The sequence below is a fragment of the Vulpes vulpes genome, chromosome 1 (genome assembly GCF_048418805.1).
Source record: "Vulpes vulpes isolate BD-2025 chromosome 1, VulVul3, whole genome shotgun sequence".
In the NCBI taxonomy this organism is placed as follows: Eukaryota; Metazoa; Chordata; class Mammalia; order Carnivora; family Canidae; genus Vulpes; species Vulpes vulpes.
Window position 1 is genome coordinate 48,748,304 of NC_132780.1, and position 72,089 is coordinate 48,820,392.

General features: G+C 41.1%; 1 protein-coding gene and 1 long non-coding RNA gene across 4 annotated transcripts; one reads left to right on the forward strand and one right to left on the reverse strand.

Annotated features, from left to right (window-relative positions):
• Positions 1-3,773: 3,773 nt before the first annotated feature.
• Positions 3,774-6,116, reverse strand: GAS1 (growth arrest specific 1). Its single transcript, XM_072763522.1, has one exon. It carries the CDS (start codon positions 6,114-6,116, stop codon positions 5,088-5,090), a length of 1,029 nt encoding a protein of 342 aa, XP_072619623.1. The 3' UTR covers positions 3,774-5,087.
• Positions 6,117-24,824: 18,708 nt separating this feature from the next.
• LOC112908669 (uncharacterized) lies at positions 24,825-53,165 on the forward strand. 3 transcript variants are annotated; one of them, XR_012002559.1, is made up of 8 exons: positions 24,825-25,046; positions 30,627-30,802; positions 37,333-37,467; positions 37,604-37,678; positions 41,950-42,098; positions 50,649-50,803; positions 51,845-52,020; positions 52,213-53,165. It is a non-coding gene; the product is annotated as an uncharacterized lncRNA (long non-coding RNA). The 3 variants fall into 3 exon arrangements; XR_003232964.2 differs by having other exon boundaries at positions 52,216-53,165; XR_012002562.1 differs by lacking the exon at positions 30,627-30,802 and having other exon boundaries at positions 52,216-53,165.
• The last annotated feature ends 18,924 nt before the right edge of the window (positions 53,166-72,089 follow it).

Sequence of the window (72,089 nt, forward strand, 5' to 3'; positions counted from 1 at the left end):
ACTTGACCACAAAACTGTTTGTGTAAGGAGGACTCAACCCAAACCACCGATCACGTATATCAATGCCACTGAGAATCTTTGATCCTTTTTGTAAAAGTGGATCTCGTAGCCCTACAAAATCACCAATGGATAGTTTTGACAAATGCCATGTCAAAAAGGATAGACATTTGATTTTTCTATGGAACCCAAGCCCCCGAAATAAGGGAAGGAGGCCGTTTGAGGATCTCAGCTGCCCCTCCGGCTTCCGTTGCATGCATATTCCACAGGGTTTGGAGGTAGCCCTCCGAAATATTAGCTGAAAGCTTCCTCAGAAAGCAAATCTTTCCCACATCCTTCCCTGCAGTTCCTCTTTAAGAGGTGTCAGCATGGCTGAAAGAATGAAGTGGCTGCACATTGTCTGGCAGTGCTATTATGTGCTTAACATTTCCATAACAAAAGTGCCACTCGACTTCTCCCCGATTAATGCAGCTCGAGGGCTCTTGTCGGCCTTTAATAAAACATTGTTGAAATCATTTATTTAGAGCCCCTGGTTACTAGTGGGAGAATGTCCATCTTTGTGCCAAAATATAGTGTATACAGTCCACTATTTTGTAGTAGATCATTCTGTTATTTAAGAAATTGATTAAATGGATGCCTTAGAAGGTATTTATGCTAATAGCACATTACTTATGTCATTCAGATAGTCAAGGGTGAACCTTTTCAACTGTCCAGCAGAGACAATCCCTCAAATAGAATACAGTAACATCCAACTTTACTTAGCCCACAAGGCTGTCCGGCCCACTGGAAACCCAGCCCTCCCAGAACTACTCTTGGGGCTTCAAGGGGTTTGGAACAGGCTGCCTCCCAACAAGTTTAGTTTGAGGAGCTGGGAGGAATGGGGTCAACTGACACAGTTTCTCACGTTCCTTCGTGTGAGAGGTCAGAAAACAGATAACGGACACTTTTCTTTTGACGGGTTCGAAAGAAGATGCATGAGGTTCTATCCCAGATGGACCCAGTGAGCTGTTAATTCAAAGCCAAAACTGACTGTAGGAAGATTTTTAGCACACAGCTTGATGTCTCCGAGAGTTCTCATGGTATTTCTCTCTCTCTCTTTTTTTTTTTCTCTATGACATGGTCCTGCTGGGATGATGGCGTGGGGGTTTGCGTGCAGAAGTGCTGAGGAGGGGCACCCCACTCCAGGCAGTTTCTCTTGACTCTTCCAGAGAGGTGCTACTGGTTCTGGGCTGTGTCTTCACTCACGTGGGCCCGGTTGGGAGAGCTGCGAGGCACCTCAGGTGTGTCAGAGCATGGTGGCCTCTTAGGTTTGTGCCAGTTGACACCAGGAGCTGCGCCCTTATGTAGAGACATTTGTCAGGGCCCTGCCTGGGCACAGGGATGTCCTGCGACTTTGGAGGAGAATTTCCTTCCCTCCAGCCATCCGCCTCCCCTCGCATATGTGTATTGCTGGCGTACATTGCTATATATTGTTAAAAATAAACAGAGACCTTATGTTATGTCCATTGTGGTCATAAACAAAAGCGTTTCTGTGTGCTTGGGTGAGCAATGAAGCCTGAACCTTCTTCTATTTACTGTATGGTCACTGTCAGTTCAATGAACTGCCTCCTTGTTCTCCACCATTGTCCCACACTCCCTTAAACATTTGTCACTGAAGTGCCTCCAAAGACAAATAAACTGTCACTGAGAATGCAAACCTGCTAACAGGGGAAATGGGACCAGCTTCGAGGACACATGATGTTGCGTGAAATCCAGCGGGAGCTCCTTGCACTCTGGAAGGCTTCTGAGAAGCATGGCACTTTTCGAGAATCTCCAGGAAAAGCCAGAGATACTCTTTCTTTCGGTAATGGTACTTCCAGGCATTCTCCAAGAGACGTTTGGCCGTCTCAAATGTCCCAAATTCCAAAAGGTTCCCCAGAGAGCGTGAGATATTACAGATGTCAACATCTGTAAAAATTCTTTCTGCCTAGGAGCAGATGGCAACGTGCAGTCCCGCCACCGAAGGTTCTAGCATGTCAGCAACCTGTTCTGGAATCCACTAGGTCTGTGGAGGGACCAGGGGGCTCCTGGGCTCTAGCACAGAACTGTTTAAATTAAAATGAGCCACCGATCAATGTTCACTTTCTTCAAGGAAGAAAGCATAAAGCCTCGTGTCCCCTCTCCCCAACAGCGAGCTGTGTTGATTTATTCCAGGCAGATGCTTTTGACAGGACCCTGTAAAATCAAGTCGTGAGTTTATTGTACCAGTTAATTATCAGGCCTTTTCTAGTGCTAATGCCTTTTACTTCTTACTGGGGAAAACTGGGTCTTTTACTGGGACAAAGACTTAACTTTTAGTCAAGAATGTGTTAAAATAACAGGAGATGGAGATGATTTAAATATATTTCAGGACGAACACAGGAGCACTGCGAACTGGAGGTTTGTAAAGAAGGCTGATTTCATTTACAAGTCTCTCGGAATACTCTTTGTTCACTTCCCAAAGAAACAACGCTTTCAGCTTTGTTTTAACAATATGTTTACTCAACCATTCAGGTGACTGGGGCTTGCAGCCACACACCAACCACTCTCCTCGGCTCCCCTGACACAACTCTCTCAGCCTTTCTGATCCTACCCGTGGACCAATCTTGGTTTTAGATCCAACAAGAAGTGCCTGGAAGCCCTCCATAAAAGCTGAGAAAAGAGCGAGTGAAGAGGCAAAAAGCAACCTGGAAAGTAGGGTTGGGATTTGGGGAGGGGGGGGGGGTTGGAAGGGGGCGTAGCTTTGTTAATTACTTCAGGCAGCAGAGAAATCTGGTTATGTTTTCTCAGTACATGTTAATATCATATAAAGAGACACGAGATCTTGCTAATCTGTCGACCCCTCAGACAAAGTTTATTTGTGGTGACTTTTAAACTCCTGACTCGCCTTCCAATCACCGCGTTTAAAATGAAAAGCTTTAAATAAACACCAGGAATAGAAGATAAATAAACTTTTTTTCCCTCTTGCAAGTGCCTAGCTTGGCGAGGTTCAGACTCAAATCCCCAGAGGACAGAGCGCTCTCTTTTGTGTTAATGTTTAAAAGATTTTCCAATGCCGGAGTTTATTCCTACTGCAAACATTTCTATTTACAAGGTCAAGTGTATCAGCACTCGACACAGCTTAAGAGTGTAATTATTTATCTAAGGGCGTTTGAGTGTAGATCAGTAGCTCTGGCAGGAACCCAGCCTTCAGCCCACTGCTAAACAACTCTTCACAACAATATTACAAGTTCTGGTGATTGTTCCTCTCCCCAGTGTGTTTACTTTTGCCCGCCTGAATGTTTTGTAACAAAATTTTGTACTTTTTCACCCGAAGTGTGAAAATGACTTTGAAGCGGTGTGCCAGGTTTCCTAAGACCTATTGGTAACAGATGTTATTGGCCTGTTTGATTGTAGGAGAATGTCTAGAGCCAGATAGGACACTCTTGGAGGAGGGGCTTGGGGGCTCCCCCTGGAAAGGGGGGAGGGGAGACAGGCCTCTGAGCTGTCCCCAAAATCTGTAGGGAAGACACAATTTTGTGAGTTCTCTCCGCAAATGTAAAAACCAATGCCGACCGGCGGGTTGTATCTTTAGCTGCTTCATTTACACATGTCTAATTGTTCATTAAATTAGAGGCAGTAATAATAGCCCTCATTTCTTGTCTTGTGCTGTATTTTAATTTCAGTTGATGGTTGATAGATTCCCAGTGGCCCCTCCAGCCCCCTCCTTACCCATTATTGGGTAAACCACAATGTAGCTCTGGAAAGTAACTACACCATTTTCATTATTTAAAAACTCTTTACTGATGTACACATTTTAATAAAACAAATAAAAAATACACAAAGCCATAGTTACTTAAAACATAGGACTTTTTTTTTTTTTAAAGGATGTCTATAAAAATACAATGTTTAAGGCAGTTTGGAAATGCACTTATATATTTCTACAATGTCCATAAATTCTCTTGAAAATAACAATGTTAACTTCAAATCTATAAAATACACTGTACATTTAAGGACTGTTCTAGAGAGAGAACACTTCACAATGGATTGTGGGTTTGGATCCCTGGTGACAAACGGAATCTGTACATTTCAGAGAGGAAAGGCAAAACGTGGTTGCAGATTTAAAATTTTAATTTCTTTTTAAAAATAAATTATTTCTGAAGCATACAATTTATAAAAATTCTATATACAAAGTACAGCAACTGGTAACAAATCCCAGTTTTAATACACTTTATATAGAAGTACCAGGGTTTAGCACCCTGATAAAAGCAGAGGCAATATATTTTCTCCGCATATTTGTACATACAATTTTCTTGATGTAAAGAACAAAAATGACAAGACAAACATCCCAAAGAGGCTTTCATAGATGGCAGTGCAGAGCTCTTTTACGTAAAAAGTTGCATTGTTCAACACCACCAGCAGCCCTTTAGATCAGCATCTTTTGACCTTTAATCCTAAGAAATGTGCTAAGAGATCAGAGTGGTGGCAATGAAATTAAGGTCAAGGGCGCAGTTATCCAAAACTAATGCATGCACATTAACCCCTTCCCAGTGCTCCTCCCCCGCCCAAACAGACCATTCTGAGCGCTGACCAAGAGTAAACAAGTGAATCGGTTAAGTTTACTCACGATTGCAAGGTCCTCACTGGCCACAATAAAAGTCGACACCGACAGTCCCCCCACCCCCCCCCCCCTGCGCAGCCAAAACGCTCACACACACACACACACACACACACACACACACACGGCCCCTTTTGCAAACGTAAATCCTCCTTCAAACCCCTGCCCAAGCCCGCTCCCGTGACGCTGTCAGGGCCCCACAGGTCGGCTACCGCCCCCGCCCCGCCGCACCCCCGCGCCCCGAGCCCCAGCGCCCCGAGCCCCCGCCCGCCGCCTTCCGCAGGGCAGTCGCGCCGGGAGTTCCCGGGCCCGGAGTGGGGGCAGGGGAGGCGGTCCGAGGAGCCCCGAGCGCGGGAGGGCGCGGGGGAGGCGCGAGGGCCCGAGGGGGCACCCGCCCGGCAGAGTCCACGCGGGGCGCCGGGGAGCGACCGCAGCCGCCCCCGGGTCCCCGCCCTCCCGCAGCCCGCCGCGGCGGCTAGAAGAGCAGCGGGAGCAGCAGCAGCAAGATGGAGGCGAGCGCGGTGCGGCCGCCGCCGCTGCTCCTGCGCCCCGGCCCGTAGGGCAGGTCCCCGCGGCCGCCCGCCGCTGCAGCGCCGCCGCCCGGGCGCGCCGGGTGCGGGGCGCCGTCGTCGTCGTCCAGCAGCTGCTCGCCGCCCGCGCCCCCCGCGCGCGGCTCGTCCTCGTAGTCCTCGTCGTAGTAGTCGTCCAGGCCGCCGTCCGAGCCGCTGCTGCCCGGGCCGTTGCCCAGCTCGGCGCCGAAGCACAGGCGGGCCATGTTCTCCTTGACCGACTCGCAGATGGGCCGCTCCAGCCCGTCGCACACGCAGTCGTTGAGCAGCGCCGCCTTGGGCACGGCCAGCATGTCCTCGATGACCGTGCGGCACTCGTCGGTGCAGCGCAGCCCGTTGAAGAGCTTGCCGCAGTAGGTCAGGTAGCGGCCCAGGGCCAGGTTGCAGCGGCTGTCGCGGTCGCAGCGCCGCCGGGCCTCGGTGCAGCCCATGACCCCGCCCGCGCCCGCGCCCGCGCCGCCGCCGCTCGTCCGCGGCAGGCACGGCTCAATGGCGCGCTTGGTGGACTTGCAGTTCTCGTCCTGCGCGCAGTCACAGTCCTCCAGGGCAGGCCCGCGGCGCGTGTGGTTGAGCTGAATGAGCGCCGAGATGCAGTGGCTCGGGCAGCGCCAGCGCGACGAGAACGAGGCGGCCGACGCCGGGAAGGCGGCGGCGGCGGCGGCGGCGGCGGCCGCGGCCCCCGGCGCGTCGCCCCCGCCGCGCTGCGCCAGCACCGGCGCGCACGCCTCGGCGTACTGGTTGTAGGCGTAGCTGCACTCCGGCTCCCCCTGGCACTGCAGCAGCGCCTGCCAGCAGATGAGGCGGCGGCCGTGCGCCAGCCCCGAGCCCCGCGGCGCCGAGCCCAGCAGCTGCAGCAGCGCCATCAGGCACAGCCAGGCGCCCGGCACGGTCCCCGCGCGGGCCCCGCCGCCGCCGCCCAGCAGCCCCGCCACCATCGCGGGCCGCGGCGGCCGCCGGGCGAGGAGGGGAAAGGAGACGAGGCGCGGGCAGCGGCGGACGCGGAGCCGGCGGAAAAGTTTGCCCCAGTCCTGCCAACTTCTTGCATGAGTGTTTTCATAAATCCATGCGCGCCGCTCGCTGGTGCCGCGCCGCTCGCAGAAGGTCTGGGCGCCCGCCCGTTCGCTCGGGCTGCGGTGGCTCCCCCAGAAACGCACGGCCGCGGAGAGCCCCTCCGGTCGTCCCCCGGCGGTGGCGCGAGGCGCTCAGTGCCGCGCCGGCGGGCTGCGGGCCGCGGGGCCGCGGCGGGGCTGCGGGACCGCGCGGCGCCGCGGGTGCATTTTGCTCCGCGCCTGCAGATCCGTTGTGCGGCCGCGGCGGCTCCTTCCTCCCGGGCTCAGCGCTGCGCCGCCGCCGCCGCCGCCGCCACCGCCGCCGCCGCCGCCGCCGCCGCCGCCGCCGCGGGCTCTAGCATCGCGCCGCTTCCTGGCTCGCGTCCGGGCGCTGCCCGCCTTCCCGCGGCCCGGACGCCCGCGTCCCCTCCCCCTCCGCCCGCGGCGACCCCGGCCTCGCCAAGCTCCCGGGAGCCCTTTCCGGGCGGCGCTGGGAGAACAAGAAACTCGGCGCGGCCGGGGAGCGGCTCCCGGGCTTCGCTCGGCGGCGGCTTCTCGGGTGACACGGGGCCCGGGGAGCGGATCCGCTGAGCCCGGCGGCGGACTCTCTGGCTGCGAGGCTTTAAATACAAAAGTGGGCCGGGAGCCCCCGCGTGGTGCCGCGGTGCCCCCTCATTATGCATGCATGGAAAAGCAAACAAACAAAAACATTAGCAACGCTCCTCCAGCTCGCCGGGCCCCGGCCCCGCGCGCTCCGAGCCTGCCCGCTTTCTCCTTTCTCCACTCTCTTTCGCCCTTTGCTCGGCCCCCTTTCCCGGCTTTTCGAGATGCTATTGGTCCTGGCTGTTGTTGTTGAAACTTTTTTTTTTTTTTTTTTTTACGAGCCGCTGGAGTGGAGTGGGGTTGCGGAGTGGGGGAGGGCGGGGAGGGTGGTGGGCAGCTCACATTCAGGCATTCAGAGCTTGAAAGGAGAGGCTTAGGGAGCCTGACAGAGGCCTGGGAGCTCCTCCTACTCTTAAGGAGGCTCGGATCTGGAGCCCCGGCTCGCGCTCGGAATCAGCGGGCAGGGCTCAGGGGCAGCTGTTTGCATCCGGCTCGGCCACAGGCCTTTTTGTTGGGGTCTTTTTTCCCCTTTTCCTTTTTTTTTTTTTTTTTTTGGATAGTTTTATTAATTCTCCCTGGCTCCCGTCTGTGCCTTCGACTGCGTTCAGAATCCAGTTTGTTTTTCTAGTTCCCTATCTTTGGGACCAGTTGGGGCGGGGCGGGGGGGGCGGCTAGGGAGTTTGGGGGGGAATGGACTTTGAAACTTGAGAAACATAAAAAACAAAACCCAAACGCACACAAGAAATAGGCACACGCTTCCGTTAGGGGGATGCCGATGAAATCTTTCCAACGCCCCCCCCCCCCCCCCCCCCGCCCCCAGCACACGGTCCCACTGCGCCGCTCCGGCAGGTACGGCTCCTGAGCCAGGCATCATTGTCAATTGCAAGCCATAAACCCAAATCGACCAGATTAATTTTTTAGGAATATAAGTTTCTAACTCGGACGGCGATGAAAAAATAATTACAGCATTAAAAATCACGAGGAATGTTGAGCAGCACCATATGGCCGCAGTCAGAACATAAAGGAAGGGGGTAAATTGGCACGCACCGAGGTTTTTATGAAAGTGTGTGTTTCAGTCCCTCCCTCGGTTTAGGGAAGCCGCCCGGTGGAGCAGCCCGGGCCATCCCGGCGCGGGAGTTTGCAAACTACCTTAATTGTGGCGCAACGCAGCCTTCGACCGCCAGAGGCACCGGGCTTCTGCGGCCTGTCAAAAACTGGCGCTTTTTTCCTCCCCTTTCCGTGGAGAGACTATCAACTCCATCTGTCACAAAAATCAAGGCTAACTCTCCTCTCCAGAAGCAGAGGCGGCCGGGGCTCCAGTGAGCGCAGCGTTCAGCTGTCCATCTCCCCCCGGAGGCCCAGCGAATTCGAAATGGCAAAAGTCAGAGCAGAGCCTCAGCGTAGGAAGATTTATCAGGATGGGAAAAAAAAAAAAAAAAAAAAAAAAAAGGCCTCCCTTTCCTGGGGAGATTGCTGCATTGCTCGGGGGCTGTCTGCCTTAGGAGGCTGCACCTCTGCAAGCCCCCAAAATAAAAAATAAATACGACTTTAAGAGAAACAGGTTGAGGTAAGATAGACCACATTGCCTTGACTTGAGTTGAAAGCGCAAGATCGAGCCCAAGAGCTATCTGTCTCTGTGGGGTTTTTTGTTTTTGTTTTTGTTTTTTTGCTTTTGTTTTTGTTTGCTTGTTTTGTTTTGTGTGTGCGTGTCTGTTTGTTTCGTTTTGTCTTTTTAAATAGAAAAGCTGCAACTGTGTGGCCCATGGCAACAAGTTATTTCCCAGGCTCTGGGTGTGTTATTATTTGGAGTTTTCTCAGTCCTGCCAGGAGGGCTTGGACCAGTCACACTCTTCCTCCAAGACTCGGATCTTTCATATGTAGGGTGCAAAGCCAGATTAGACTCTTGAAATCAAGCCTTTTCATCTTTAGTGCTCTGTGATTTTAGGCTTCTAAGGACAAACTCAACATTCAGCTGCATTTTTAAACTAATGTGTGTTGAGTTCCTTTAGAAGGGTGAGTCCCAAATCTTAGTGAGCCATGAGACTTGCGGGTTGGCCTTGTTAAAACCCAGACAACTGAGCCTGCTTCTGGAATTCCTGTTTCATTCAGTAGGGCTCCTGGGGCCTGAGAATCTGCATTGCTAACAAGTTCTTAGGGGCTGTTGCTGCTGCTGCTGCTGCTGCTGCTGCCACTTGTCTGGGGACCAAACTCTGAGAACCACTACTCTAGAGGTCCATATGAACTTGCCCAACCTGATCTTAATTCAGCTCTCAGTGAGATTTAAGGGAGTCCCAAGAATTTTGCATGCTCTGGAGACACCTCCACCCAGTCTCATGGCACTCCAGAGCGGTGGAGCAACCAGCTGCTTCATAGACCAAGCCTGAGAAGGAGGTTCGGATGAGCTAGGAGAATGAACCTCCTCTTCCAGAAGTTCCTTGCCCCCACCCCACGAATACCACTGTGTCTCACATCCGGGTTTCATTAGTAACCACCAGACTTCCAAGGCATCGCTCATCACCCAGCCACTAATCCCCATATTACTCTGCACATCTCTTAAACTGGCTTAATTGTCATCATGAGCAACCCTTCACCTGAAAATATACCAGTTCCACTGGAGCTCTCAATCTTTTCTCACCAAATCTCTCATATCCTCAACCTGCTTTCTGGGCTGGATTTTTTGTTGTTGTTGTTGTTGGGGGGGGGGGGGGGCTGGATCTTCACCTTCTTGCTCTAAGACCTGGCTGAAGGCTATGGAATAGGAGAAAATATTTGCAAACTACATGTATATGCAAAAATATACATATAAATGACAGATGATGAGAATAGACATTTTCCAAAGAAGACACACAAATGGTCAACAAATATGTGAAAAGGTGCTCAACATCACTGATCAGGGAAAGGTATATTAAAACCAAAATGAACTCACGCCTCACACCTGTTAGGATGGCTATCATAAAAAATAAAAAAAAAAGTAACAAATGCTGGTGAGGGTGTGGACAAAAGGGAACCATCATGCACAGATGGTGGAAATATAAATTGACTTAGCCACTGTGGAAAACAGAAAGGAGGTTCCTCAAAAAATTAAAAGTAGAACTACCTTATGATGCAGCAATCTTATTTCTGGGCATATAACCAAAATAAATAAAATCAGTATCTCAAAGAGAGACCTGCACCCCATGTTCATTGCAGGATTATTTACAATGGCCAAGGTATGGAAAGAGCCTAAGTATCCATCGATGGACAAAGAATGGATAAAGAGAATAAATATAAATATATATGAATATTACTAAGCCGCAAAAAAGGAAGGAAATCTTGCTGTTTGCATCAACATGAATGCAAATAATGCCTTGCAGGGATTATGCCAAGTGAAGTAAATCAGACAGAGAAAGACAAATCCTATATGTCACTTATATGTGGAGTCTTAAAAAAACAGATTCATAGCAACAGTATGGATGGTGGTTTCCAGGACCTGAGGGTGGGTAAAGGGGAGTTGTTGGTCAGAGGCGGCAAACTTTCAGTTACAGGATGAGTAAGTTTTGGGGATCTAAGGGGCAGCATGGTGACTGTAGTTAATAATACTGTGTTAAATACTTGAAAGTTGCTATAAAAGTAAAGCTTTTATCTTCTAGCCCTAGTAATAGCAACCAAATGGTAATTATATGAGGTGAGGGTTGTGTTAACTACCCTTATTGTACACATTGCACAATAGATATTTATCAAATTGGTCACTTTGTACACTTTAAATGTATACAACGTTATATGCCAATTACATGTCATAAAGCTGGGGTGTGTATGGCAGGGGAAGGGGGAGCTGGGTGGCTTACCCTCCTGGCACCGATTCCACTCTACAGATTCAAGGCCTGAATGAGTTTTCTTCCACAGCCCACGGCCCACCAGACGCTGAAGTGAAGTACACAGACCTATGGCTCTTCCCTTGTTCCCACCTCCAAACATCTCTTCCCTCCTCCCTGGGAACGTCTCTAACTTCCTTGACTAGCAGCATTCTGTTAGCTCTTCCAAGAGCCACCTACTGACTCTTTATCACCCTTCTCAACCAAGATTGCTCACGGGAACCAGAGAAGACAGAAAATGAGTTGAGAGGCAGTTTTCTCAATCCTCTCAAGGATGGTAAACAACCACAACCCCTCCAAGGTGCAGAGGAGAGAAGTACGTCTGTCGCTTACAGTGGATGCTGTCTTGGCCAAAGCTTGACCACAGGGGTCTCTGAGTGAGACACATGAAGGATTTCTTATGGAGCGGTAGCCAACCACAACTGCAGGAGCTGGGAGGGCAAGGTGGTGCAGTCTGTTCCTTTTCCATCTGCTGTCGAGCTGAGAAGGAACGCTGAGGCAAACTGGAGCTCATGAGGAAAACTGGAGCCCGTGGGGATGAACTGGAACTGGTGTCTCCCTCATCACTTCCAACCTTGATGCCACATGGGGTGACCCACAGCGGAAGTGGGTGCCCTTCACTGTGGAGCTGACATGCACTTTGTCTGGGGTGTGGAGGAGCGAAGCAGGAGGGTTGGAGAGACATGAGGAAGTTCAAATCAAGGTGAGGGCAAACGCCCACCAAAGGGAGCTTCAAATCAGCAATGACTGTGAAAGCTGCCACAGTGCTTGGTGCACAAGATAAAAATAACGTGGCTGTTGCTTCACTTCCTCCTTCCAAATCTGGTGCAAAATTTGCCTTGTGACCAACACTAACATGGAACTATGTTTTGGGGGAATTCTGGGAAATGTAGGTCTACCTCAGCAATGTCGATGTAGTCCGGGCCACCACACATGCCTTTGGGCATTCAGGCTTACTCCTCTTAGATGGCTCCTTCCTCACAGTTTCAGTGTCTGGCTCACATGCTTCTCTCTAGACTACTCTATCATTCATGGCAGTCTTGGCCTCCTATTTAGTTCCTTGGCTTCCTCATCTCCAGCTACCTACTCGTCATCTTACCCTAGACCTAGGCAACAACCGTGTCACCCAAAAAATCTCTAACTGAGAATTTCTAATTCCACCATTATTTCACTGACCAATACCTCCTGTCTTCCCTATTGACTTGTTTCAGTCCCGTCACCTCTCACCTACTCAAGATTTTGCTTTGCAATTGCTTCTCCCTCTGCAGCCTCAGCTCCCTTCCTACCAGAAAGTTCATTCCCAACCACCTACAATTGGCTATACTTTCTCTGATCTTAAAACAGCAAAACAAAACAAAACTCTTCCTAGAATGCAAGTGCCCACTCACTCATGATCCTATTTCTATGAAAATTCCTTGAAAAACTTACTTTCACTTGGCTTTTCCACTCTTTCTTCAATTCACTATCAAGTTTTATCCCACCATTTTTCTCATCAAGGTCACTAGTAACCGAAATCTTGCTCTACCCAACGGTAACGTCTCCTGTTCTCATCTTAGCTGACCTCATAGCCTCATGTGGCACTGCTGATCACCTCTTCTTTACAGAAGTAAAGCCATTTGGCTTCATACTCCTGTTTTTCCCATTGTAACTCCTTGGTGGCTTCTTCTCTCTCTAAACTCAGTCCTTAGGTGATCTCATTCAGTGCCTAGATTCTAAACTGTATCTCCTGATTTGAAATATTCAATCCCACTCTTTTTCTGATTTCTGGACCTATAATTCATTTGGTTGTTCAATGAGCATTGTAAAGTTAACTTGCTCTAGGAGCACTTCTGACTTTCCACATCCAGACCTGTTTTTTTCCCTTTCTGTGGTAGACATTCTTCAAAATTGATCTCCATATCAATTTTCTTCCTCCCTTTATATCCATGTTCCTCAGATCAAGAGGCAATCTCATGTCCTTCCCTGTAAATCTTGGGTAGACCTTAGTGACTTTGACCAACAGAATACAATGAATACAAGGATAGTGACTCACATTCTGGGGATTGCAGGTTAGGTCACAAGAAGCACTGCAACTTCCACCTGAGCCTCTTGGAATGTTCACTTTGGAGAAGCAAAACACCATTTAAGAAATCTGAACTACGTTATAAGAAATCTGAGACTGCCAGGGTGTGTGGAAAGCCAAGCTGGCCATGTGAAGAGGATATGTGAGGAGAGAAAGAGATGCTGGTCAGCTTCCAGCTTTTTCAGCCATGTAAATGAAGAAGGCACCAGAAACACGAATGGAGAAGCCATCTTGGATGTCTATCCAGCCCAGTGGAACCTTGATGACTCCATCTGACAAAAGCACATGAAGAAAACCCCAACCTAAGATCAGGGTCACATGGGGTGAAGTGAATGAGGCATTGAGGCATAACATTTAAGGAACACTCACTCTGGATGTTGTGGGGCTGCAGGGGCCTCAAGAATGAGTACCTTCTAAATTCCATATCCTAGACACTTTCCTCACCTGACCGGTGCTGCTCTTGCTCCATATGATAATAGTACAGCTAAGCCCAGTCAGCTCAAAGAATCATGAGAAATAACCAGGAAAGTTGTTTTAGGCCACTAAGTTTTGAGATGATTTATTATGTTACAATAGATAATCACACCATTTCCATCATACCCAACTGTTTGGGCTGGAGATCCACCTGGACTCTTCCTTTCTCTTTATATCCCCACCCAAGTGACACATATCTCCTATCACAGTCCATAAAATATCTGATGGGTTGAATGAATGAAAAATCAGAACTTTTTGTTTTCTAAATTGGTTATGTCAGAACTAGTCCACAGCAGTTATACTGTAGAAAAGGGAGTGGGGAAAATAAAGAAAAAGAAAAAAAGAAAAAAGAAAAAGAAAAGGGAACAGAGGCCCTGAAAGGGTAAAGAATATGATATAGTTCTGAATTTTTTAAGTGTAAAATGATATTCCCACATTGATTGAATTATTAAGGCTAATTAATCATCACCTTTGTCATATATTAACCTCACAAAGGTTATGGCTTGATCACTGGGAAAGGTAAAGTCTCTTCAATAAATGATACTGGCAAATCTGGTCACCTGTTTAGAAAGAAATGTAAAAATAAATTACAGATAAAAAGTTACCTATAAAGCAAATAAATAAGAAAAGTATAGCTATGGCATATATACTATGGAATTTAGGAAGACTTTTATAATCAAGAAGATGTGGAAGAAAGACATACATATTAGACTACATAAAAAAGTAAGACCAAAGGAGAAGATACTAGAGACACAGTTAAGAGACACACAGATAGGGCAAGAATATCTCTATGGTAAATGACAAAAGACTAATTTTGTAATAAGCAAAGAGCTCTTACAAACTATGAAAAAGATCATCTAAGGGAATATGAGGGAAGCTGTAAATAGATAATTCACAGGGCTGTAAATCCAAATGGCAACAGGCAAGTGAAAAGATGTTTAAATTAACTAGCAGTCAGATGGAGGAAAATGAGAAAACAATGAGATACCACTTGAGCACCCACTAGTGTAGCTAAAAATGTGAATGTTATGTATTTTCTAGTGGTTACAGTAGAAATAATTACTTTTTTTCCCCAAGAAGGTCTAGGCAAAGCCCTGGAACCCCACTGAGTCTGGGTCCGAAGCAGGGGGAAGGAGGTAGGGAGGGAAGGGAGACCCAGACTGTCACGCATCCTATGTACCAGGGCTCCACCAGCCTGTTCTGCAGGTGAGTGCTGGTCCTAGGACTGTTCCTCAGTCCCCCCTGGGAAAGTAGAGTGAGCATTTGGATACTTTTATAGCATCTTAGAAGGTCCATTTGATGTCTGTTGAATCTAATAAAAATTTGGGGCTTCTGTTTTGCAGGTATCCTTTCTTTTTCTAGTAACTTACTTTTATTCTGCTTTGCAAAAATATCTATCTGCAAGGCAAACAATAAGCTGGTCTTTCACCACAGATAGTTGATAAAGTTCTGCACCATACATCCATACCTTTCTGGCTTTAAAGTTAAATAAGTTGTTAGGTCAGTAATTTAAGGGTTCACCACTGTCGGAAAAGGAATATAAATGCACCATTCTTCCAAGAACGTGGTTAGTGATCCAGGATAGAAACTGAGAGCACAGCCCAGCCCCTCCTGACAAGCTCAGAGGAGACAGAGCAGCTGTTCTCCAAGGGGCCAAACAACGTGCACCGCACCATGGCTTTGGGACTCCAGAGATCAAGCTCCTGGCTGCATTTCAACATCTAATAACAAGAGGAAATCCCACAAAATCAGTGGGAGCTCCGATTCTCAGGAAACTTGACTTTCACACTCTCTGAAAAAGAGATATTAATGAAACAGAGATCAAAAGCTCAAATAGCAAGTTCTATACAGACCACTTGAGGCACACTCTCCACCTCCATGGCTTGTAGCTGGAAGTACAGCTTTCTACAAAAAAAGCTGCATTTTTGTAGATAGCATTTTGTATGCATTTGCACATTACACCTTAAGTTCAAAAATAATTGGGGCCAGTTCTACAAGGGGTGTTACAAAATGTTTCAAAGCCAGGCCTTGTTTCAAAATCTGTTTTTTTCATTATTGAAATCAGGAAGAAGCTTTTTTCATAATTATTTTATAAATCTAGATATGAACTGTTCTCTAAAAAATTTAATAAATTGTAAGAGAATTTATAAGTTATTTTAATCAGCTTTTTAAAAACCTTGTAAGGATCTATATAAAGATCATAGGCTTCAAAAAAAAAAAACCTGTCACAATGAGAAAAATATCTCTATCAATGAACTAGTATGATTTGTGAGTCTGTGGTTAATGTTTCTCAAGCAATTTGGGGGGACATGCATTAGAATTGTTTACATCTTTTTTGTTGAAAATATATAATTTGTCATAAAGTGTCTTGAAATCTATGATCAAGCTTACAGCCACCTAATTCTTTTTAATGAAACAAGTATCCCAGGACTTTACCAAACACATCACTAATGAGTTCACACTCTTCCTGCATTTTAAATCTGCTTTCACATTCACCTGCTCATTTCTCACTGAATTTCATTCAGTTGAAGCCAATAGATATTTACTAGTGCCTGCTGTATGTGCCAGAAAGCTGAAGCCTTTTAAAAAGTCTTCCAACTTTGTTCTTTTCTTCCTTCGTTCTTTCCTTTTCTTCCTTTCTCTCTTGCTTTATTTTTCATTATTTTATTTATTTTTCTCTGGCTTGCTTGCTTTCTTTTCTGTTACTAATAAGGTTTATTTTTAAGAAAACTTTTAGATTTACAGAAAAATTGATTGGAAAGTACAGAATTTCCCCATATCCCTTCTCCCCTTCCTTAGGCTCAGTTTGAGGTGTTATTTACATCTTTTATTACCGTAGTACATTTGTTATGATCGATGAACCAATGTTACTATATATACTACTAACTAAAGCCCTTAGTTTACTTTGGGATTCCCTCTTTGTGTTGTACATTCTGGAGGATTGATAAATGCATGCATGTATTTATTATCTATTTATTTATTTATGTACTTATTTATTTTTGCCAGATAATTTATTTACCATGTATTTACCATGGTGGTGTCACACAGATAGTTTCACTGCCCTGAAACCCTCCTGGAAGCACTCTGTTTTAACCTAGGAGGCATCTCAAGGCAAATCCTTTCATTTATAGTTTCATCACTTAAAGTTTCCACATTTAGTATTTCTTTTCTATCCATGAAAAAAAATAAAGTGAGGCCATCCGTGTGATTTGAATCCAAAAGTTGTAAACATATCCCCAAATGATTAATGATTTAGACTGACATAAACATTCATTTAGTCCAGTTATCCATCCCAGAAATGTTATTGAGTTCTTGTCTGGATCAGCACTTTGTGCCAATGTTCTTCTGATTAGGGATCTTTGTGATAGGCATTATACTCCATAACTTTGCTTCATGCATGGGCATGCATTTAATTACCAATGCCCCTTTCACTTTTTTGTTTGTTTGTTTGCTTTCTAATTAATTTTACTTAAAATAATTTTTAAAAAAGATTTTATTTATTTATTTGACAGAGAGAGCAAGAGAGCACAAGCAGGAGGAACAGCAGAAGGAGAGGGAGAAGCAGACTCTCTGCTGAGCAGGGAGTCTGAGGTGAGGCTCGATCCGAGGGCCCTGAGATCATGACCTGAGCTGAAGGCAGATGCTTAACTGACTGAGCCACCCAGGTGCCCCTATTAAAATTTTTTAAATGTATTTTTCTGTGTAGACAATATATGCATATAGTATAAAACATACAAGGTTTTATTATGGTTTATTTTATTATTTTTTATTTTATTTTATTTTATTTTTTGAAAGAGAGAGAGTGAAAGCACAAGCAGGGGGAATGGCAAGCAGAAAGAGAGGGAGAGGGAGAAGGAGAAGGAGAAGCAGACTCCCCACTGGGCAGGAAGCCCGCTGCTGGCAAGATGTGGGGCTCAATCCTAGGGCCCCGGGATCACAGCTTGAACCAAAGGCAGACACTCAACTGACTGAGCCACCCAGGTACCTCCAAAACATACAAGGTTTTAAAAAGCACATGGCATATGGAAAGCCCTCACTCATCTTTGAATCTGTGCACCTGCTTCCCTCAACCACCCTGATCAATTTTGTGTATGCATTCTCAGAAATATTGCATATATGTGTAAATATATATTTTAAACAATGATTTTTTGCCTTGTTTTTTCACTTAAAAGTATGTTTTAGACACTGTTCCATATCACTTCATAAAGTGCTGACATATTGCTTATCTTTTTGGTGAGTGTAGAGTATTCCGTTTTGGGATGTTCCATACATTATTTAACCAGTTCCTTATTTAAGAACATTTAAATTCCAGTCTGTTATTTTAATGTGGCAGTGAATAACCTTACACATTTGTCATTTTATTAGTATTTTAATACAAGTAGAGGATACATTTTTAGAAGTGGAATTACTGAGTCCAAGAGGAGGTTCATTCTGAATTGTGATGGATCAATTATTCTTCCTCAACACTGTGCCAGCATACGAGAGTGTTTGTCTTCTCACATTTACACTGACACATGTTACTGAACTTCTGGATCTTTGCCAATCTGATAGATGAAAATTATATCTCATTGCAGCTTTCATTTTAATTTCTCTTATTGTGTGTAAGACGTACATTATTAAGTTTTCAGAAAATTAACAAGGTAAAGATTGAAGACATTTAAGTTCAAAAAGGCTAAGTGATCCAACATCACCTGCCTAATAAGTGAGAACACCCAGAAAGCCATCTGCCAAGGTGGTCACCCTTGGCTATCAGCTCATCTTGCTTCCATAACACCCAGCCCAGTACCAACATGATGGCTTAAAGGTTTGCCTTTTGTGAAAGCTTTCCTCCACTTGATCAATAGCTGTCAAAAAAAAAAAAAAAGTTCTAAAGAGTATATTTTGTAAAGGGAAAGACTTCTTCCTAAAATGGCAAAAGCAACAAATTCTGAAGCATCCTCCCCAAATCCTTTTAAAATCTCTGGAACTTCTCTTTCCCTCCCCCCTCATCCCACCTCAAGACAGAGCAGGGAAAAAAAACAAAACTCAAAATTTTGTATCTGAGTGCCCACTGAGTAATTGATATAAGATGTATGTTTTGGACTTCTGTTAGAGATGAATTGTCATGATATTGCTAAGATATTTTTGAGAAAATCAACTTTGCTCTTACCTCACCACCTCCTCACTCCAAAACACCAGTTTCCTCTCTGTATCTGAGTTCAAACTGAAAGCATTGGGCTCCTCCTCGTACAGAGCCCTGAGAACCTTGTGGGTTTTTGAGAAGCTGTTAAAGGTTGCCTTTATCCATTATTTATATACATACATAATTGGTATTTGTTGGGCATGTCAGGTGGAGGCCTGTCCCTGGACTTGTGCTCTGACCCAGCTAGCTGTCTCAGTCAGTTTGTTGCTGAAAGAAGATTAATTGCCCTGATCATTGTTTGCCTGGAGTCGGAGGTAGGTTTGAAGACATGAGAAGAACAGAGCCATCTGGAGAAGAGAGGGTCTTCTGTGGTCCCAGGTCAGAGCAGTTTTTGGTAGTTGGACAATTATTAAATACACCAACAAAATGACTAATGAAGCAACCCTTTGGAATAGAAGTCATGCAATCCTAAATTATTAATATTCATTGTTACTATCATGGAACAGATGGGGAGCACCTACTACGTGTCAAGAACCTTTCTAGATTTTAAAGGTCTACCAATGAACAGTATATGGGCAAATGCCTGGGCATAGGGTTGTTTTATCCAGTGCTCACCATAATGATCTTTCCCTGTTCTTTTGGTGGATCCGAGAACCTCTAGAACGATCTAACGATGTTCGTTGGAAGAAGGGGGGCGCCTTTCTGGAAAACCACACATGCCCTTAGGCTCAGTCTTATCTCTAGTCCACAAACAAAAGAAGTGAACTGAATTCCTTCCTAACACAGAGTGCTTTGCCTAGATTCCAGAAAGAAAAGTCCTTAGGATCCTCCAGTCTTTGAACAGCATTTAGGGGAAGCGTAAATGACAAAGGGAAAAAGCATCCCTTTAAAAGCAGGTCAGCTACTTTTCTGCCAAGGGCTTGTCAAAATTGCTCAAGAGAAAGAAAAAAAGAGAAACAAGTGCACATATACATTTTTCAAGTAGCTAGCAACCAAGACAACACCAATTATTTAACCACAGTAAAGAAACCAGCAGCCAAACCACACTGATTATTTAACCGCGTATCCAAGTGCTGAGCACAGCCATAGCCAGCCGCGTTAATTTAATGTAAATATCCCCAGTCACTGGCTCCTCTGGAGGCAAGAGTGGCAGCGAAGGACAGCTCACCCTCACCTTTCCTTGTCTTGGCTCCAGATGTCTGGAGCTGGAAACTGGCTGCCATCCAACTAATCCCCCCCCCCCACCCCCACTTTGCATTTTTGTTTCTCTAAAAACCTGATTCATTCTTTCCCTACTGATTTACTGGTCTCCATGTGCATACCTATGAGACAGTTGGTGGTGAATTCTGTTCTTTTTCTCCTGAGCCCCAGGTTTTCTTTTCTCCTCTTTTCATTTCAATCCTGTCTTCCCTCCACCTCCTCCCTTACCTCACTGTTTTCATTCCAGTGTATTTGATTCCTATTTCTTTAATTTCCACTAATCATCATGTGTAAGGTTACTCTCAGGGAGTGTTTATCAGAAAAACATGAACTTTCTTCTTTGCTATTTGCAATTACACAATCTGCAATGGGTTATAATTTACTAGAAAATAGTCCCTTTTGCTGGGAAATGCCCCAGCAGTTCACAGATCCTGCCAGCCCAGGTGGTCCCACTCTCACTGCTCGAAGATGGATGCATTGGACTCAAGGTCAGCCCACCCATGGGTGTCTAGCAACCAATCAGCTTTTTCTCTTTGGGGGTTGATTAAAGGTTGACTGACATAGTGGGCCATGTGTAAACAGGACAAGCTTAGCTAGAAAGGGGAGCGGAGAGAAACAGCTGAAGGAGACCCTGTGGTCCTCAGAGGATAAAGCGTGAAGCAAGAGCTAAGCATACACCTCCCTGAAAGATGTGTAGAGGGAACTCACTGCCCATTGCTTGGTCCAGTTCTGTTTCCAATAGGGCCAGTCTCTATTTCAGTTGTTAAGACCATGAGATGGGCGCTATATTCTTTTATTACATCTATGTCTGGATTATAGGGTAAAATCATGGTCTTGGGTCACTTAGCTGGTCCCCTTTTATCTCTCTGTGTCTTTCATGCCCCCCTCCATCTCCCTTTTCTATGGACATGGAATCAATTTCAAGAAGATGCTTCTGAATAAAATATCCATTTTACGTTGTGTGTAAGGAAGTGTCCTGGAAAGATAGTAACAAGCTCAATGAGGACTGGTACTTTGTGGAAGTGAGTCATGGAGCTGTTCTACATAAACAACACTCATGGTTCCATTTATGCCTTATGGCTTTACCAGGCCTCACCAATGCTAAAGCACAGACGGTGTTGAGGAGGCCAACATTTCTTCCTCCTCCCATCTCTTTTGGAGTGCTCCATACTCTATGTTGATTTTTCCAACTGAACCTGATGAGGTTTGGGGGATAGGAAGTGTCAGAAGTGCTCCTGGGACCAGTGAAATCTGTGATGCTCATTGAACAATCAAGTGAATATACACACATGGAAAAGACTGGCACTGAACATGTCAAATCAGGAGATGGAATTTGAAACAGGCACCTGATGAGCTCCCCTAAAGGAATGAGTTTAGAGAGAGAAGGAACAAAGAAGAAGTATGATGGGGAACAAGAAAGTGTGAAGCCAAATGGAAAAAAAAAAGAAGGAACAATTAATCATGTCTCGTGGTGCTGTAAGGTTAGATGAGATGAGGGCTGAGAAGTGACCATTAGGTAGAGCAAGATTTTGGTCATTTAGTGACCTTGATGAGAAAAATTGCAGATGAAACTTGATCAGAGTGAATTGAAGGAGAATTTGATAAGAGAATGGAAAGAAACAAGGACTGTGGATTACATTGCTGGGTGCCCAGGAGGATCTAACAGGCTACAGGTGCTGCGAGCCATAGACTAGGGGGAAGCAATGGTCCTATGCCTAGGTCATATAAAGTGATCCAATTTCTGCCTTGCTCAGCAGAACATTTGCTCTTAGAATCCAGAGCTGCCTTGGAAGAAGTTCAAGAACTTTGCCATGTTGTAAGGATCCCCAAGCTACGTGGAGACATCACACAAGTATAGGTGCCCCAATCCACAGTTGTGCCTGCATCCAACCTTCAAATCATCCCACCAGGTGGCAGACCTGCGTGATATGGGAAGAAGCATCCAGGTGATTCCAGCCCTTAGCTAGTTACTCAGGACACCTCCAGCTGTTTAATCTTTCCAGATGAGTGAGGTCTCAGGCACTGTGGAGTAGAAACAGTCATCCGTGTCTGATTTCCTGATCCACAGAATCTGTAAGCACAGAGAAATGGTCGTTCTTTCATGCCACTGAGTTTAAGTTGGTTAGCTACATAGCAATAGATACCTGGAACCTGATCTCAAAGGCTATTCTGGGAACTAAAAAAAGTTATCACATGTAAAATGTTTAGAGTTTGGTCAGTGCCAGACACATAGTAACTATTCAATAAGCATTCATTTTTATCAGTGATAAAAGTCTCACTGATAAATATAAGGAAATAAGGAAATTTGAGGAATCGCTTAACAGAACTATACTTCTTTTACCCATCTTTAAAACTTAATAAGATTATTTGGAACAGGGGCACCTGGGTGGCTCAGTCAGTTAAATGCCTGCCTTCAACTCAAGTCATGATCTCAGGGTCCTGGGCTCAAGGGACCATTTAGGGACTCCCTGCTCAGCAGGGAGCCTGCTTCTCACTCTCCCTCTGGCCCTCCCCCAGCTTGTATGCTCTCACTCTCTCTCTCTCCCTCTCTCTCTCCAATAAATAAATAAAATATTTTTTTAAAAAAGGATCCATTTGGAACAGAATTAATCAGTTCATAAGTTGTACTATGCTCTCCAAGGTAAATTTCTTTATATCCTTGGATAGAGACCATGCAGTGATTTTCTTATTGATCATTTGAAGTTGAATGTGATAAAGTCTTGGGAAGAACAAAGCCCTCAGTAGGACAATATGATTTTTCTGAGTAAGGACTGAGAGTCTTGCTCACTTTTCTGTTCCTCTGAGTACCTAGAAACAGTGAAATGCACAAAGTAGACACTCCACAAATGTCTGCTCCACTCAGTTGATCAATGCATTATGCTCATTGTCTTACATAAACTTTTTGGGAAGCATTTCTTTATTTAGTATTTTCTTGATTTTTGCCTTTCAATTTGTCATATTTGTTGATATGTTGATTGGTAATCTCATAAAATTTAGATTGATGTTTATGGATGAAATGGCTAGTATTGCTAAGAATGTACAACGCAGCATAAACATGGCTCTTGCACAATGCTTTCCTGGACTTGTGCTTTTTTGAACTGGGTTCAAATTTAAGCTGAACAAGGCCACACAGGGCGTTAGAGCAAAAAAAAAAAAAAAAAAAAAAAAAAAAAAAAGTAAAGTTGGAATCCACTGAACCCCCTTGATTGTGGGAAATAGTCATTGGAAGAGAGAATTTTAAGGACATGCTTTTTATTTCTGGTCACCTAACCAGCCAGTCTAAGAAAACATGCTGCACAAATGTGATTTTCAAACCACACACATTGTCTAGATAGAAAACAACTTCAAACATCACATAGTGTTTTGGAAATTATTTGCTGAATATGTCAACATGCCCCCGAAAGAAAAGTAGTTGCCTAGAGTTTTGGACTCTCCTTGTGTGCAGATTTCTCAAATTTTGCAATAACAAAATCCTTTAATTACTTGGATGTCTATCACATTTTGGGGGATGGCCTGTTGCGTGCCGTGCTACAAATAATCCAACGTGTCTCATTTCATGGTGAGCAATCGATGTGTGTGTAAGAGTACCCAGGTGGTGGAAGGAATACCAGGCAGAAGAGCCGAGAGGCTATGGACAAAGATGGGGAGAGAAATATTTAGGTTTTGAAGCTAGAGAATGTAGCATTAGCAAATAATCTCACAATCTCCACATTTGTACTACCACCAATATGAGCACATTCATGTCATTTTCAGCCACTACAGTACGATCTACATCTCCAAATAAATAAATAAATAAATAAATAAATAAATAAAATAAAAATAAAAAATTTAATAGGATTGCTTTTTCTCAGTAATAATGAAATCAGGGGTAATGGGATTCTTAATGATTTCCTATTTAGTGACCCAATTTTGAATGTTCCTTTGCAGGGACAGCTGACCTCATTGACCAGGACCACCTGCAAGTGCAGGAAACCTAGTCTTGAATGTCAGTTGCCCGAAAAGCAGCCTAGGGAACTTTTTTGTCTCCAAGAAGGAAAACATACATCAGTTGAGTATATATAGACAAATGATTTGGACATTTACTCTGTCATTTTATTTTAGTGATTGAGCCAAAATTTCATCCTGTAAAATTATCTCCTTCCTGGATTATCATTATTATCAATGATTCTTTTTTATTTAGCATTCATATTCACAGTGGATGTCATTGGTTGAACGTACACTCTGTTACACGGAGTCTTGGGCTTTTATGTGCATCATGTCTTTAATCTTAACCTCATTTCTCCTTTTTTTCAGAGGAGAGGTTTGAAATGCCATGTGACTAGTAAGCAAAAGAACTGGGATTTGGAGCTAGATCTGTCTGACTCCAAAATCTTGCCTCACTGTACACGCCGTAGTCCAAGGTGGCTTATTTTGAGCAGCTGGTCCTGTGAAACTAGTCGACTAGTACCTAAAATAATCCTTTGGTCTTTAGTCCCTAGCTTAATGTTGGCCAATTATTTTAGCCAACAGACTGAGCAGGTTGGAGGTATGGGCTGGCTTTGACATCAGCCTGTTGAGACTGGCAACCCAACTGTGATATCATCACGGTGAAGTCAGTCTGGCACAGTCCCCACTTGCCAATTGCTGTCAGAATTGTGGTCTAGCCACAAGCCAGACACCATAAGCTTGCAGAACTGGTAAAAAGGCTGGGCAAAATGGCTTGGTGGGAAACATGCATTCTGTAGGCTGTTGGTTTCCCAGGCCTGCCAACCTTCGCTCTTCTAAAGAGAATGAAGATTAAGTAGTTCACTCCCTTTGATTCAGGGTAATGATTCCAACATCATATGTGTGTAGAGTAATCTTTTTTGATTGTTTAGGCAACACTAGAGAGAAATAACTCTAAAATTATTTGATGCCATTTCAAATACTCCTCTTCTTGATTTTGCATATGAGCTTGTCAGTGACTTCTGTGAGTCATCCTGATATATGATATAAATATAGGGGTGATATATAAAAGTGTATTGAGCATTCATGGTATAATATGTCAGGAACAACGGTGCTTTTTTCCATATTTATTTCATACCCGGGGTAATATTAACGAAGCTAGCACTTGATGCTGTGCTAGACCTGGGCCTTTTGCTCTCAGGTCCATTTTCTGTTCTCTACCACTCTGTCTTATGCCCTGTGTTTCTCAGGCGTCTCCATCAATTGCCTCCCAGCTGTGTTTGGCTAATGGGAGGCACTGGTGTAAGCTAGTGGATGAGGAAAGGTGGAAACCAGGGCATTCCTCCCTTTCCTCTTTGCCTTTGTCAATATCCCCCACAAGAATTGTGTCTCTCCCATGCCTCCAGAACCCTCTGGGTTGCCGTGGTTCGCACTGCCTCCTGTTACTTTGGCCTTGGACTCAGACAACATCTTTCTCTCTATTCCTCCAGTCTCGGAGAGGTAGCAACTTCCTGTTCCTGCCAGTCTCTGGGTTGCAACACCGTTGGGTTCTGCTTCTCAGCTTCTATCATCTACATAAGGTATTAAATTACTTCTATTCTACATACCCAGAGTGCTTTCTATTTCCCTGGTTGGATGTTGACAGAAGTATGGTATTTTTTGTATCACTTAGGAATTATTTGATAAGTGTATGAACTGCCTTTGACATAAGATTTTGGTGAGATCTGGGGTGGAGGGTCTTTCTATTCTACATGTATTCAGTGGGCACCTATTATGCACAAAGCAGGTTTAGAGGTAAAAATTTGTTGATTCTTACACAGCCAGGACCTAAAAACGTTGAATCTGTGAAATAGATCTTTTTTTTCATGTCAGTGTTCTGCAAGGTCCTCACATGGAATAACAAATTCACTAGTAAGGATGAGGAAATATGGAAGGAAGGAGGAATAAAAGCGACATTTTGTGACTTTTCATGACATTTGCATGAGTGAATCAGCCACTGGTTAGGATAATCAAACGAATCATGCTGACCGAATAATTGTATATATTTTGATTTACTGAGGGACATGCATGCAAATTCTTTTTTCTAATATAAATCGTGACTTTTTTTTTGAAGGCTGCCATAAAATAGTGCATTATCAAAGACTAAAGTCATCTAATTCTTCATGGAGACTGAAGTCAGAGGCTAGAATAAGAAGCATGGGACACTCCTCTTCCTTGATTCCCTGCCCAGACCTTGCTTTCTGCTCACACCTCCCTCCTGTGCTAGTCCCTGAGCGGAAGAGGTTGTTGAATTGCAGAACCGGGTTCAGTGGAGGATGTTGTAGACCCAGTGCTGTATCAGAAGAAAGCATGAAACAAAGAAACGAAGAGAAAGAGAAAAGGAGGGGAAGAGAGAGAGGGTACCAAACAATCAGGGAGAAGTAAAGGACAAGGCCATGGCCTTTCCAGACTCAGCTACTTCCTGTTTCCCTCTACTTCCTTTTTTTCTGACTGCCCTAGGGATGGGGATCTCAGCCTTTCTTACTGTTGGCCCCGTGGGGGTGGGTTGCAGGACTTTCAGTGTGTTTTCATCTCTTTGCTCAGATAGGAGGTAGGCTTCATTTCCTTATCCTTTTATGCTTAAAGTATAGTTTTATTCTTAAAGTCCCAAATACAAAACCTATCTCAAATTTTTCTTCTTGAAACCCAGACAGGGGCAGCCCTGGTGGCTCAATGGTTTAGCGCTGCCTTCAGCCCAGGGCGTGATCCTGGAGTCCTGGGATCGAGTCCCATGTCGGGCTCCTTGCATGAAGCCTGCTTCTCCCTCTGCCTCTCTCTCTCTCTCTCTCTCTCTGAGTGTGTGTGTGTGTGTGTGTGTGTGTGTCTCTCATGAATAAATAAATAAAACCTTTGAAAAAAAAAAAAAGAAAAGAAACAAAAAAAGAAACCCAGACAATCTTGTAGGCTAATATACCACCAGTTCTCCATTACTCCTGCTGGATATGGGACTCGACCACTCCCAACTTATGATTAAACAAACATACAATTCACTCCTTGACTTTCTTTAGCAACTGAAGGAGATTATATAGTTTACTTGGTTTGTTAAAAAGTAATACTTTCAGATATCAAATTAATTCGGTTCAAATCAAGGGCAAAATTGGATATGAGGCAACCTGGCAAATTATTTTTAAAGCTATTTCCCCTCTTCAGTGGAAACAAAATACCAAAACTTCATGATAGATTTTAAATGATAATTACAGAGGAAGGCACTTCACTCCCTCCCCTACTTTGCTCTTTAAAGAAGTCCCTGAATTCACTGAATTTAGAGTAGAAAATAATAGTAAACAGTGTTTTTGAAAACAATGTGGTCTCGTTGGTGTTGAAAACTTTAAAGTTTTAAATGTTCTCTTTGTAAGGGAATTTGCTAATTATCCAGCAGATGTTCTTTCTTTTTATCCCTTATGCGTCATAGTTTCCTTAAAATTCTCTCCCTCCCTTTCTCTCTCCCTCTCAATCTCTCTCTGGCTCTAGTGCTTCCTCTTGTTCTCATTTTTTTTTTCTTGTTCTCATTTTTTAAAGCAGCGAAGATAGGTTCAAATAATGTGTATAGCTTATTTTCTTTCCTTGGAAATAAGCCTATGCCTCAGAGCCAAAGTCTTGAGGCCTTGTCTTGATGAGAAGCTCTCTTACTTTATTTTTTTTAAGATTTTATTTATTAATTCATGAGAGACACAGAGAGAGGCAGAGACACAGGCAGAGGGAGAAGCAGGCTCCCCACTGAACAGGGAACTTGATGTGGGACTCAATCCCAGGACCCCGGGATCACGACCTGAGCCGAAGGCAGACACTCAACCACTGAGCCACCCAGGCCTCCCAAAGCCCTCTTACTTTAATTATAACCTCTTCTAGAAGATTCTCTCCCAACCTAGTAACTTGTAGATCCTGGAATTAATTTTATTAAGTGAGGTGCAACATTAAATTATTTGTCTTAATTTCAAAACTCCACTTAAACCTCTAATTTCCCATTAAGATAATCAAATATTGGAGGATGAGTGTCTGTATTTTTTCAGGGAATTTAAAGTAAAGAATTCCTTAACAGTTCTTGGAATGATCAGAGAACTATCAAAACAACTCAAAATCATGCCTGGAAATTAATGTTTTCATTTTCGAAAGTAAAATTTACGCATTAATAGAACTCATTGTAAAGATTTGCAAACCAACATAATTTTAAAACCACCTAGTCATTTTGCATTCATTTTCAGCAGAATTTTAAACCCTTAAGTTAATATCAGCTTCTCAAATAAAGTCAAATGTCTTCTTTTTAATTATGTAATTCATTTCTTTTTTACACTATAATTGAAAATTAACTCTGATCTATGAATTTATTATTGATTTCTTCTCAAATATAGGTAATTCTATCTTTCTTACGTGGTGCACTTACATAAGTCTTACAAACAAACAAATGCCTTTTCAAAGTAGACTCAATTCTCAGTAAACTGGTATAAACATGGCAGATTGGGACGCCTGGCTGGCTCAGCGGTTGAGCATCTGCCTCAGGCTCAGGGTGCAATCCCAGGGTCCTGAGATCAAGTCCTGCATTGGGCTCCCCACAGGGAGCCTGCTTCTCCCTCTGCCTGTGTCTCTGCCTCTCTCTCTGTCTCTCATGAATAAATAAATAAAATCTTAAAAAATAAAAAATAAAATAATCATGGTGGATCACATAGTGTGTGGGAAATTGCCTACATGTGATTGAAATGGGGCTTCAAGCTGCTCATTTCAAGCTCCACTCTACTCCACTGTGCCTTAAGTGTTTTCATCAGATACCGTTTCTCAGTCCCTTTGTGATCTTCTTGCCACCATTATTCTTACCCGGTTGAAACAATAAAGTTTCAGTAAGAAAATGTAGAGTTAATGGAAGGGAACTTCTTATTCCCTATTTTTGTGGGATGTATTGAACAAGTGATTTGTTGTACCATCTAATCCATAAGACACAGTAAACACAATAGGGACACATGGGTGGCTCAGGGGTTGAGCGTCTGCCTTCAGCTCAGGTCATGATCCCAGGGTCCTGGGATCCAAGTCCCACATCGGGCTCCCCTCAGGGAGCCTGCTTCTTCCTCTGCCTGTGTCTCTGCCTCTCACTCTGTGTGTCTCATGAATAAATTAAAATATTAAAAAAAAACCCAAACAAATAGTAAACACAACTAACAAGTTAGTTTGTTTAAGGTAGGTCCTGAATGTACAGAAATTGTTTTTCAGTTCCACACAAAACTTGTCCTTTCTGAGCTATTTTGCCATGGAAAGCATTTGGTAGCTCTACTTTGTGTGGGCTACCCCCATGTCTATTGTTAGTATTATTATTCTTTCTGTTACTACTACTACTTACATACATGCCTCCTCCAAGAAAGATTGAGAAACACAGAGCTGAATATAGCATGTGCCTGAGTTTCAGAATATTCTGCAATAATGAGGTGAATCGCTTTCAAGGAACATGGAGGTTGCACTGAAGAATTGCTGCAAATGTGTTTTTAATTTTCAGTGTCTCTTGCATTCAGTTTTTAGAGTAGACCTTCAGTGTTATTTGAGTAATAGTAAATTTTCAAATTTGTTACATATCTCATTTCCAACACACACACACACACACACACACACACACACACACACACACACCAGTGGATTAAGATTATTTTGAGCATAAATTATTTTGGATTATCCATATGACCACCCATTTCACATCTAATTAGATGATTACCAATGGACTATGTTCATCAACAAAATAATTTCAAATGTCACTATAGTTTTTTTTTTTACCCCAGAAAGATACTGACCTTAATGACCCTTGGGTAAGAATTTGAGTTATTTAGAAACTTGAAAATATCCACTGAGAATTTGTGTAGTAAAAGCCGTGTTTTAAGCAATCTTATGTGGTTATTCTTAGTAGATGGTAGACAGAGAGGTGAGGGGGAGAAATTTGTTGAGGACCAAGAAATGACATTACTGGTGCTCTGTATAACAAAGGGAAATATAACTCCATTGTGAGAGAGGCAGTTTTTCAAATAATGGGGTAGCCTGGTAATTCTTCTTCATAAGTTTAGGTGATACTCTCTGTGAGATTTAAAATATGTTCTGTGAGACATGTATGTGTGTTCAAATCAGTGGTGGCTCCATCATGCAAAAGGGGTAGTTGGCTTGTTCTCAAGATTTAAAATGCCAAAGACGAGCAATCACAATGCCCTTCTAGTGCCCCTTCCTTTCAGAGTGTAAAAGGTAGTGGAGTTTCCCACTATGGAGATTAGAAGAAGAAATGGTTGAGAGAAGTGTGGGCTGGGTGGTCAAGGGTAATAACTTCAATGAGTCTCAAACCCTTTGTGAAGGTTTGAGAAAAGTTCTAACTATGGGTGCTTTTCCCTAGAACTATGGGAGAAGATAGACTTAGAGCACAATCTCAAACTTCCTGCTTCTAGGATGTAGTCACCCTGTGGTGCCTTAGTTGTGAGTGACGGCCAAGTAGAGGAGAGGGCAAAGGACATTAAGGGAAAATGTGGCCGGGAATCAAATCAATGTCCCATCCCACCACGTATGTCCCATGGTTCCATCAGAGAAGGGACAACACCCTCCCAAGTGGATTATGTCTAGTGACCAAGGTCCACCAAGCAGGAAGGAGCCATCTGGGGAGCATCCAGGAAGAGCTGAGGAAGGACTTCCAGGCAGACACTGGCAAACACTGTGGGCAAAAGAGACCCTTAGACTGAGGACCCAGGAAAAAACTAAACTAAACTAAAAGTGAAGCTAAAAGAAGGATTTGTCAAGAAGTACTTCAGAGTTAGCTATCCTTCCAACCTGTTTCTCTTCAGGCTATAAACTCGCCCTCACCTGAATGCACATCTCATGGCTTCACCCTTGTGCTTCAGTTTGGAAATAAGACTTCTCAGCTTCATATGATACCCTGGATATCTTACAGGATTTTGGGCTTGGATTTCAATTATCTTTAAATCCAGCCAGTGCCTTTTCCCTGCTGACAGCTCCACACTGCCTAGTCATATAAAAAGAATCACCAGGAGAATAAATTATTTCTTCCCTTGTCAGTGGTAATTTGTGTTCACTAAATTACCTCCAGATCTACTTTCTTGAGTCAAAAATAACTTTATGTTTTTTTTTTCTTCCATGTCCACTCTGGAAAGACATATAGATTCTGAAGTTAACCTCTCTCCATTAGATACTTGGGAATAATTAAGCCGGTTTTCTTCTTAAATCAGCCAGATGTTTCATTTTAAGATGGAACAATACATGGTTTATTTCACTCCAGTTCTCATGGAAAGGCCACTGCTTTCATTTTGATAGTCCTGTTTTGTGAGAGGTAAGAATGAAAAACATCTTTAAGAAAATTCCCTCCCCCCACCTTTCTTTTTTCTGGGAACAAGGCTTGGTCCTACTAGGAAACCACATCATATTAAGAACGTGTAAGTTATTACCGAAGATGCCCTGGAATCTGATCAAACACTAAGCTCTGGCTATCATTTTGAGATGTTACCATACTGTTCTTCAGAACCTTTAGAAGAGATTTAAATGTCTCGCTATGTCCAGATCTATTTCTGTCAAGGCATCTATTTACACTGTCACTTCAGTGTTTTCTTCTAATCAAGCTAGATGACTGTTCTTAGGGCACCTTTCATTTTTGTCTTAAAGAATGCCAATAAATGGTTAAGGGTATTTTTTTACAACATGGTGAGTGTTATTTCACAATGTTTCATTAGCCACAAATCCTCAAGTCACTTTTAAGAATTCCAGATGCCCTACTGTAGGTATTTTTGCAGCTGTTTTGTGGGAAATCATGAAAGTGTAACTCTCTTCAACAAAAAAGCATATATCTCATTCCTACAGGGATAAGTCTCCTTTACTGTACTCGTATAGTAACAAAAGGGGCAGTGTAAAGACAGCTGTGTGCTGTATATATTCCCTCCACCCGCCTGAAGTCCAGATAGTTAAAATATCTTCTACTTTGTTGAACACTTTGATTTTATATTGAAGGAAGTCTTTCTTTTGAATTGGTTATGATATACTCTGAAGTTACATTTTTCTTCCTGTTATTTGCAGGACAAAATTGGGCCTAAAGAAATTCTATCTGCATCTCTCTGTTTTTGCAATGCACTTTATTGTTCCTTGTGATTAATTTATAGGTTGAATTAATGCATTTTTTTACCTGAAAGACAATAGTGAGTTTAACTGTCGATAACCACAGACCCTTCTTAAGACCAACTATGTTTCCTTTGTTAAAATAAAATTTAAACTTTGAAAGTTATATTCAGGATATTATAGATAATTACTCACAGATAGCATCTTATATCTCAAGAGTTTTTTGATACATAAATAGCCACAGTTTGTAAATGAAAAGAAGGAAGGAAGGAAGGAAGGAAGGAAGGAAGGAAGGAAGGAAAAATGTTTTTCCTTTAATTATTTCCAGTACCACAGAATTTGTGGTCTTCATTGTCTGAATTTTAATGTTGCTGGTGATCACTATTCAAACAAAATCAATAAGGCAATGTTGGAATTGGAGATTTAGGCCTCGAAGGCCTTACCGGAATTCACATTGCTAAGACTTTGCCTACAAAGTCAAGGCCAGGCTAGGAAGAATCCATTGGACCTGTGATCTAAAGCAAACTAGACTGAATCCAGCAGTTGAGGATAAATGCCTGGCTCTAGCTCTTTCTAGCTGTTGGTGACATCACTTAGAATTCATTATTCCAACTCTCACATTTTATAGATGAGAAAACTGAGGCCCCAAAGCACAAAGTTCCATCAGCACTCAAGAATTCTGTAGTCTAGTTAGAAAATCAAATCAGTAAGGGAACATTTTTGCCACTTTGTCTCTTACTTTTTATTGCATAAATATAGTTTATGGAGGTGCACTTGGGTGGCGCAGTCAGTTAAGTGTCTGCCTTCAGCTCAGATTCCAGGGTTCTGGGATGGAGCCCCCAATCAGGCTCCCTGCTCAGTGGGGAGCCTGCTTCTCCCTCTGCCTGCCCTTCCCCCTGCTTGTGCTCTCTCTCTGTCAAATAAATAAAATATCTAAATATATATATATATATATATATATATATATATATATATGGTTTATGGACCTCAGAGAGGGCTGAAATCAGAGTCATTCATTCCAAAAATATGCAAATGACTTACTGAAGTCAAGGGGATGCCACACTGAAAAGGCAGAGTGTGCACCTTCAGAAGGTTTGACATTTGGTAGGAAGTCACCATGCAGATTAGGGATTCCCATACACTGAGGCAGACACGGAGTTGGGTGGGAAGACAGAAACCAGGGAAGACATGTTCAAGGAAGCAGGGAAGGCCTCCTGGAAAACAGTGTTTTATGATGTTTGATGTAGAAGCACAAGTGGCTTCCCCAGGCAGAGAGAATGATGTCCGGAACGTGTTGGGGCTCATCTCTGTTACTAAACTCAGATGTGGTGGGGGGGAAGAGGCTGGATATGACTGACTTTCTGAGTTCTGAAAATGATTTTAGCAATACTTTCTGCCCGTTGCTACTACAAACCCAGCTGGACTTACTGTAAAACAATGACTCACCATCCCCCCCTCCATTGAGGGGCTGATAACTTCTCCTGGGGAGCTCTCAAAAAATAAAGGGGAAACAACCCCCTGACTTAATCTCCATCTGAGCCTCTCTTAAATAGTTGGCTTACAAGGGCTTTTGGCTCTATCATCCTTTTCCTCAAAACTATTTACTATGATTGCTTAGAGTACTGCTTGTAGGACAATTCTTAAATTCAACAACATATTCAGTTGCACTGTAGTGGTTGGCTCATGAAATTGTTTCTGCCTTTCTTTTAAAGATGTTGTGGATGTTTTGTTGGATTTGAGGGACCAATTCCTTTACATATACTCATATGCTCTTTGGGATCAGATGGTTGTCAGCCAAAATTTCTGCTCTTCTAAGTAGAAAAGGAAGCTCTTTGGACAATGGTACTTTTGTTATAGGTGTCTTGAGAGTATGATATAAGGTAGTGCATTCAAAATGCTTAGGATGGAATGTCTTGTACGAAGTGCACCAAAAAAAGTGAGTGCCTTCCTCTGTTTTGACAAGCAAGTAAGGGCTACTTTCTAAGAAACTGACTGAACTGCATGGTCCAGAAAGATTTTGCTAGTCCATTTTACTATTGCCCATTGATCTCTACAGCTATTCTTTGAAACACATCTTGCCTATCAGGTTGGACTGAGGATGCAAGTGAATTGGCAACACTTGCCAAGCAAAATGGGGCCCTTAGAAGTCAAAATGGGGTTCATGGTGAAAGAAGGGAGGGAGCAAGCCAAACAGCCTTTTACTATAATTAAAGATTGAGTCAAATATCATTAAATGGAATGAAAGACTGGTTGAAAATGTGAAGGAAAAAAAATCCATTTATTTAAAATATGTAATTTTACTTATGTCAAGTAGATAAAATAACTTAAACTATGTTAATAAAGGGCTTCCTAGCAGGGAAAATTGAAATGTCTGGCTCAATAAAGCCAAATAATAAATTTATTCTTAGGATTTAGAATGTTAATAATTCATCTACAGTGATTGGAATTAGCTTGTTTTCTTTACTGGTTTTTAACCAGTTAACAAAACCTCTGAAATCTTATTTGTATTGTTAATTTCCTCCACTCACTTTTCCTGCGTGAACTGTGGAGCTGCTGTTCAAATGATTGCCAATTCCCAAGTGAAGTCCATGCTAATGATGCTGGACAGAATGTAGGGGTAAAAGATTTTGGACACATCATTTGCAAACTATTCACAGACATGGAAGATAAAATAGACTCTTAATCAGTTGAGACTCTTAGAAAATTTGTTCAAAGAATCTCTCTCTTTCCCCCGTGAAATCTGGAGCATCCCAAAACACACATGCTTAAATAACTTGGATTCATGGGCTTTAAATTAAAAGAAAAAGATTAGAGAAAGGAAAAATCCTCTAATTAAAAAGAGTCTACACAAATATAAAGAGAATAATAGTTCAGTATCTGAGGGCTTACCATGGTGGGCTGTGAGACACAGGATGTGACATTTGAGTCATTAATGGAAAGTCTTAATAATAAGTTCAATAATTACTCCACTTTCCAGAAAAGCAGAGGGAAGACCCACATTCCATGTCCCAATCTGGCTCCATCTTGTGCATTCAGACTCTCACTGAGGCCTCTGACTGTGGCCCAGTGACACGACTCACACAATGGTCACAGTCACCAAGGCAAAGCTGGCGCCAGTAAGCTTTACTTTGTTAGGAAGAAAATACTATTTTCCATGTATGTTTAAATAGTACAGACACATAATATTAAAAAAATAGAAGTTCTGAGTGTGTAATCTGATGCTCAGCTTTTGCAAAATAGGCAAAGATCCAAATATTTCTCTCTGCTAAAAGAGTTCAAAATATGTTTCCAGGGGTGACTTGGCTGGAGAGGTCAACACTTGGGATTGGTGAGCTGAAAAGTTTGATTTGAAGATAATTTGTATTTCTGATAGAGAACCACCAGGGCACTCAGGGTTATCTGAGATCCAAATGGAAGGTAAGCTCTGCAAGTGGACATCCCAGGTTAAAGCCAAGTGCATGTGTGTTGGGGATGAGGTAGAGGGGGACAGGATACATATTATTTTTGAATCTTTGGACTTCAATTATGGAATGAAGTGAGGTAATGTAAGTCCACCCAAGCTTGGTTAGTGTAAATTTGGACTCTAGAGTTTTTTTGGGGTGTAACTCTAGAGTGTTACAGTTAATACTTTGGCTGGAGGCTGTATTTCAATGGCAGCCTGGTCATAGGAACACGGGTGCCTCTTGCCAACAATGGAAATGGCATTCTCTGGACACATATCAGCCACGCTGTCCTGGGTCCTTTAAATCAGGCCAGTCAGTAGGCTCAGAAGGCAAATCTCTCACTCCAGCAGATGTTTTAGGTAATCTTACAGGCCCTCCCACACTGCTCCTGACCAGCTTATACCTGCCTTCATTTCCTGGCTCCAGATATCTAGCGTAGCTGCTCTACCTGTTCTGGTTCTCCTTTGAGTTTGGCAATGTCCCTCCTGGTGGATTGGATTAATACTCACACTGGATTGTCAGATTTCCCACTGTAGACCCCAGTCTGAAAACCAGCTCTGTGGCTGGGCTTATTTCCACCTTTTTCCCAAATGGGTTTCAGAAATCTCTTTGGCCAACACGTATGGCTTCTCTGAAGTCTTATGCAACAAGAGATAAAGATAACTAATATCTGGTCCCTACTTTCAAGGAATTTACAATCAGCTTCTTCAGATAAGATACTAACAAGAAAGTGGGGCTATCATCACTAGGTCTTAAGCTAGGGGTGCCAGATGAGGGAACAGATGATAGCTGCTCTGTGGCTACGATGAGGGAGGGGACATTTCTCTTTGGAGAGACCAGGTGTGGAGTGGTCAAGGGAAGGATTTTCAGGGATCTACAAATGCTGTTGGTATTAGTTTCTTATCGCTGCTGTAACAAATTACAAATAAACTTAGAGGCTTAAAACAATACAAATTTATTACCTCTACATTCTGTAGGTCAGAAGTCTGACATTGGTCTCACTGGAATAAAATCAAGCTGTCAACAGGCTGTCTTCTAACTGGAGGCTTTGGGGAAGCGGAGGGAGCAGAGATTCCACTTCCAAGCTCATTTGTGTCATTGACAGAACTCAGTTTCTTGTGGTTTTAGGACTGAGGTCCCCATTTCCTTCCTGGCTGTTGGCTGGGGCCCCCTTTAGCTCTTGGAGGTCACCCCTGCATCCGTTGAACATGGTTCCTAAATCTCTGAATCAGAAACAGCATCAATCTCCTTATGCTGTCCATCTCTTCTTCTGATTCTTCTGCTGCTCCTAGCTCCCTTCCTCTGCAGCTCTCAAAGGCCCCTGTGATTACAATGGGCTTATGTGGATAACTCAGAACAGTCTTTCTATCTTAAGATTAGCTGATTATCAACCTTGATTGTGTAATATAATCACAGAAGTATCCTGAGGAGGTGAAGGTCATGGGAGCCAAAATTCTGTTACCTCCGCATTCTTGTGATATCATGTATTTGGCAAGGAGAATGGAATTCAGAGCAGTACAAAGCAGAATTCAAATCATGTTTGCATTAAGCACCTGTGAGGTGCTAAGTGGGACTCAAGTTTGGAATCAGAAGGTAAATTAGAATATGTCTCTTCCTCAAAGTTTCACCTAGAGAGGGAGACTGGCTTCTTTTCAAATAATTGCAATACAGTGAGCAACATGCAACAGGGGCAACCAACGTTAACAACGTTGCGGTTTTATTTTCATAGGGTATTTTTGTCTCTTCGGCTTCATAGGTTGGCATATATTTATGACCATCAGATTTTGTTTTTCAGCAAGGCATTAGTTAATATTTGTGCAAGATGGGATAAAGTCTAAGGGCTCCCCATCCTCCATCATCCCCTTGTCCTCACCTCTGGCACTGTGACCTCCAAGCCTGATTTTAACTTTGGCCATCTAGTTCAAAATATTCACCATTTCAATCACAGCACTGAAATGGGATTTAAAGGCAGAAAAACAGATTTTGAAAGCAACGTCTGAAGCTAATTAGTGCCCTTTGTAGCCTCCATGGCGCATTCTCCATTCACCACACCCAGTCATTCTTTCTCCTTTGTCATTCTTCCTCAGTTGTGCACCTGGTAAAGGAATAAGGAACAGTGTACATTTTATTCACTCTGGAAACTATCTTAATCCACAATTCTACAGTGAAGCCATTCAATAAAAGTTTAGTAAAGAGAAAGAGAGAAATCGAGAAAGCTACGTCCTTGGTTGCAGGGATTTTAAGTGGGTAGACAGGAAATGGCATTTGCTAACTACGTTTTTGTTTTCTGTTTTGTTTTGTTTTCATGAAGAGGAACAAAGTGAGTGGCTAACTGGTGAGAACAAGTGTGAGCCTCAGAAGATTAGGGAAGAGAAATGCAGTTGAAGAAAACTTTTTGCAATTTTTATACTGAAATGCCCCCCATGAGATACAGAACTTGTGAAAGGTGAGTAAGGCCATTGCACACATTCAGGAAAACCTGGCATTTGAAGCAGACATGGAGAGCCACAGTGCTATGTCTCTCCTTTGGTGGCATCCTTGCACCATTCACTGCTGCTTGCTCTCTGGTTTGGGTCCTCTAGAAGCAACGAGTGGTCCCGAAGCTCAAGAGAAGGAATGATGACCAGAAGCACTGGCTCGAATAACCCTCAGACTAGGTAAATAAGCAGATCCATAGTCACCAGGGATTTGCTATCATTCATGGGTGGCGGTGGTGAGGGAAACCCCAAGCATCAGTGGAAAGTAGATTCCTTTACACTAACAGCCTGTGGATCCCCCACCCTATTCTGGAGCTTCGACCTCAGCTTCTCCCATCTGGACAGCTATGGAATGTCCTCTGTGTGGTAGTCAAGATCCAAAGGTAGGTAGGCTCCCCAAAGATGTCCCTGTCCTAATCCTGGAAGCGATGACATACGAGAGGCTATATGGTGAGTTGGCATTTGGGTTGCTAATCAGCTGATCTACCAACAGGGAACTTATCCCAGTGGGCCTACCGTGCTCAGAAGGACCCACGAAAGCAGGAGGGAAGGCAGAGACAGTCAGAGGAGATGTGAGGAGAGAAGCATGCTCAGAGTGGTGCCCGGGAGAAGGACTTCCCCCACCATCGCTGACTTTGAAGATGGAGGAAAGGGCAGGAGTCAAGCAAAAGCTGGGAAAGGCAGGGAAACCCTCTCTTTGGAATCTCCAGAAAAGAACACAGTGCTGTCCACATTTTGATTTTAGCTCAGCGAGAGTGGTGCCAGGCTTCTAACCTACAGAATTGTGAGGTAACACATTTGTGTTGTTTTCAGCTGCTACATTTGAGGTAATTTGTCACAGCATCCATGCGTAATAGAAGAGCTGTGAGATTGAGTCAATCCCCAAGGTGTGCTGGCTGCGTGGGTAAGCGGCCCTCTGCTTGGATCTTTCTAAACGCAGTAGGATCGAGTGACAGACTCTCCGGGATGTCACAGAGAAAAGGTCACTGTAACTTCCTCCCCCTAGAGCCCCAAATTGTTCCATTAGAGACAAATTTCCAAGTCCTAGTCTATTGCAGAGGTTAAAAATGGAGATCCTAAGGGCTGAATTCAGCAGTCAGACTCTTATGTACATAGAAGTCTTTTGGAAAATTTGAATTAATTGCAAGTATTTAGAGATTCCACTTAGGCGTCAGGATTTCCGACATTTTTTGGAAAAAATATCTGAAAATGTTGCCAGATTTGCATCCCTGGGGAGAGGGGGATGGAGTAGTAGCTGACCTTTTATTTATTTTTTATTTTTTTAAGATTTTATTTAGTAATTCATGAGACACAGAGAAAGAGACAGAGACACAGGCAGAGGGAGAAGCAGGCTCCCTGGAGTGAGCCCAATGCAGGACTCGATCCGAGGACCCCAAGGTCACAACCTGAGCAGAAGGCAGACCCTCAAACGCTGAGTGTTCCAGTGGCTGACCTTTTAGACCGAGCATGCTCACTCTGGTTGTCTCCACTGCCACCACTCTACTGTCTCACACTCTTTCCATGTGACCCTATTATGTGGTCCTTCTGGCATTGAGTGTGTGACCCCCTGTACCCTGCTTGTATATGACACACATTTCTGAACCAGCTTAATTAGGCAAAGGCATTAAGGGGAATCTAACCAGCTTAATACTTTCCTCATGTGTGATAGCACAGACTGCTTTCTTCATTTCAGAAGAAAAATTGAAAATCTCAGAGATGAAATCATTTTGGCTCATCCCTCCATTTTTTCCAAATTTTTAGTGCGAACAGTACCAAAAACTACTGGCATCGGTGCTTGTGGGGAATTTCCAAGCCTACGCAGAGCTGATTTTGATCAGCTAAACCTTTGTCCCCTTAAGGTCTTATCTAAAGTGGACTTCAGCAGAGGAGAGAATTTTCAAAGGGATATAAATCAAGCTAGAGCACTTTCAAGATGGTAGTTTCAAGCAAAATGTCAAACGGTCCACTAGCATTTTCATGTATGCAGGGCCAAAGTTTGGAGAAATCCCTGTGCACTTTTATTAGATTAACAACATGTAGGCTCTGACATCAGCTGCAACCTGATCTGGTATTGCAAAATGCATTTCGGAATCCTAATGCGTTAATTGTTATGTTTGGCTTTATTACCAACATATCTTTTTACTCATATCTGAATGCCGATGGTTATGGGCCAAAATTTTTGGAAAAGTGATACCTTACAAGCTCACACTTGAAATGGCTCTGAACAGTGATGGAAGGTCACAGATTGGGAACAAGAGAAAAGAGTCGGCTCACAAAAGGGTTAGTGTCCTGAGCGGCTTGACAGGAATGCACCTTTTCCGTCACAGGCTCTGGTCTTCGGCACACAATGTAGTGAATAATCAGCTATAGATGGGCAGGGAGAGGCCCGGCTGGGCTCCTGACACGGCCTCTGTGGGTGTGATGGATGTGGAGAAATCCAACCCTTCCCAGGGGGGTCAGGTGGCACCATCAAGACAAAGAGTGCAAACAATTTGGTTCTGGAAAAGAACTTCCTTTTTTTTTTTTTTTTTTTTTTTTTTTTTACTATTTGTGCCAAAACGTTATCCAGCCATTCTCTATTAAATTGGAAATCTATGCAAAGAAGGAAAAATGAAACCAAAGTGAAACCCCAAACAGAAATATTCCCTGGATAAAATATATTTAAATTGTGCAAAATTTTAAAGAGAAAGAAAGAAGAGAGAAAAATATAAATAGATAGATATTTTAGAAAGGGCATTTTCTTCCAAGGCTGAGTCAAAAACATCTGCTATCTAGATTAGAGAGAGAAACTACCTACATTTCTGAAAAAAAAAAAAAATCCCTCAAATCTCTCCTTTGGAACCTGTAGATAAAAACAAAGGAGGGGAGGATGAGCCTCCCTCTGACCCCAAGGGCTAGGCTGAGCAGACAGAGGGGGGAAGGAAAAAAAAAAACACCCAGAGAGCATCAGGCCTGCTGTCCCAACTGGAAACATCTCCCACAACATTTCTCCAGCCTTTGTCTCCTGGCCTTTTCAGAACTCTGAGCAGTGATTCTAATTGGATCTGGGTTTATATGAGCTTTTCATAAAATACACACTACTCCCCTGTCCTCTCCTCTCTCCCAACCTAGGCCCCAAGAAGTTTTGAGAAATATCTATAAATTTTCTTAATTGCCAGACGGTTTTTCCACTTCTAGGCAACTGGCTTTCCTTAGCGCTAATGTCAGAATCTGACCTATGACACTGGGGGCTCGTCTCTGATGACTACCAAATGTTAAAGGGGCCTTCCATTTTCCTTGCTTTTCTGCACCATGAGGCTGGGCATCAGATGCCTGGCCTTGGAGCAGGTTGGCTTTTTACCCCTGGACTAAGGGTGGGGGGGATGTGCCAGTTCAGAAGGGAGCCCAGGGAAGGGACCACAGTGTGCACCTGCTGGGTGCCAGGCGAGGTGCTGAGTTTGCCTCTCTTTGTGCCCACCGATGCTTGAGAAGTCCGTTTTGTCAACCTTGTTTAGACAAATAAGAAACTCAGGGAAATGAACAGCTTGATAATGTTGACCCAGCAAGTGGCAACGCTGGCACCAAGGCTACCTGCCCCTGAACCTTAAGACAGCTACAAAGCCTTGGGACGTGGAAGACTTCCCCTGTCTTAACCCCAATAAAACTCCTCCAAAGACACTTTGCCGTGTGTTCTCTTGAACCTCTTATCACTTGCATTATCCCTAGTTTCAGAGCATTCCCACTCAGAGAATTGCTGACAGTGAGAGCTCTGCAGAAATAATGATCAACGTGCCTCAGCTCAAAATTCATCTCCACTTTCTAACCCAGAGAACATCTCGGAGGCAGGCTCTCGTGCTAGAAGGCAAGGGTTACCGTATGATTTAGGTGACTTGGGTCACCCTCCCGGCCCCAGTCCGCCCACAGCCACCAAGTGGTTCACATAGCTGAAAACATGTAGCTCTTTTTAAATAGGTAAAATTTGGATGGTGCTAGGTTAATGGAAAACTATGAGAGTCAGGGTTGTTTCTGGGGCACCAGTTCAGTGGGCATGAGGACAGTCAGTGCAGTCCGAAGACCTGAGACCAAGCAACGAGAGGGAGGAAGGAATTCTCAGGCAACCACCTATTCTTTCCCTGCTTCTCCCAGCAAACTTTTGCCTGATTTCAGACCTTCTAGATCGTACTGTGCATTTTTATTCCAGATATCCTATTTTGTGTGTTTACACAGAAAGACAGGGCACAACCTGGAAAGGTCATGGGCTAAGGGATTAGGATGCCTGTTTCAAATTACTGTACCACATGGAAGTACTGTGTGACCTTGAGCTAATTACCTAACCTCTCTGAGATCTTCTTTGTAAAACCAGTGGCTCTAAGCCTTTGTTGAGACGATGTAAGCGATACGGTGCCTGGCGTATAGCAGGCATCTAAAAAAGTACTTTTCCTCCTCACTCTTCTCCTCCTTTGCTTTCTCAGGAATGCCCTGATCCTAAGGGGTGTCTCTCCTTTTTTGCAAGCTTCAGATATTTGAAGGATTCCTTAATTCTGCAGTGGTGTTGAAGACTGAAATCCTGCATACCACTCATGATTTGTGTAATCCTGAAGATGTTGATTAACTTCTCTGGGTATTTATTCATTCATTCATTCATTCATTCATTCATTCATTCATTCTTACCAGCTACAACTTGTTAGTAATTAACTGAGATGTGGTTGCTTTCTAACCAAATAGCCATTTAGTACTTCCTTCTCTATAAATAGGAGCTACATTTTGACTTCCAATAACTAGCAGAGATCTCTCCATCTCAAGGAAGAACTATGTCCAATGGACATGACTGACTTAAGATCACAGTAAGATCCCGTTCTCATTCACCAGTGAGTGCTCTAGGGTAAGCATAAAAAACACTTCTGGACAAAGAGACAGGAAAGAAGTCTGAGAGCCTCAGGAGGAGAGAGGTGTTTGTCCGTTGCTTCCCACTTGGGCTGCTGGTGGTGGACACGATGTCTGCAGAATTGGCAGCCGTCTCAAACCCATGAGGTGACAGTCACAAGTATGAAGCCAGTGTGCCGAAGATGGTGGGAGGGATGGCTCAAAGGAGCTTGAAGGTAGTGTTAGGAACATTCTGGAATTGCTGAATGAGTGCTTGGTCCTCATCTCTCTATTTTAATACTGAAAAAAGGAGGAAGGAAGAAAGTAGTTAATTCTGCTGGGGGTGCTGGGTAGCAGTGCTGAGTGGGGAGGAAGGAAGGGTATGGAAAGGCTTCAAAGAGGAGGTGGCCCTCCATGGACACTCACCTTAATGGAAAAGACTTCTTGGAAGAAAATGTGTGGTGCACAGTTCTTTAGCAAGTTTTCCAAGATGAAAAAAGTAAAGAAAAAAAAAGGATGGTAGTTGGATGGTATCTACATTGGCCCCATGCTGCCCTGGGAAAACTGCAAGGTCCCATGCAGTTGGGACTTTAGGGACCTGGGGAAATGATTAGAGTTGTTTGTTCTGCCCAAGTACTTGAAATCTCACGAATAAAAGGTTTTCTATGAATACAAAATACGGCAATTGTCTACATTAGACCAGAGGAACATTACATTCAAAGGGAAGGGGAAAAATCTAAACATATTTATTTAGCATATGAAAGTGGGTGTTCGTGCCAAAAACAATTCAGTAGGGTAGAAACCTACTTGGGCAGTGTCTGTACTCACAGAGCAGATGTGACACAGAGATTTGGTGGCCATGATTCATGCCAACCACATCAGCCCCCCTGACTTGTTCAATGGCTTGAGGCCCAGTGGTATAGTTTTTAGCATTCCACTTGTTCTATAGGATTTTGCCATATAATTTCAGCAATTTAGTACTTCGACTCGGCTAAATTCTGGCCAACACCATGAAATATTAAGAGGTAAAATAAATAAAGCTTTTGCTGGCTTTTAGATTCAATATAAAATTTTAACATGATCCATTTTTAATTACTTGAAGAATTTAATTACCTAGTGAAGATTCTGTTTCTGGTAGATGAGGACTTGAAGTTAAGACTTTTTCATCCTTCTAAAAAGCATATACAATTTATATGCTTATCTTACTTGAGGCCCTGATAAAATAGACCCCAAATGATTTAGAACTGATTCCTCAGAAAATAATTTAAAGCCATTAACCTCACAGCCACATGTTTTTATGTTATCAAGTAATTTCAGCCAGTTTTAAAACTGATAATATTTCACAACTATTTTTTCATACATGCACCTCAATTAGTTTTTAGGGTTTTAATGATGCCAAATACATTTTTTTTCTCAGTGGCTATAAAACAAAGACAAAAACACTAACTCTTGACTAGCCAAGCTGACCTCCTTTCTGTTCCAGGAATAAGCCAAGTTCTTTTATTCCTGAGGTCTGTGCACATATTGTTTCTCTCCCTTCCTTCCGTCCTTCAGTTTTTCCTTCCTTTCTTCCCCTCCCCCCGTGCCCCGGTCCTTCCCTCCCCTGTCCTATCCTTCCCTTCCCTCCCCTCCTCCTTCTTTCCCTTCCTCCTTCTTTCCATCTTTCTTCAGATATTCTTCTCATAAATATTTGTTCGGGTGGGTCCTTTTGATCTTCCATATCTCACTCATGAGTCAAATCTGACTCATGTCAGATGTTTCCATTTCAGCAAATGAGACCACTGCTCCTCCCGTCATGCAGACCCCGAACCCAGGAGGTTCTTGACCTATTTCCCTTGTTCTTCAGTATCCAAGGCATTAGCTTGTCCTACAGTTCTTCCTCTCAGTTTTACCTGGACCATGTCATATCATGTCCACTGCAAATTCTGGGGTAGACCACCTTCTTCTTCTAGCTTCTTCCTGTGGCCACCTAGCCTGCTATAACTAATACAGAAACTGTGTGGTGAATGGAAATACAACCTTGAAATAGATGATGTTGACTTGGCCAAAAAATAGTTGGAGGAGAAGTAAATGAAGCAGGCTGGACAGATGGAGGCCCAGCTTAGGCAGTAACAAAACTTTTGGTAAAATTGTTGCTTGTGATAACTTAGAAGGCAGATCACAGCCTTCTGAGCCTATGGAAAACAACATTTTGGAAAGCGTGTTATGGTATTGTTACCTCCTGTTACAGTTGCTGTTCACACAAAGATTAGAAAAGAGAGAGGTGAACTGAGGAAAGAATTGGCGGATTTGCAATTAGCAGTTAAAGGTCTTGCAGGCTTAGAGACCTTTCGCTTTTGGACTCCACAAAGAGCAGGAAATAAGACCAAAAGGCCCTCCTACAACAGAAGCTCAGTGAGGATGAAAGACTTGCAATGAAAATTATGTTAAGGGTGTTACTGTCCATGTAAGCCAAGTCTTTTCAGAAGGCCTTACAGGAGATTGAGAGAGGAGGCTGGCAGATAAAAAGAATCATGTCGAGGAAAGTGTCTATCTGCACGACAGCAGATAACTTGGAAATCATATTGCCAAAAAACTCAGGAGCCCTGGTGAAGCCAAAGAACAGTCTTGGGCCTCTAAACTTGTAGCAGTAAGAAGCTACTGAAAATGTTACCGTTCTCCAGGAGATTAGTCTCTGCTTCCTGCAGTTCAGAAGCAGCCATGGAGAGAGGTTTACAAGGTAGAACTTGGAGTGGAGAGACAAACCGACAAGAGAGCTCCTTCCAAGGGCAGAATCACTGTCAGAACACGGTATCTGCTTTTCTAATGTCCATCCAGCAAGATCCCATCGTTGGTATGGACCAGCATGGCTGTGTGCTTCCGAGGTTTTTCTGTTCTGACTTTGTGTAATGGTTGTCCTGCCTCTGCCCCACCGTTGCATTTTATGACAGTGTGCTTAGTTGGGGGAGCTAATGTTTTGGCATCTAGTTTATAGAATAAGGAACCAAGACTAGATCTGTTGGAGAGAATTACACATCACCCAGAGATCACGGATGTTGAGTTGCATGCAGTGAATGAGTGGGGCATTTGGATATCTCCATTAGAGAAAGGGTAAATTTGTTCTTTGTATGGGAAGAAAGGAGCAGTTGGATTTTTGTTGGTTGGAAAGGCTGAGTGTGGTAGAGAAACACTAGCTGTTTCCCTATTTCAGCCAGCTCTTTCAGTCTTAGGACCTTTGCACCTACTGCTGTTCCCCCTGACTTGGATGATTTTTTTTCATTTCTCTTAATCTCTCTCTTCCTTAAAGACTTTATTTCTTTAATAGAGAGAGCAAGAGAGTACAAGCAGGGGGAGCAGCAGAGAGAGAGGGAGAAGCAGGCTCTCTCCTGAGCAGGGAGCCTGATATGGGGCTCCATCCCAGGATCCTGGAATCATGACCAGAGCTGAAGGCAGATGCTTAACCAGCTGAGCCATTCAGGCATCCCTCCTAATATATCTCTTAATATTGTCATATTAAGGCTGTCTCTGTCTTATATTCAGAGCTCAGCTAAAAAGCTGGCTCTTCCATGATGCTTTTCCTTACCACCAGAGCTAAGTGGCCCCCACCCAGGAACTTTCCAATCCATTATTCTAGTTTATTTTCTTAGTAGCAATTATTATTATCTAAAACTCTTTATTCTATTTCTTTGTTTATTACATATTTTCTTTAACCAGAAAGCCAGATCTTGTCTGAATTCAATGTCTCTTCACCGCTGAATTCCTAGAGTTTAGCACAGTGACCTGCATCAAGAAGGCACTCACTGGCTGAATGAATGGATGAGGCCAAATCGTGTAAGAAACAGATCCTTTCTCGACCACCTGTAAGGCAGTTTTCCCAATCAAATATCCAAGATTATATAATTCTTTTCATTATATCTGATTCTGTGTTATCTGCATAAACCTTGACTTGAGCAATGTTTGCAATATTCCACAGAGTAACTGTCAGAAGTTTTTTAGTTGACCCAGGTTTGGGGACATCTAATAGACATAGCATTGAGAGGCTATTTCTGCTTTTTTTCATTTTAAAATTCCCCAAATTGCCTATTCAGTAGTTGAGAGTTCAGCAAGTGATCTAGAGTCCATTGGGTAGCTTAAGAAAACAAAAATAAAATATCTTTGTCTAAAAACTTTTTGCCCATCCTTTTATTGTTAATTTATAAATCATTTTGTTTTCAATGCATCTTTTATAAGAATAAACAAACATACTGTTGAAGTGTGTTGGTTGAGCCACTCTGATATTTTTGTTTATTTATTTTTAATGGGGTGTTTAATCTATTTACATTCATTTTTTAAAAGAGATGCCTGTCATGTCACTTCACTCTTTTGTTTCTTTCCCCTGTTTTATGTGCTTTGCTAAATTTCCTTTTCTAAAATTCCGTGTGTTTATTCTATTACCTATTACCTTTTACCAAAAGATATACTATAATATGTTAATGATCAAAATTATAAAGAGCATTTGCTCTTTATTCTTTTGGGTATACACCCAGCAGTGGGATTACCGAAACATATGGCAGTTTTCCACAGTAGTGGAGTCATTTCACATTCCTACCAGAAATTTATAAAGATTATAGTTTCTCCACAACTTGCCAACACTTGTTATTTCCATGTCTTTTTTTTTTAATTCTAGCTATCATTGTGAAGTAGTGGATGTGAAGTAGTACATCATTGTGGTTTTAATTTGCATTTCTTTAATAACTAATGATGTTGAGAATCTTTTCATGTGCTCCTTGGCCTTTTGTATATCTTTTTTTAAAGACACATGTGTTCAAGCTCTTTGCCTGTTTTTAAAATTGGGTTGTGTTTGGTTGTTGAATCATAGTTCTTTATATATTCTAGACACAAGACGCTTGTACCTGGATTTGCAAATATTTTCTCCATTCTGTAAATTCTCTTTTAAATTTTTTGATGCTATCATTTGTAGCACAAATTTTTAAATTTTAATTAAGTTCAGCTTATCCATTTTTTCTCTTCTGTTGCTTGTGCTTTTGGTATCACATCTGAGATTCCATTTCTGAATCCAAGATCATGAAGGTTTATCCCTATGTATTCTAAGAGTTTGAAAACAGATGCTCAAACAAATCCCATATACACGCATCTTCATAGCAACACTACTCACAATAGCCAAAATATGGAAACAGCCCAAATGTCCAGCAATGCACAAATGGATGAACAAAATGGGGTATATACATTTGGTGGACTATTAGTCATAGAAAAGAATGATGTCATGATCCATGTTACAACCTGGATAAAATCATTATGTGCAAGAAGCCAAACACAAAAGGATGGTATGATTCCACTTAAGTGAAATGCCCAGAATAGGTTAAATCCATTGAAAGAATGCAGGTTGTTGGTTTCCAGGGCCTGAGTGTAAAGAGGATGGGTAGCAGCTACTTAATGGCTATGGGGTTTCCTTTTGGGGCATGCAAATGTTTTAGAACTGGGTGGTGAAGATACTAAATGTCACTGTCTTGTTCACCTTAAAATGGTGAATTTTATATTCTGTGGATGTCACCTTAAAAAAATTATAAAGATCAAAATACTATTTCTTTATTCCCTCTCTGAAAGATAATAAATTTGATATGCTTCCCCCCCCCTCCCCGAACTTCCTATTCTTAATTTTTACTGGTTTTATTCAGGATTTTGAATACAGATTATTAATTTTTTAACATTATCTATTCCAAGACTCAGTGTTTATATTTGCATTGTGCTTCATACTACATCAACTATAATTATCTAATTTGTATATTTTTAAGTTTCATTTTTCATTAGTATTTGAAGGAAATACTACTTCTTATTCATACTTGAATATGTTGCAATATTTCTTTGGGCAATTTTTGAAGTGTATATCTATGAAATTCTTTCTGGGAACTTGCATTCCTGAGGATGACTTTCAGTTGCTCTCACTTATATATGATTGTTTGGTTAGGCACAAAACTAGGACATGCAGGAAAATGGGAGTGGGTATACTTTTCCCTACTACTCTGGCACAAGAGAACAAAACAACTCAGTAAACATAACATATTTTTTATTTTTTGAAAAGACTTTATTTACTTCAGTCAGGGAGAGAGAGAGAGAGAGAGAGAGAGAGAGAGAGAATGAGCGATGGGGGAAGGAAGGTCAGAGGGAGAAGTAGACTCCTCACTGAGCCAGGAGCCTGCTGTGGGGCTCGATCCCAGGACCTTGAGATTATGACCTGAGCCAAAGGCAGTTGCTTCACTGACTGAGCCACCCAGGGGCCCCAACATAATATATTTTTTTAAAGATTTTATTTATTTATTTGAGAGAGAGAGAGCTGGAGGGAGAGAGAGAGAGAAAATCTGAAGCAGACTCTATGCACAGCATGGAGCCCGACACACGGCTCCATCTCACAACCACAAGATCATGACTGAGCTGAAACCAAGAGTCAGCCGTACAAATGACTGAACCATCCAGGTGCCCCAAGGACATAATATTTTAATGCACTATTTAAAAAACTCAACATAAATGCAAAAATCTATGCTGTACAAAATATCAAAATTTTAAATAAAGACAAGATTTATGGTGGCTAAGATTAGGGTGAGGTGAGTCACACAAGTGGAATATTGGATCCCTCCATTTTCCTGCATCACTTTTGTGACATTTGTGAATGTAGATGAGCACTTATTGTATTATTATATATATTATATTATTATAATATATAATATATAATAATAATAATAATTATTATTATTTTACACTAAAAATGTTGTTTCTCTTGATTACTAAGTTTTCTGGCTTTCCCTTAAATTTTGCCTATAAGAGTCTTAATCACCTCACTTATTCCTGGGTTTGCTTAGGATATAATTTTTTATCTTCAAAACTCCCCAAATTTTGCTCTGGAAGAACAGTTTCAAAATCTGGCTTCACATTAGAGTCTAATATTATTAGATAAAATCTAATAGCCAGGCCCTTAAATTTCTATTCTCTGTGACATTCTTCAGCTGTTTCTTGCACACATGTTTTTCTCTATTTTTGCATTCCTCTGGCAGTGCTAAGGATAGTTGAAGAGAGGGATAGGTAAGTGTATACATTCCACACATTTCACTTAGATCCCAAAATTATTTTCTTACATTTCCTCCACCTAGATATGGATTATTTAGTTATAATATGCAAGGTAAAAATGTAATATTCTATAGTGACACTCTGGAGGCACCTGTGACCTCTCACATAAAGTCCCCTGACAGCCACGGTGTGGGCAGAGGATGGGGCTCTACTTAGTTATATTATGTATAATTAATTACTTATTCCATTTGGCAGATTCCTAGGATTTCCCGGTGGAGGAAAAGTAAGAAAACGAAGGAGATGAGGCATGGGGATGTTATGTAACTTATTCAAAGTGACACAGCCAAGTCTGCTGGGGCTTAGGGTTGAGACGGTGCTGCCTCATTCTAAGACCCACGCGTCTAACGACTTGACTCCAGACTTAGGGAGCAAGTATAATAAGCTCTTTTTTGAAAGTGTGGGAATTGAGGCCCAGAAACAATAAGATAAGTTGTGAAATGGGTACTTGAACTTTTGTCTGACTTCAGCAATGCTACATGAAGCAAATTCTAGCTGCCCAAAATTAACTAGACATAGCTTCAGAGATTATATTATTTCAAAGCATAGTCTGTCATTTTACAGATAATCTGCAATCACTGAAATCACTTACCTGAACCAATCAGGAGCTGATTCTGTGCAGCAAGCCAACTTTACATATCAAAGGGAAGCTATTGTTTGAAACACCATTTCTATTAAAAACAAAACAAAACAAAACAAAACAGAAAAACAAACCTAAACCACCATGAGATCTAACCCTTAATGGCAGCACAGCTCTTCATAGTAAATTCAAGTGTCTCATTGTTTCTCTGCAACAAGAAGACAACTCAGGAAAAGATTCTCCAGACACTGAGACCATTGTAGGGGGCTATGGGGTCCAGAGGTTTTCATGAGAGTGAAAATGCCCTTTAAGATCAAAGCAAATTGTCTTCCGAGCGGCGACCAGTGGGCCATCCTCTGAAAAGTGACCCACTGTTCAGCACAGCTCTTTCCAAGACACTGAATTGGAGCCAGCTGGTGCCTGAACATACCTTGTATGTCACCTTCTGATCTCTGTTTGAAGGCCAACTGTATGTGATTAAGGGTAAGAGACACAGAGCTTGTGTTAAGCTCAGGATGTAACTTGTTGAATGAATAGCAATTGACTTGAAAATTGAACGAATGGATTGAGTTTCTTCTCTCTCTCTTTCCCTCCTCTCTCTCTCTCTCTCTTTTCTCTCTCTCTTTTTAATAGAGAAAGATTAAATCCCTTGGACCCAGTCAGATCAGTGCTTGCTGTTTTTGAGAAAGAGATTCTTGAGAGAGGGCTGTGAATTGCAATTTGAGTAGGAAGAAATTTTTATCCAAACATGTGCATCATCTAATGGCAAAAAATGGCTCCAAGTGAAGGTATGTTTTGGCCTTTTAGCATTTCCCTTATGGTGGCCAAATTAGTCCCCACCCTACCCATTCCAAGCTCTTGCTGGTTCTTAAAACCTATCCACACATTTGAATCGCCTTGAAAATTGAAAGAAAGAAGGAAAGCAAGCAAGCAAATGAAAGAAAGAAAGAAAGAAAGAAAGAAAGAAAGAAAGAAAGAAAAAGAAAAAAACTAATGCCATTGGTTCTGCCCAACACATTCTAATTTAATTGATATGGGGTGTGGTGTGATAATAGGGATTTTTAAAGGTCCTCAAAGCAATTCTAACACACAGCAAAGTTTGAGAACCACTGGGAACTACTTTAAGCTCCTTCCCTCTAAAGAGGCACCAGCTGGAGGCATGCTTTACACCAATATGTTTGCTGAACATAAACATTGCAGTGCAAACTCTTGCACCAAAGAATCCTGAGCTGCTTGTGGACAATCTTCGGAAAAGTTAGAATTTGTAAACTGATAATACATATAATTCCACAGGTCCATATGGTTCCTGTTATCTTGAGGGAACTATACACATTTGCCTTGCCCCTGGATGAAAAGATAAATAACAGATGTGGGTAATTTTTATCATACTTGTACTGAAAAATAATAGAAAAATAAGAAAGGAAGGAGGCAGAGAGAGAAGAAAAACACATGAAAATAAACCTCAACTTAATCATTCTAGGCTATATTGTATTTTTAAGGTCCATTCATAAAATAGACTAGAAGGAACTGTGTCACATAACTGTCCATTTCTAAGAGAGGCAATCTCTACAGTGACAAGAATGAATATTAAAAATTTGGGTGTTAATAGAGTACACTTAATCAAGTTTTTTTTAATCAAGTTTTATATATAAAATTTATATATAGCTTATTGTGTGCCAAGCACCGTTCTAAGCATTTTACATTTTATATTTACATTTACATTAAGCATTACATTGTCCAAGTATTTTATGTAAAAGCAAATATGTGTTAATTTATTTAATTCCCATTACAACCTTGAGATAAATACTATTTTCATTCCTATTTTATAGATGAAGAAACTAAGACCCAGAGAATTTAAATAATTTCTCCAAGGGGCTGTGGTTATTATGTGGTGGAGCCATGAAGTGAACCCAAATAGTCCAGCTTTAGATATCATTCAAAGGTGTCCTAAGGTGCTGGTGATGACCTGGTCTTCATAGAGGGAAGATCCTTCCCATCTACAGAGGTGAAGCAAGTGTGAAGCTGAATGAATGAATTCCATGGGAGAATGGCACCAAGGTTTAGGATGACTGGGAAATAATATGTAATAATAATACCAATCATCGAAGTGTCCTACAAGCCTAACACTGGGTGAAGTTGGGGTTTGATTCTCATCTTCTGTACCTTTTTTTTTTTAAGACTTATTCATTTATTTTAGCAGGGGACAGAAAAAGGCAGAGAAGCAGATTCTCCTCTAAGTGCAGAGCCTGACGCAGAGCTGGATCCAGGACCCAGAGATCATGACCTGAGCTGAAACCAAGAGTTGGACACTCAACCGACTGAGCTACCCAAGCACCTCTGATTCCCATCTTCTGTAGTTCTTAGCAGTGGTGTCTTTCACCCCTGAAGGTCTGCCTAAGAAACCAACATGGTGGCTTTTGGCTAGTGTCTCTTAGAAAAGCTTTTAAAAAAACATACATCTAGCTTATTTTTAAAAGAATTTTTACGGGATCCCTGGGTGGTGCAGCGGTTTAGCGCCTGCCTTTGGCCCAGGGCGCGATCCTGGAGACCCGGGATCGAGTCCCACGTCGGGCTCCCGATGCATGGAGCCTGCTTCTCCCTCTGCCTGTGTCTCTGCCTCTCTCTCTCTCTCTGTGACTATCATAAATAAATAAAAATTAGAAAAAAAAGAATTTTTACTATGTAATATGGCATGTAGAGTGAACATATAAAAATGTATTATGTATATATGTTTATTTTTAAATAATAATTATTGAACACCCATAAATTCATTGCTAATACTTTGGATCGGGACTAGAGGTCAAGTAAGCCTACCGCATGCTTCTGTAAATAAAGTTTTATTGGAACACAGCCAGAGCCATTTGTTTACATATTGTCTATGCTGTCTTCTTGCTACAACAGTAGATTTGAGTAATTGCAACAGAGAGCAAGCATATGGCTCATAATGCCAAAAATTTTTACTCTCTGGCCCTTTATAGGTAATGTTTACCAATTCCTGAGTAGGATATCTCTTCCTGATTATACTTCCTTTTCCACCTTCGAGAGGCAACCACTCCCAAATTCTGTCTTTACAATAAGAAAACTGTTTAGTTTTGTCTTTTTTGGATACAATATAAATAAAACCATGGGGATGAATTATTTAGCAATGTATTCCCTTCTCTTAATCTTGTGTTTGTCAGATTCATCCATATTGATGTGCGTGGCTGAAGTTCATTAACTTTTATTGTTGTATGATTGTCTATTTATTGTATGAATATATCTCAATTTATCCAATCTGTTGTTGATGGGCATTTGTGTTGTTCTAGTTTTGCTATTTTGAGTAAAGCTATTGTGAACCTTCTTGGTATGACTCTGGGTACACACACACAAGAAATTCTCTGGTGTAGATACTTACTGGAATGGCGAGTCATAGGTGTGTGTATATTCCTTCTATGTATATACATATATATATGACCACGGGCCGTGTGAATATCCATATGCACGCACCCTATATGAAAATTCTGTTTAAACTATTTTCAGAGTGGTTAACGCAAATTATACTCCCACCTGCACTATACTAGAGTTCTGGTTGTTTCATGTATTCAACACCTAGCATTGCCTGACTTTTTAAATTTTTGCCAGTATGGGATGTGAGAAATGATATTTCATTAGACTTTAATGTTTATTTCCCTTAGTAATGAGATAAGACACTTCCTATTTATTTATGGGCTATTCATATTTCCTGTTCTATGAAAGATCTGTTTATGTCTTTTCCCATTTTTCTAATTTTGCCTGTTATAGATTCATGTATATTTATTTAAGTTATATATTCCGGATATTACATCTATGTCAGCAGTTTGTGAAAAGTATGTCTTCTCTCAGTTCCTGACTTCTTTTTATCATTTTGTTATGGTTACTGTTTGATTGACAGACATTTAAAAATATAATCTATTTAATAATCTATCAATTTTTCTGGATGGCTTGTGAAACTTGCATTTTGTTAGAGAAATAATTTGTTTTCCTTATCATCTTCTAAAGTTACCAGGGTTTTGCCTTTCAAAACTGGCTTTAACCACTCAGGAAACCTGTGTGGAGGTTCCTCAAACAGCTAAAATTAGATCTGCCGTACGACCCAACAATTGCATTGCTGGGGATTTACCCCCAAAGATACAGATGCAGTGAAACGCCGGGACACCTGCACTCCGATGTTTCTAGCAGCAATGTCCACAATAGCTAAACTGTGGAAGGAGCGGCAGTGTCCACCGAAAGATGAATGGATCAAGAAGATGTGGTCTATATATACAATGGAATATTAGCCATTAGAAATGACAAATACCCACCATTTGCTTCAACGTGGATAGAACTGAGGGTATTATGCTGAGTGAAGTAAGTCAATTGGAGAAGGACAAACATTATATGGTTTCACTATATGGGGGATATAAAAAATAGTGAAAGGAAATAAAGGGGAAAGGAGAGAAAATGAGTGGGAAATATCAGAGAGAGAGACAAAACATGAGAGACTCCTAACTCTGGGAAATGAACAAGGGGTAGTGGAAGGGGAGGTGGGCGGGGCGTTGGGGTGACTGGGTGACGGGCACTGAGGAGGGCACTTGGCGGGATGAACACTGGGCGCTCTGCTATATGTTGGCAAATCAAACTCCAATTAAAAATATACAAAAAAAAACTGGCTTTAAAATACCTAGCACTGAGTTTTGTGTATGTTTTGAGGAAGAGTCCAATTTAATTTTTTCTATGTTAACTGAATGAATTGTGTATAACATTATTTATTGAAAAGTCCATTTTTTCTCTCACTGAACTGTAATGCTGACTCCATCATACATCAAGTTTTTATACATTCATTTTTTTCTCTAGTCATACCTCACAGTCTAAATTCTATAATTTCTGGTTAGGCAAATATTCACCTCCCTCTTAGTTTTTATTATTTTTTATATTTGTTTTATTCAGGAGTGTTTTAGATATTTTTGTTCACTTGTGCTTTGATGTGTATTTTGCAATTAATTTGTCATGTACCAAGAAAAAAAAAATAAAGACTAAAATTTTGTTAAACTATAAATCAGTTTGGGTGATTTGCCGTCTTTTCTTGTATTAGATCTTCCAATCTGTGAACATAATATATTTTTTGCATTATTTTCATTCATTTTGCCTACTTTCAAAAAAGTTTCATCATTGTCTTCATAGAGATCTTACTGTTTCTATTTGTAGATTCTATTGGATTTTTTTATGCCATTATATTACATATAAATAATGAAAGTTTTATTTCTTCCTTCACAATTTTTAAAGATTTTTACTTCTTTTTCCTGCCTTGCTTTATTTACTCTTTAAGATTCCAATATTTGCAGTAATCTGGTCTTTGGTTTTTTTATCTTGCTTCAGTCTTTCATAATTGGATATATTTGCTCAAATTGTTTTTGAAAGTATCTTTTAGGAGCTTAAGACATCTGCTATTACTTGCAGTTTGAGATATTCTCATAAAAGGATGCTAACCATTATCAATTTGATTCTATCACAGCTCTATCAAGATGATTGTGTGATTTATTTTCTTTTAATTACTTAAAAGGATTTATCCTTTGGTTGACATTTTCAAATATGTTTTATGGAGGCATGATTTATATACAATAGAGCTTACCACTTTAAAGGATACAGTACAGGAGCACCTGGATTGCTTAGTAGGTAAAGTGTCCAGCTCTTGATTTCTGCTCTGGTCATGATCTCAGGGTTGTAGATGGAGGCCTGAGTCGGGTTCTGCACTGGGTGTGGAAACTGCCTAGGATTCTCCTATCTCTCTCCCTCTCCTTCTGTCCCTCCCCATCTTCCCTTCCCTCTCTAAAAAAAAGAATAAATAAAAAGAAAGTATACAGTTCAGTAAGTTTTGGTAAATGTGTGCAAACAACATGACAAATAAGCTTTATAATTTTTCCAATACCCCAAACTTCCTTTGCAGTCAGTACCCACCCTTATCAAGTTCCAGTAGAACTACTGACCTGCTTTGTTACTATAGTTTTCTCCTTACTTTGATTAGTGTTTGAGTGTTAAGCCAACCTTGCATTTCTAGGTTAACTTTGTCATGATATCTTTTTAAAATAGATTTATTATAAATGGCTTCTACTAGGCTTGCTTGTGCTGTCCTTGCCTGGTCAGTGTTATGATTATATAGCACCCATAAAGTGAATTGGGAACAGTTTCTTCTTTCTATGGGGATAATTTATATATTATCAGAATTATTTGTTCCTTAAAGACTTTGCTAATTTTACTATAAAACTATTTAATCCCAGAGATTTTTGAAGGAAGATTTTAAAAATACTGATTTGTGGGGCACCTGGGTGGCTTAGTCGGTTACGTGTCTGCCTTTGGCCCAGCTCAGGTCAGGATCTCAGCATCCTAGGATCCGGCCCCGAGTGGGGGTCCCTGCTCAGCGGTGAGTCTGCATCTCCCTCTCCCTCTGGTCCTCTGCCCCCTCTCCCCACTTGTGCTCTCTCTTTATCAAATAATTAAATCTTTAAAAATTTTTTGATTCAGTTCTTTAAATAGTTTAGTTTATTTTTCCAGAAACTTTTTCCTTTCATTTAAAATTTCAATTTTGCTAGGTTAAAATTGATTCTGATAACTCATTACTTTTTTAAGACTTATTTTTTCTTTTAGAGCAGTTCACAGCAAAAGGGAGAGGAGGGTACATAAATTTTCCATTTATCCCCTGCTCCAGCACATGCATAGGCTCCCACATTCTTGACATCCTGATCAACAGTGGTACATTGATGAACCTATATTGACACATCAGTATCACCCCAAGTCCATGGTTTACATTAGGATTCATTCTTGGTGTTGTACATTCTGTGGATTGGATAAATGCATGATGACATGAATCAACCATTAAAGTATCATACAAAATAATTTTACTGCCCTAAAAATCTTTGCTGTGCCTGTTCCTCTCTTCCTTGCCTTTGTCCCTGGTAACCACTGACCTTTTTACTGTCTTCATAGTTTTACCTTTTTCCAGAATGCCATATAGTTGGAATTATAAAGTATGTAGCCTTTTAATATTGGCTTCTTTCATTTAGTAATAATTTGCCTATAAGATTCTTCTATGTTTTTTTCATGACTTGATTGCATATCTCTTTTTAGCAGTCAATAATACTCCATTGTCTAGATGTATCACAGTTTATTTTTCCATTCACTTACTATACAACATCTTAGCTCCTTCAAAGTTTTGGAAATCACTAATAAAACCTACTATAAATATCCATGTGTAGACTTTATGTGTGGATATGAATTTTTGACTCCTTTGAATGAATACCAAAGAGGATGACTGCTGGATCAGATGATAAAAGCATGTTTAGTTTTCTAAATAACTATCTTCCAAAATGGTTTTAGCATTTTTGCAACCCAGCAGCAATGGATGTGAGTTTGTTTTGCTTGACATGTTCACCAGCATTTGGTGTTGTCAGTGTTCTAGGTTGGGGCTATCCTACTAGGTGATATAGTGCTATCTCATGGTTAATTTGCATTTCGCTGATAACAATTGATGTAGAACGTGTTTTCATATACTTCATTGCCATATAGTATCTTCTTTGGTGAGATGTCCCTTAATATCTTTGGTTCATTTTTAAATTGGGTTGTTTATTTACTTATTGTTGGGTTTTAAGAGTTCTTTGTGTATTAAATAGTAGTTCTTTATCGGATATATCTTTTGCAAATGTTTTTTTTCTAATTTGTGGATTTTTAAAATTCCCTTGACAGTGTTTTTTGCAGAGAACTTTTTAATTTTAATAAATTTTAGCTTATCAATTATTTCTTTCATAGACCATGACTTATTACCTTTCAAATTTCAACAGAATGTGAAGTTATGTTTCTCTTTCTATCTTCCCTTCTCCCAGATATTTTTTATTTATCTTTAATTTAATTAACTTGTGAACAAAGACAGTATTTTGTATGACTTGTGCCCTTTTATCTATATTGAGACTTTGTTTACAGCTTGTGATACTGTCTCTCTTGGCTATTGTTCCCTGAACATTTAAGAGAATGTATTTTTTACTATTGTTGAGTTGAATGTTCTATAAATGTCAAGTAAGGTAAGTTAGTTGAGAGTGTTGCTAAAGTCTTTCATATTATCACTGATTTTCTATACTCACTCTATCAATTAGTGAAAAAGAGATATTGACATCTCCAATTGTAATTGTGTATTTATCTATTTCTACTTGCAGTTTTGACCAGTGTTTGCATGATGTATCTTTTTCTATCCATTTCCTTTAACCAACTGATCTTTGTATTCACATCAGTAAGATACATGTATATAATAATAGATGCTGAATGCAACATGTATCTTGAGTCTTGCCTTTTTATTCAATCTGACAGTCTTTGTTTTTTAAATTAGAGTATTTAGGCCATTTACATTCCATGTGGTTATTACTGTGGGTTAAGTTTAAATCTACCATTTTGCAATTCAATTTCTAATTTTCCTATTCTTTATTCCCCCTTTCTTCATTTTGCCTTCTTTTTGTACTGAGTATTTTTTAAATCCATTTCACTTTTTTTTTGCTGGCTTATTAGTTATTGTTTTGCTACTTTAATAGTTGTTTTCAGATTTATAATATGCACTCTAAATCATCACAGTCTACCTTGTAGTGATGTTATATTACATGGTGTACATATAAGAACTCTACCATAGTAGACTTTAACTTCTCCCCTCCCAGTAATTGTGTTGTGGTCTTCATATATTTTACTTTTACATATGTTATAAACTTCACATGACTTTGCAATTGTTTTTGTTTAAACAATCAATGATATTTTAATGAGATTTAAACAGTAAGAAAAACTCTCGTATACTTACCACATAGTTATAATTTCTGGTGTTTTTTATTTCTTTGTATAAATCTATATTTCCATCTGGCATCATTTTCCTTCTGTCTGAAAGTGCTGCTGATGAATTATTTGTATATTTGAAAAAGTCTGTATTTTCTTTATTTTTAAACATATTTTTGTTAGGTATAGAATTCTATCTTGACAATTTTTTATTGCATTACTTTAAAGATGTTGTTCCACTGTCTTCTTGGATGCATTATTTACAATGAAAATCTTTTATGAATTTTTCTTCTCACTGATTTATGAGTGATTTTATTATGACATACCCTGGTGTGGTTTTCTTTATGTGTCTTTTGCTTGAGGTTCAATGAGATTCTTTGACTGTGGGTTTATAGTCTTTTTACTTATTTGGAGAAATTTTATTTCTTCAAAAATCCTCTCTATCCCTTCTCCTTTGGATACTTTAATTATGTGCATCTCACACCTTACTAATCCTTTGTTTATTGTTTTGTTTCTTTATTTTGTTTTTCTTTAAGGCATTTTTTTACTTTATATTTTACTTTATATACTATCTCTTGCTTATGTTTTCAAGTTTACCAATGTTTTCTTTGACAATGTATATAGTCTTTTGATTGGTTTTTCTCCTCATTATGATTCACATTTTTCTTGCCTCTTTGAATGCCTGGTAATTTTTTATTGGATGCCAGAAAATAAATGTAACCTTTTTGGATGCTGGATATTTTGCTTTCCTTTAAATATTCTTGATATTTTTTTCTAGGATGTTGAGATATTTGGAAGCACTTTATTTTTTTAGGTCTTGAGTTTAAGGTTTGTTAGGAGGGACAAGAGCAGTGTATAGTCTAGTGCTGACCACCCCCACTCCTAAACATTCTACCAAACACTAAATGAATTATGATGTTTCCTGCTGGGAGTGGCAGCAAGCACCACTGCCAGCTGTGGATGGATCCAAGGCACTGTCCCCTCTGTGTCTTTTGGGAGGGTCCTTCCTCACCTGTAAGTAGTTCTCTCACATTCACTGCTCACTAGTCTGTTGAATACATGAAGGGAAACCTCTACCAATCTCTGGAGTTCTCTCTCTGTGCAGCTGCCCTCTCTGGTGTGCTGTCCAATAAACTCCAGCCACCTTGATCTTTCCAGATTTTTAGCTTTGGCTCCCCAGCTTGCAGGGCTCTCCTGAGTTCTCCATCCCCATGCTACAAATGGAAATCTCTTGCAAGGCATAAATCCTAGACCTTATCTGATACACCACCACCACCCTCCACCCCCCATCAGGGTCACTGTCTTTTGTTGCTCAAATTCAACGTGTTGAAAACCATTGTTTTGCATATTTTTTCTGTTGTATTCATTTATGGCTTCAGGTGGTTGTGTAGATCCTTCTCTGCAACTCCATTTTAGTTGAGAGTGGAAGTCCAATCCTCTGTTCTTTTTTTATTTTTATTTTTTTTTAAAGATTTTATTTATTTATTCATGGGAGACGCACACACACACACACACACACACACACACAGGCACAGACACAGGCAGAGGGAGAAGCAGGCTCCATGCAGGGAGCCTGACATAGGACTCGATCCCAGGTCTCCAAGATCACACCCTGGACTGAAGGCAGTGCTAAACCGCTGAGCCACCTGGGCTGCCCTGTTCTTTTTTTTTTAAATAAACTTTTTGTTCAATCTCACCAGAGATTTGTCAATTTTATTAGTGTTTTTAAAGAACCCCCATTTGTCTTTTTCATGTTTCCTTGTGGCATAGTTATTTCTTCACACATTTGCTATTTGTATGTTGGTTTTCGATGTTATCAATTTCTATTCATCAAAAGCATATACTGGAGAGACTCCCATCTGTATTAGCCTTTGGGCAGAATGTTCACACAACAGACAGTGGTATCCCATCTTGAGTAACTTAGGTGGCTTTTGTCTGGCATTCAGCATAAGAAGGCTCTTCTATAAGCCTGGAGAAATTTCTTGTAGAGCAATAAAATGCAGTATCATAATGCTAATCAAGTATTACCACCCCTGCAGAAGTCAAGAAACATGAAAATTCCACATGTTAACTTTTCTAATCTTCAAAGGGCCTACTCACTTGGCAAAGAACGGTGGGGTAGCAAGATGTGTATGGCAATCCATCAGTCACATGGAAATGGAGTCCAGAGCTGGGCTCGGCTTAGATTCAAGATTGGGAGCTGGTGCATTTACATGAAAAACATATGAACCCTACACTCTACTGTGTCCTGTATCAGGGTAGGCACACAGACTATCTTTGCTTTCGGAATTTGGAAGATTGAGAATTGGTGATCGAGAAAGTCAACAGTGATCAAGAAAGTCTTCATCATGTGAGTAGCAATATCTTTCAAACCATAGAATTGACTGAAATGTTTGTTAACTGAATATTTGAATTTCTTTAGGAATACTTCTTAAGAAAATAGTTCCTGTTCTCACTGATATGAGCATCTTTACTTGTTTTTCTCAGAAAGTCTGGATTCTTTCTCACAGAGCTCTATAGGAGCTCCCATGGCATTCGTAACACTATTGTCTAACTCAAAAATTGTGCTGTTATTATTTGTATTCTCAGAATCTAACCCATTCTAACCTTGCAGAAACCCTGCAAATATCATCCCTTTCCTATCCAGATTAAAGAGTTTAGGACTGATTCTTTGATCAGGGAGCCACTGAAGGTTTGTAAGCAGGCAAAGTCCATGTAATTCTGTGCCATTAAATCAAGTTGACCACATCATATGTCATGTGACCTGCACCCAAGAATAAGGAGCTGTGTTATTTTATCCTGTTCATGGCCAAAGTCCTACATAAGCCAAACATGCTGCCATGTGCTGCAGGAGATGCTGTGATAACTACACTATCTTCAAGGAGGTCATGGTCTGCTGGGGAAGGCTTACAAACAAAAAGATCCAATAATGACTGGTTTTCATTATTGGAATGAAATGCCCAGTTAATATATGAGTTATGGGGCTCTGTCTGCTGTAATTCATCAGACACAAGCTTTATGGATAATGAAATCCTCAAAATACTATTCCCACTTATGCTATATTTGTCTTGATGAGCTACAGCAAGTAGGAATGGCCACTCAATTTCACAAATCCTCCAACGCTTAACAAGACGAGATTTGTGGTAGAGCAGGAAATACAATCAATACTGGAAGTAGGAAGGAAGTGTTGGTCTCTTATTGCTTTCTCTATGATATTCTAATAATTTTATTATACTTTCATGTTAGTGAAACACAGTAAAACAACTTTAAGGAAAACATTTTTATTGTTTACATTGGTGCCATGTGCATTTATTACACTGTGTATATGTTAATTGATGCTCACTTTGTATCAAGGAATGTGCTAAGTGTTTTGTATATATTGTCCCACTGAAGACTAGTATCCACCCCACAACATAGGCAAGGTCATCATCCTTATCTTATAGAGGAGGAAATTAGTGCTTAAAGTAACTTCAGGATCAGTCATAGTACACCATGTATAGCCAGGATTTAAACCAGGGAAGTTAGGCTCTAGTATGTCTGGCTGCATCATGCTCACTATGCTGCCACCATATATAAATCATAAATATAAATGTTGTCAGCTAAAGACAATGCTATTTCCAGCCATATGATTTGAAAGTAAAATCAATCACTTTTGTAGTAGTGCTGTTGAAATAATAAATATATAAGTCAACAGGAAACTAATAGTTTTTTATCACACTGAAAACTTGTCTATTCCTTCAATTAAAAGAAACTTAATCAATAATGGCATATGACATATGTATGATCTATATGTATACAGTATAGAAATATAATACAACATAAATGTACTTATTATACAGAAAAACAGATGAGGTGATATGTACATATTTCTCCAAAGATTGTCAACTGTTTTGTCTCATAAGTTTATCAGCTTCCCAACAATATTAAAGTTAATATTTATAAAGCCCAAAAGCTTCTCCCTAAATGTATATATACACATACCTGAACAGACACAAACATATCTGTACATACATACAAATATGCTTTGATCCACTGGGAAGTGAAAATCACGTTCCATTTAGTGCTGTTCATGTCAATGTATATATGTATATAGCTTCTCTCAGTGGGAAGACTTTCACTTTAAACGAAGTTTCCTCCACACACCTTCTTTCCATGTCTCCCAGAACAAAGCAAATTCTCTCCCTAAGGCAGATCTTTCATGCTGTCTCACATGGGTGCCCACTGAGCACATGTCTCCTTTTCTAGAGTTAAGTGAGGTTTGGATCTTTGTCTGGAGTTCCCAGGGCTGCCTGACTGTGGCAGTTGCTCCCAGATATGCTAATATGTGTCTGAATGTTTTATTCAATGTGAAGCCTCTTCTGGTCAATAAGAATCAATTTTTGCTTACTATTGAATTTCCTTTTTTTGTTTGTTTTATCAAGTTTTTATTTAAATTCTAGTTAGTTAATATACAGTGTAATATTGGTTTCAGGAGTAGAATTTAGTGATTCATTACTTACATATAACACTCAGTGCTCATCAAAACAAATGTCCACCTTTAAAAAAAAAGATTAAAAAGAAGATTTTATTTATTTATTCATGAGAGATACAGAGAGACAGAGACTTAGGCAGAGGGAGAAGCAGGCTCCCTGGAAGGAGCCTGCTACAGACTCTATCTCAGGACCCCAGCATCACTCCCTGAGCCAAAGGCAGACGCTCAACCCCTGAGCCACCCAGGAGCCCCAACAAATGCCCTCCTTAATACTTATCACTAATCTAGCCCATCCCCCACTCACCTCCCTTGACTCCCCTTTGTCAACATATTCCAGTCTTTATAGAATGAGGGGTAAGTGTGAAAATTGTTATGTTCAATCCCCATCTTTACTTATTGCAAGTTTAAATTTATTTTCAGGCAAGTTGGTTCAATAAATGACTTTGCCCAGGGTGAAAGGCTAACAGAGTGAAAAGAATGTCATTTTTCAGTCAACAGAAATAGAGGTAAATCAATCTGGTGCCCGCATGTTCTGTGAATGCAGGCAGCTGGCCAGAATTCAGGTCTCGATTAAACAGATTAGGCCAAAGAAAGCACAAATGCAAACTAAGGCAAATTACCAAAAATTGCTGTTATTCCAGCATTCCAACACACTGGATTTCTGAATATAAACTGTCCCCCCAAATACTATGGGTTAAGACTAGGGAAGAAAATTCCCTGGCTAACTCCAAATCTATATGCTTGACTTTCAGAGATGCAGTCTCCCACCTGAGGCTTAGCCTCATATACCAGGCAGGAGGGCCTCTGGACCTGAGTGTATGTGTGTGTGTGTGTGTGTGTGTGTGTGTGTGTGTGTGTGTGTTCGAGCACACATGTGCCCACTGCAGATTCATCATGTCAAAGGCAGCACTTGCTCTGCAGGCCTTGTTAGAATAACCACATCACACAGTGGTTTCTTCCTAAATAAACAGATGAGGATTGCTGGCTGATAAGGCTCTTAAAGAATATTCTAGGCCAAATTCAACCAGTAGCCCCTGAATGCGGACATGCAGCTTTCTATGCTGGCTGGGGAGACAATATCATCCATCCTGTGCACAGACTCGATAATTGCATCTCATTCTGGATTCCTGTGAAATAATGACCCTCTCCTCCCATGGTTTGCAGAACACATGGGGAGGAAATAACAGATCTGAGCTAACTGGTCCAGGAATTCTAACCATATGATGGAAAAATGTTTTGTCAGAGTTCTTTGAATTTTTAAGAGCCCCATATAATCTAATGAACAGCTTTTTCAAGATAGAGTCCAATATGGGGCCAGCAGGACTATCTGCCATTATTCCGATATCATTCTGCCAATTCTTTTATTTCAACTTATCCAGAAAAGAACCCAAAATATAGCATTCCTTCTTAGTCCTCCTCTGGCTTTCTTTTTGGCAAGAGTATAAAAGACATTTTTCCCCTTAAGCAAGACAGAAAATGACACAATTGAAGAGAAAAATGCCTTGTAAAACTGCATTGTGTTTTCAACTTTATTAAATGAGCCAAAAAAAAAAAAAGTGATTTTAAGAAGTCTGTTAAGCCACTGTTGGTTTGCAGATGTGTTGGCTAGTTGTCCAGCTGAGTGATTAAGGGGCATCATTAATTTGTTTTTATGTTGTTTGTTTTTAGCCTTTGCTCACAACAAGCAGCCACTTCCATCCAGGAAGTCTCTAAAAGCACTGAGACTCAGAGGTCCATGCTTTTGGCCAAGGCCTTGCCAGGGGAGGACAAATTTTCCTGGTTGAAAACTCAGGACTGTATTCTGATCACTTCCCTTGGGACGTCAGCAGCACGAGATTGATTTTCCTGCTTCCTGGAGAATATGGTCTTTGGGAATGAAGGCAGAGTTCACCCTTTTTGGCAAATCCTTCCTCATGATCCCCTGACCATTGTCCACCCAGATGTCCAGGTCAAGCCTGCTGGTGACAAAGCTCCATATTTCATGATTATATTCTCTTCATTAAAAAAAAATATGTCCTTTCTAATATTGCAACTAGCTGAAAGCGAGGAAGTGATTTTACAACAAGAACTAATTCACATCGAGGTAAGAATGACATAACTGTTTTGAGAGATGCCACTTCCAGAAGTTTCTTCACACCTTAAGAACAGGGACATTTTTTTCCTTTGATCATTTCATTTTTGTTTTTTGAATATTATATATATTCTGTTCCTAGGTGTCACAACTTAGGTCCCAATTTTAGATTTGTAATATGTTATCACTATAACATTAATCCAAAGGGATAAATCTAAGTTTCCAAGGACTGTGATAGAAAAAGAAGACATCTCCAAATCCCTAGGTCATGCCATGTTGGAAACTGATTACTCATCTTGCTCTCACAGTATTCCTATGTATAAGGACTGAGGACTGAAAGCGACAGATAAGCGATAAGATTTCTTTGAAGGATGCTGTCTTTGCATGGGACCCGATGGAGCAGAGCAGTCCAATAGAAAAGGGCATGTTCTATAGAGTACAATTAACAAATGTATAATATAACCCATTCTCTTCTCTGCTGGGTCAAAAGTCTGCTCTCTTCGATAGTTTCTACCATTTGTACCTCTATCCATGAAGTGACACAGAAGAGATTAATACAGAAGAGGTACAATGAGGCACCTGTTAGCACAGGAAGAAGCTAAGGACTCTTACAGCTCATGTGGATACAAAGCTGCATAAGACAAAAGTCAAGATTGGGGCAAAATGAGCTCCTGAAAACCTATGCATTGGACTAGATAGGGTTCAACATCTCAGAGATCCAAATGGTTTTCCTACTGGAGAATTTACTGATTTTGGCCCGAAACAGGAAGTGGGGCAGAGGCAGCAGCCACCGAGCAGATGACAACTTAAACGTCTGAAGAGGAAAAGTCAATGTGCCCCAGATGCCGAAAGTGTAAACATTTCAGAAAAACTCCTACAAGTTTGATAAAGTTCATGTGTGTCAGTGGAACTGTGCCCTTCGTCCATCTTTCTCTGAAAGGCCAGGAAAACCCAATGCCATCTTGGGTGAACTCTGTTGGGTGGGAGAGGGAGAGGATAGAACCCAGGAGAAGGAGTGATGTCTCCAGGAATCATTTTCAAGAACACCTTATGATAATGGGAGCAATATCTTCAATGGGGAACCAAAGATGGGGGAAAAATAGCATTGAGAATGAAGATTTATATTATTCATTTAGGGTAGAAGAGTATAACTTGGGGTTCCCAAACTTGTTCCCAACTATTTCAAAATACTTCAAAAACTCCTGATGTTGGGATCCCTGGGTGGCGCAACGGTTTGGCGCCTGCCTTTGGCCCAGGGCGCGATCCTGGAGACCCGGGATCGAATCCCACATCAGGCTCCCGGTGCATGGAGCCTGCTTCTTCCTCAGCCTGTGTCTCTGCCTCTCTCTCTCTCTCTCTGTGACTATCATAAATAAATAAATAAATAAAAAATTAAAAAAAAAAAAAACTCCTGATGTTATGTATTGCTATTGTGCAAATTCAAGTTTCCGACAAGGGTATTGATGCATCACATACCATGATGTCTCTGCTCTTTCATTCCCAAGATAATTCTTTCTCTCAAAGGAAGGAAGTCACTCATGGAAATCCTTTTAACTTTGTTGGATAGCAAATGTGTATTTATTCCCTCTGAAAGAATTTGTCTAAAGCAATATTACTTGAAGGAAGTTTATAAAGAGCAAACACAGATTGAAGTTTGATTTCCTTTCTCTCAATAATCTAGAAAAATGTTGGGATGTCAATGTCCTTCAAAGGTCCTGTCTCTTCTGGGAGCTGTGAAGTCCCTCTCTCTTTCTCAGGCCATCTGGTGTTTGCATTATGTGTTGTTGCAGTTTTCCATACCCATGACCAAGTCTTCCTCCACACTCCTTTGGGCCAGGAACTCCATCCCAGCCATGCTTTGTCCTCACCCCCCACTCCTTCCCTCACATATTTCTTGAAGCACCATGATTTTCCGCAAACAAGAAAATGAGCTTTTTTTCTCCTCTTTTTTCTTCTATAGAACCTGTAGTTATGACATCAACTATAGTACATAAGCTGTATACATTCTTTATTTGCTTATTTATTCATGGGCATGGTTACTGTTTGCATGAATGATTTAATGTTCTTCATAGAATTATTCTCTTCTATTTGTGCCAATAATGCCCACATTCAGTCATAACCTACTTCAAGAGAGAAGACATATTCTTTAGTTGCAGTTTTCAAAAATGGGCATGTAGAAATATGCTTTAAGATGCAGAAGGAGGGGCACCTGGGTGGCTCAGCAGTTGAGCATCTACCTTCGGCTCAGGTCGTGATCCCAAGGTCCTGGGATGGAGTCCCACGTCAGGCTCCACACAGGGAGCCTGCTTCTCCCTCTGCCTGTGTCTCTGCCTCTGTGTGTGTGTGTCTCATGAATAAATAGATAAAATCTTTAAAAAAAAAGATGTAGAAGGACATTGTGGCACTTGTATATTCATATGCATGTACAAAAATGTACCCATATATATTTTTACACATGCATGTAAATGGATATGAATATATATATGTATGCCTACTTTAATATCATCCTTTTAAAATTTCTGTACATATTCCAAGGACATTCAAGTTTTGGTTCAGTGATTTTTGTAAGTATAATTTGCTTATGTTCAAAGTATTTTTATGCTAGGAGTACAGTACATGATCACACAATAAAGACACTATAGACACTATACCATCTGATAAGAAAACAATGGTGCTGACAATGATATTGCCTGCTTTTTGGTGCTTTTAGAAATTGATAATCATAGTATGGTTCTTAATGCTTTTTTTAAATAAATCAAACAATTTAGCCTATACTTCCTTTAAATCAAAGAAAAATAGACAATGCTAAAATGTGCACTCCAAACATGAACACAGTAAAATCATTTTTAAAAAGCATGCACTCATATACACAAACGCTAAACAGATCAGAGGTGCCAGAAATGACAAATGATAATTGTATTCCAATTCAAAATGTGAATAATTATTATCTCTTTTTCAGATATTTGCAGAAATATCAGGGTTGAATATTATTTGTGGATGAAAGAATATAGCTTTATTTTCTCTGTGTTAGTTGGTTTCTGCCTCTCTAACTAATATTACATTTCCAGAGAATCTGCTTCTCTACTTCTCCATTTTTCCTACCTTTCTTTTTTTTTTTATGGTTGCAATCTCCTGTAATTATGGGAAAAGAGTTTTTCCTGGAACAGCAACTCTGAGATTAGTCATTTGGGAGCCGACCTGAGTATTCCCAATTGGTGCTAATAATCTTTGCAGTTTTCAAGACAGATTCAGCTCTGCTCTGACACTAAAAACAACTGGAAAATGCATGACTTGAGTCTGACAGCATTTGAATCCACTATTAAATAGTACTTAATGCTTATTTAAATTTTTTTGCCATTTATTTTCTGTCTTTCAATAATCACCACAGTAATTAAAAGCAGTTATGAATTACTATGAATTATTCAGTTACTGAATTACTGAAGAGTAATTCAAAATACTGAAGTCTAAAGAGCCAGTGGATTGCTTGAATAAACAAATGCCAAAGTTCAGGAGAGGGTCAGAAAGTTGGATGTTGTCTTTACTTTTGAAGAGTGCTGTCTTTTGGTTGAACACATCAGTCCTTAAACTGTCTGAATGCAATCTGAGAGGACAAAATGTTCCTCAAATTAGGTCTTTTTGTACCTCGTGATATGTATTTAAGAAAATATGAATCTCCATAGTGTTCAATTCTTTTTAGCACTTATCTGTGCTCATGTTTGACATTTAATGAACATGATCTTTGTTGTTGACCAGTTCATCCTTCCATCCATCTATCCATCCATCCATCCATCCATCCATCCATCCATTATGTCCTCTGGATTACACCAGAGAATAAACAAGCAAAAATATCTGTTCATGTGAAGCTTAAATTCTAGTGGGTGGAGAATAAACATAATAAATAAGTAAAATATACAGTGTGTTAGATCTTATGGAACAAACAGAGAAGAATAAGGGGAGATCAGGAGAAGGCAAACTGTAATTTTAGATAGGGAACAGGGATCCTGGGACAGTCTCATTGAGAAAGTAACTTCTAGGTAAAGATTTAGGAAAGTGGGTTAGTTAAGAGAAGGGAGTGACCCACGGAGACATGATACATGGTACAGAGTCCTGAGGAGGGAGAGTGAAGTGGAGTGATTGGGGGGGTCAATGAACAGCCAAGCAGCTGGGAGTGGGGCCGGTGCAGAAAATGAAATCAGAGAGATCTTGGGAATTATCTAGAGGCTCCCAGGCCACTGGGGAGATCTTGACTTTTACTCAGAGTGAAATGGGAGTCATCAAGGTATTTTCAAAAAGGACTGGCATGACCTGTCCCCAAAGGCTCACCCTGGCTGCCTGGTTGAGACAAGATTGAGACAGGCAAGGGAAGGGGCAGGAGACAGGGTTCGAAGTGATGGCAGTGGTTCTGACATAGGTGTGTAGACCAGGGCAGTGGCAGGGAAAATGGTGGGCAGGGGTCAGACCAAGTGCATCTGAAGGTGGGCCAGGAGGGCCTGCTGGTGGATCAGAGGTCGATGTGAGATGAAGAGAGGAGACAGAGGTGACACAGCTGGTGGATTTTCAGACTGAGCGATGGGAAAGGTGGAGTTGCCATCCACTGACTTTGTGTTCCTGTGTTTCTAGGACCTAGTGAGAAACTTCCAAAAGATGCAAACTGGTGTCTTGGTTCTGTAAACTTCACAGGAAGTCAGAAAAAAAAATCATAAAAATTAAATTAATAAAACAAAATAAAAATTAATACAATAAAGCTTAAAGTTTCCCTCATTTGGCCTTTTCTGGCCCATGTGGGAACATCCCAACCCTCACTTTGGGGCCCTCCAGCCACTGGTGGCTCTCCTTCCCCCACTGACGTGGCATCCACCTTTCTCCAGGACAGTGTTAGTGTTGGCCTTTGGGCAGCCATAGGAATTGGGTTTCTGCCTCTCTATTCAGGGCATTATTTTACCCTCTGGGATCCACATGGATTCAGGCACTTTCTCAAATGTGTACCAGTGTAGGGAGGGGTGGGGGGAATGGGGAAGCAATGAGTTTACATCCCTGGTCTAACTCTCCTGTTCTCTTATACCACAAATGATGGAGACTTAATCTAGAAGGAGATAGAAAAAACATTTGTGGAGCTTTTTACAGGGGCCAGGGCATTAACATAAATGTGTGACCCAGACCAGGTGTGAACCCTAGGGAGTAAGTAGTATTGGTACAGCCAACGAAGAGTCCCAGGCAATTGCTGCTTTATGGAAATGTAGGCACAATGAACCAAACCAAACATGAGCTGCGCCATCAGGGCAGTCTGGTTAGGACCCACCCTTGGTTATTTGAAGTCTCCTGCTACCCCTCCTCTCCCTCCCACAGCCCTCTGTCATGATCCTCACAGCCCACTGCCCCTAAGTCACAGCTCTTGCTACCTCCTTCCCCATCACTCTGCCACAGAAGTACCCAGGTTTTAGATGCTTTCTTCCCTCTGTATCTTGCCAGCTCTGCTGCTATGAATGCTTCAGGTATCTATCTATTGATGGAAAATACTTTGCATGTTTTACATTTCACTATTTACTTACAAAAATTTACCCACGTACACTCCCTGCAGCAGGCCGCAAGGGAGTCTTTCATATGTCAACACAGGAGATTAGCAGTTTTCTAGGTCGTTATGGAATGAAAAAGTCATGGGAATAAAAGGTACAGCATCAGGCATATGCTCGGTCAATGGTATTAGAATAGCATTGCATGGGGAAAAAATAAATAAATAAAAATTAAAAATAAAGCCAAATGAGAAATCACAATCTTTTTAATTTTTGCAAATCAGGTATGCAGAAACAGCGTCACATTCTTCTTGTAATCTGCATTCTCCTCACTACCAGTTCAGTTGAACATCTTTTCAAGTGTTCACTGGCCATTTGCACTTCCTCCTGTAGATTAGCTACGCACACTTCTTGAATGTTCTCTCTGGTCGTCTGTTTGTCTTTCCTTTAATAGTGATGTATTTTGCAGATATTTTCTGCTAAACTGTATTTGGCTTTTGTTTTTGGGTTTTAATGTTGTCAGTGATATCTTTCATTGTGCAGGAAATTTTCCTTTTAATATCATAAAATCTCATTTTATTTTCCCTCTGGTTCTGCGTTTTGTGTCTTCCTTAGGAAAGCTTCACTGCATCAAGATTGTAAGGAGTCTCCTCTACTTTAATAGATTCTTAATTTTGGTTTTACATTTAGCCCTTTCTTTTGTCTGAAAATTACCTTTTTTTTTTAAGATTTTATTTATTTATTCATGAAAGACACACAGGGAGAGAGAGAGAGAGGCAGAGACACAGACAGAGGGAGAAGCAGCCTCCATGCAGGGAGCCCGACGTGGGACTCAATCCCAGGTCTCCAGGATCAGGCCCTGGGCTGAAGGCGGCGCCAAACCGCTGAGCCACCCGGACTGCCCTGAAAATTACTTTTAATATAGTGCGAGGTATGAAAGTAATTATTTCCTTCAAATGAATGGACTAATTTACTAAAAACAACCCATTGGCTCCCACTAGTTTAAAATGCCTTAGTTTTATACTAAACTCTAGTCACTTAATTTAACAGCAATGTGTATTAAGCTCTGCTCCCTACAGATCTCTGTGAGCCTCACATTGGCAAAAAAAACTATCTGGGGTTCCTGCACTCTGTTAGCATTAAGCTTGGTTAAATATCATTAGTTAGACCTTATCTTGTTCAAATGTAATAGCTCCTTAGCTTTCCAGGAACATTTAATATCTATT

Excerpts from the sequence above, each read along its gene's own strand:
- GAS1 (XM_072763522.1), bottom strand. The coding sequence starts at position 6,116 with ATGGTGGCGGGGCTGCTGGGCGGCGGCGGCGGGGCCCGCGCGGGGACC.